Source organism: Talpa europaea (assembly GCF_964194135.1).
Source record: "Talpa europaea genome assembly, chromosome: 3".
In the NCBI taxonomy this organism is placed as follows: Eukaryota; Metazoa; Chordata; class Mammalia; order Eulipotyphla; family Talpidae; genus Talpa; species Talpa europaea.
The window spans coordinates 144,236,199-144,308,287 of NC_140069.1; the positions used below are offsets into that span (position 1 = coordinate 144,236,199).

A 72,089-nucleotide genomic window follows, 5' to 3' on the forward strand; every position below is an offset into this window, starting at 1 on the left:
TACCCACAGAAGCAAAGAAGTCCACAAAGGTTGGGATAAAAAGACTCAGGACTGAACCTGAAGAGGTTCCCAAGCATAAAAGGTGGGATGATTTTAGTGATAAAGAAAATAAATGAAACATATTTCCCACGTCAGTATGTCTCAGTCCATGAGTTTATTACAATACTCAGAAAAATTCCAGCATAATAGTGACCTTTGGAAGATGTTAGGGAACCAATTTACTATTTTGAAAACTAGTTAAAAAGGGGAGAAGCAAGCACTTCTCTTGGCTTCCTCATATAAGTTATACTGCAACAGGGTGGTCCCCAGGAAAGGGGGAGGTTCCCTGCCCCACCCAAGGAAGGGTGGAGCTGAGCAGGAAGAAGAGAAGCTGCAGAAGAGACTGAGGAAGGAAGAAGCAGGATGGAGCCAGGAGACCTGGAGGAGGCGCATGGAGCCTAGAGACACGTGAAGAAGCTGCGCTTGTCTTTTGGTCGTGGACTGGGTGACACAGATGTGGGTGAGACCCGTGGGGAGGTGACCATGGCAGCTTTTATCTTGATGTTGATTTTGCTCTTTTCCTTCCGGGCTTGTCTGGTTGTTTCTGACCCTTTTCTGTGGGTCCCCACTGGAAGATGCTTTAGACTTGTGGCAGGCATTGGGGCCTTGCTCTGGGCCGATCCCATTTGGATGGAGTTTTACCCACGAGGGGACGGGTCACTTTGGGTGCTTCATTTAGAAACTAGATTCTTTGCCCTACCTGTATTGTTTCCTAGTTTTATTAAAGTTCCTTCCCACTAAAGTCTCCTATGTTTTGTGTTGCTGCGGCGGATGGCAGAACCCATTTAGAATAGGCCGGTTTGCGGGGTTTGGGCTGCCCCTCTCCCTGCCCTATAACAATACCACAGTGTAGGCTAACAGTTGACGAAAGTAGAAGTAGCCCAAACACTAAATGAGAGAACTATCAGCAGTTTAAAGTCACTGTTTTATAACCAAAAGTGGCTCAGTGGATCTAGTTCTAGGCAATGGTGATGAACTTCAGATAAGAGAGAAAGACACTGTGGTCTACTCTGGGGCGGTAACACCTACTAAGGCGTCTGCTCGAAAATTCCAACTTGAATCTGATGGACCCCCTAGGTGGGGTGGGGAACTTTCTCTTAAAGGGCCAGATGATAACATTGCAGGCATGTGGGCCATGAGTTCTCTGCTGGATCTACTCAATTTTGCCACTGTAGCTCCCAAGCAGCCATTGACAAAATGTTCATTTTTGGGCACGGCTGTGTGCCAATAAAACTCTATTTACAAAAACGGGCTGGCCCTCAGGCCATTGTTTGCTGACATCTGCATAAGATCTAGCTCTAATTTCCAATTGTAAGTAGAGATTTTGAAATCTTGAAGTTTATATTTACAACAGGAAATACAGGGAAGAAATGGACATATTAAATGACACCATAGGGATGTAACCAGCAAAATTCAGACAAAAGGAACCCATTCAGGACAAAGTATCTAGTTTTCTCAACAACTGCTACAGAATAGCAAGAGATAATGAGTTAGAAAGGAAATTCACATATCAGATATAAAAGCCACATCAAGCAATCAAAATACCAACCCCAATAAACTTCAAGAAAAAAAAAATCATAGCAATGAATGATAACACTAAGCATGCACTAATTCTTTTAGTGTAATAAGGGGGTCTTCTGGTTATATTTTCACAGGAGTTCCTCTCTGTAGTGAAATGTACTGTAATACAGATGGGATTGTGCCAGTGTGGGGTGGGGTACAGGAAATAAGATCAATTAAGAGTTGGCCAGTTTGCAGGTTAGGTGATGCCTGCATGGGTGTCTCTGCGCTATTTTCTCTACTTCTGCTTTGAAGTGGAGAGTTTGAAGTTTAGAAGTTTGAAATTTTCCATAATTAAAAGTTAAAACAAACAAAATATACTTTTGATTCAGTGGCAAAGAAATGCAGGTGCAGATGAAGAAAAGCAGGTTTAGTTTGCTGGACAAGAGACTTAGGAACAAATAAGCGAATCAAGCTGATGAAATGTAACTTGTCACTTAGTATTAGAATCAGAGACAGGCTGGGATGACTCAGATCACTGACATTGCCAGTGACCTCTCCCCTGCCCGCCCCCCGGAAGGAAGTCCCAGAGCCCAGGCTGGCTGGGTATACACTGCCTCATGGCAGTGTCGATTTCGTCAGGGATTTCTGCAGGTGCTCACTGGCAATATTCAGCCCTTTCCTGGAAGCTCCAGTTGGCCCGGGGGCTAGTTTTGGCCACTGAAATGGAACTGGAAGTCTAGTGATGAGGGCTTCCAGAAATGACATGGTTTTCTAAATTAAAGGCGACATCGTCCCACAGGTGTATCCACTGGAGCTTAAAAGAGCTTATACAGGTAGGGGAGGGGTGGGAGAGGAAAGAGACTCCCTTGTCCGGGTTTTTAGCTCCTGCATCACCTGTCTAGTAGCTTCTCCATATTAAACCCATACTGACTCAGCCTGATTGCTCAGTTTCCCCTGCTGACCCTGAATACATCCTGCAATCCCCTCCCTTCACTCTACTAGCTTATCACACTTTTTTTTTTTTAAAGATTTATTTATTTATTTATACAAGCACTGGGTACAGTCAGAAGCGCAGGAGGGTGAGAGAATTCACCAGAGCCAGAGCGGGGAGCAGAGCAGGCAGAAGGACCGAAGTACACTGCTGAGGGGAGCAGCGGGCGGCAGGAGAGGTCTGCACGCCATGTGGGACCCTCCTCCGGTGGCCGGGGAGTAGCCGGGGATCGAACTGGTGCTGCAGAGGCTGCGGGCAGCTTTGCAACCCAGTGCTCAACCGCTGCGCCACTGGGGAGGCCCACTTATCACACTTTCTTTCCTGGAGGCTTTTATCAGTACCTGCTGGAGTCCCTGTTTGTTGCCTAATTTTCCACCATAATGCAAGCCACAAGATGGTGGGATTTTGCTGAACGGGGCCTGGCACAGGGTCTGAGCTCACACAATAAGCATCCTCTCTTTCATTTATTTGAGAGCTCTTGATAAGCTCTGCATGTCCCAGGCATTGTACTCGGGAGACAGGGTGGTGAGTGAGACCAGGTTGGCTACTGAGTCACTGTAGCTTGGGCCACAGCAGGGGGTGGCAGTGAAGACCCAACCCCTCTTGTGCCTCGGGGCACTTAGATCCTGTATTTGATTTGTGGTTTCCAATGGAAGATCATAGAAGAGGAATCAAATTTATTTTTTACCCATCAGGCACCATAACAGGCCAGATCACTTACCGGACATGGAGTGGGATTTTGGGCACCTTCTTAGAGACCTTGAGCCGGCCTGTGTCCCCATAGGTGTCGGTGAAGTACACTCCAGCCACACAGGTCACCTGGTTTCCAGGGAACCTGGACAGCACCTTGTTACCGCCATGATTACTGGCCCAATACCAGGCCTGACCCCCAATGAGCAAGCCCCCACCATCTTTCACAAACTGGATCAGCTTTGCTGTCATGGTGTCATTATAGGCGTTGATGCAGTAAACTCCCAGGGCCTCGCCTGGCTCCTCCTGAATCTGCGCCTCAACCCCAGAGTCCTGCAGGATGTCTACCAGTGATCCCAGGCATGGGTGCACCCAAACGGGAGCCCTGGGTACGGGGCAGAGCCAGCCCACTGCATTGAGTAGAAAGCGGGCCAGGCCAGCATCCAGCAGGTAGCCCTCGTGGCCCACCACCACCAGGTGGCCGCGGCCGTAGGAGGAGGCCGCAATGAGCACCTGGCCCTTGTCATTGACCATGACTGGGAAGGCGGCCTCTCCAGTGAGAAGCAGTTCACAGGGGACGGGGTCTTGAGGGACATCCCAGCTGGTCACTCCGTCCATAAGGGCCTGGAAGGCAGCAGCAGGAGTGGATTTCATGGTGCTTTCAGCGGCTGTGGAGGAAAGCAAGGACTCAGCTTGTGCAGAACAGAGCAGGGACCGAGTGGAAACACAAACAACTAAATGTGTTCCAAGGAAAACCACTTATCAAGCTCCCCAAGATGTACTGGGCATGGGAGGACAGCAAGGAACACCAGACACGGCCCCCATGTTCATGGATCTAATATTTTAGAAGGGGGGAGACAATAAATGGATAAGCTGATGAATAAAATGCAGCAACTGATAATTGCTGTGAGGAAGATAAACTGTGATGTGCATGGAGCAACTGGAAAGCTACCTGAGATCTGGTGACAGCAAAGGACTCTCTGAGAAAGTGACACTAACCTGAAACCTGACTTTGAAGCTGAGACAGGACCCAGGTGAGGGGTGGGGGACGGGGATAGTGAGTGCGGCCCGCAGGACCTGGGGATCAAGCAGGAGTTGGTGTCTAAGTTGCCTTAGGACTTGATGTCTTTAGACAAAATGGTCAGGGGACCTTCCAGAAACCGCCTCTACCTGAGCTAGTGTCCTGTGGTCCCCAGAGGTCTCTCAACATTGGGGGTACCTGAAACTGAGATCCCCACTCTCTTCAGAGCAGCTCCTCTTGGAAAAATGACCTAAGTCTCAGTTTCCCTTTTTGTAAAGGAAATAACACCTCCTCTGGGCATGTTGAACATTGAGAGAATGCCTGCAGAATGTCTTTCCTGGGTTGATGAGCACCGAGAAATGTCTATTTGTTGTCCTTTCTACTTCCCCTGAGCCACTCCCCTTGGTGCTACCTTGACCTCAGTGGCTGGCTGCCCTGGAGGACTTCCCTGGAATCCTGGGCACACCTTGCTCCACCAGTGCCACGGGGCAGCCCTGACGTGGCATGAGCTGCCACCCAGCGAAGGCGCCAGGGGTCCATGCCAAGGCCGCTATCCTGACCAGCATTCTAGATGCTTCTTAGAGGGTCTGGGAGGAGGTGAGCCCCAGTTGCCCACAAAGGCAAACAGCTCAGTGCACCACACCCTTCCCTCCCTGATGGTCTCATCCGCTGCTCACTGTTATTCTGGGCTCATTTCCCAAATAAATTACGGGCCCTCGAGCCCTCCTCCCAGGCTTCGCTTTGAAGAAGAATCGAAACCCAAAAGGTACCAACCCTCACGCGCACCTGCCTCCTCCTGTCCTCTCCCCTGCCCGCGCACACCGCAGCCACCTCGCGGTTCACCTTTCCGGCATCCGTCACGCATCAGCCCCGTCTAGACCCAGCCAACCTGGGGAGGACGTATCCTCACCTGCAGGCTTCCTGAAGGCACCCCACTTATGTCTCCCCCCCCACCCCCAGGATCCCTGCGACTTCACGGGGAACCCAGAGGTAAAAGCTGGGGCCTCCCTCGGGACTTAGGTCTCCTGGGTCTGGGCCTTTCACAGTTTTGCAGACTACCCTGTGCACCAAATCTCGTAGGCGCGCGCCAGAGCCCGCCCGGGGTTCCCCTAAAATCCCAGCTGCTCTCGTGGCACTGCCTGGGGCGGCGGGTTCGCGGGGGGAGCGGGGCGCGGGCCCCGGGCGGCCGGGCGCGGCGGGCGGCCACCTCCGAGCTGGCGGGCGCGCCGTGCCCGCCGGGTCTCCCGGGCTTTACGGGAAAGCACCCCGAGCCCGGAGGGGCGCAGTGCCTTCCCGGGGTCCCGACTCCGACTGCGCGCGCCGCGGACACGCGCTCTCGGCACACCCGAGCCCCCAGCTCCGGAGGCAGAGGAGGTGCCCGGGCCTCGGCGGACGCCCCCGGCGCGGCGGAACCGGAGACCAGAACTGCCGGAGCCAGAGCCCCGGGGCCGCAGCGCTCTCGGGTCCCGCAGCCCGGCGCACCTGCGAGCCAGGTGTGCGGCCACCGCCCACCCCGCGGACGCGCTCGGATGGGGAGACTCACGACGGGGTCCTCGGGGTCCGCGGGGCCGGCTCCGGGCGCTGGGGCGTCTGCGAGGCGCGGCGGGACCGTCCCGGCGGGCGGGGCCTCAGCAGAGTCGCGGCCCGGTCCGGCCAGGCGGTGGGCGGGGCGCGCGGGGCGGGGCGGGGCGCGCGGTGTGGTGGGCGGGGTTTCAGCAGAGGTGCCGCCGTGTCCTCCTAGGAGGTGGGCGGGGTGGTGGGCGGGGCATCAGCAGAGTTGCTCCGGAACAGACCCAGGCGGTGTGCGGGCGGGGCTGTGGGCGGGGCTTCAGCGGGAGGGGCGGGGATATGGGCGGGGCTTCAGAAGAGGCTCTGCCGGATCCTACCCGGCGGTGGGCGGGGCGGGCGGGGCGGGGGGCGGGGTTTCAGCAGAGGGGCCGCCGTGTCCTCTTAGGAGGTGGGCGGGGCTGTGGGCGGGGTTTCAGCTGAGCTTTTCCGGAACAGTCCCAGGCGGTGGGCGGGGCGGTGGGCGGGCATCAACAGAGCTGTTCCGGAACAGTCCCAGGCGGTGGGCGGGGATGTGGGCGGGGCTTAAGCAGAGGCGCTGCGGGTCCGTCGTGGGCGGGGCTACTCGGTGGGCGGGGCTAGTGGTCACGCCCCGAACAGCCGCCCTGGAGTTCTCCCGGGACCCACAGCTCAGGAGCTGGCACCCCGGGTTCGCTGGGCCCTGCGGGATGCGCGACCAGCCCTCCCGGAAGATGGGGCTCCTCAATCTATGTGGGTCGGAGCGGGACCCGGCCCCCCTAGACTCTCTGCAGAACCCCGAGTGCCACCGGCAGCTGTGCAAAGTTGCTGCACACTGGGTGAGAAAAGCAAAGGCTCACTCCCCGGTGAACAGTCCCCCAAAACACGCACCCCGCGGCCGAGGGTGTGCTTCGGTCCCCGGGAGCTCGGCTCCTTCCGCTTCGGGGTGCGGGCGCGTGAGCCCCGCGGCGGGTGCGTCCCTGCAGCGGCGCCCCCTGGTGGTCGTCGCTCGCCGAGCAGCCCAGGTTGGGGCTCCCAGGGCGCCCCAGAGAACTCAGCCCCGGGATGCGGATTTTTGGTCTGCCAGTGTATGTGCAAATACAAAGTATACGTAGAAATCCTGCCCAGTAATGTTCTTGCTGGGCCACACATGACTGCAGAAAATTCTTTTTCCTGGAAAATGACACTTTTTTGCTTAAATCAGATATCACATCATCCCTAGGAAAGATTTGCAAAACTTTGCCAAGTCCTGCCGCTGCCTGGGCGGTTGCCCCTGCCTTGTCCAGGTTGTAATACGGCATCTACTTGTATGATCATTTAACAGGGCTCTCCCAGGGGCTCTCCTGCTGTGTTCTGCCCACCACTGAGTCCTCATTGCCTGTTTCTCGTCTGACATCTTAGTAGGCTTCAGTTTCTTGACAAATGCAGAAATACATATGGTATAAATGAATAAACAAGTCAGAGTGTTCAAGAAATGTCCGTGGAGCTTGCAAATCAATAGCCCAGTCTTTGGAGGACTGGTGGAAACTTACTTGGCAGTGGACCGAGAGCAGTCTGGCTCCAGAAAGAGGGAGCTAAGAGAACCCACCAGCGAAGACAACTTGGAGAAGACCTCTTGGTATTTCAGATACTTCAGAATCAAAGGCCAGTGTGAAGTCAGGTGAGTTCTTCTGCCTTCTGGCAGGAGCTGTGGGGACACTGAGGGAGTAGGTGAGGGACTTCCAGAGCCAAATGCTAAGCTCAGGGCCTCTTGGGTGCGTTCACAGTCTCTACCCACATTAATCTCAGTCTTTATGGTAAAGAGCATTGACTCAAAAAGCCTCCTGAGGGTATTTTGGGTTTTTTTGTTAATTATATATTTTTATTTTATATATATTTTAAATCGTTCTTAATTTTTGTACAATGTGTGCTTTCTCATCCCGGTTATAGTCCCCATGAAATTCCCACCACCAGTTCACTGGTGCACCATCACCATGGTCCCTTGTGCTCTTCCCACCCCTGTTTTGATCCTACTCCCTTCTCCCCACCTGCAGAATGTCTCTGGTTTATGGTTGCCTGTTGATTGTGATTTTCACTTTATTATAATTACTTTTTTTTCCCCCTGGCCTCTTATTTGGATCCTCTACATTCCTCCTATAATTGAAACCATCTGGTGTTTTTCTTTTTCTTTCTGGTTTATTTCACTGAACATGATCCCTTCCAGCTCCATCCATATTGTTGCAAATGACATGAGTTTCTCTTTTTTGATTGCTGGGTAATATTCCATGGTGTATATGCACCACATCTCTTGATCCAGTCATCTATTTTTGGGCAATTGGTTTGTTTCCAAAGCTTAGCTATTGTAAACAGTGCTGCTATAAACATAGGGGTGAAGGTATCCTTTTGAATTATTGTTTTTGTGTCCTTTGGGCAGATATCTAGGAGAGGAATTGCTGGGTCATAGGGTAGCTACATTTTTAGCAGTTTGAGGAACCACCACACAGCTTCCCATAGTGGTTGGGCCGGTTTGTACTCCCACCAGCATATAAGAGGGTTCCTTTTTCTCCACATCCCCTGAGGGTATTTTGGTTTTGACTAAAGAAGGTGTAGGGTCAGGACTGGACACAGTGCAGGTTTTCTGATTCCATGCAGACCAGGTAAAGGAGGAGTCAGAGTCCTCAGTGGTTTTGCAGGTCTTTTATTGGGGTTCACCAGGCATATGGCAGACAGGGGTGCTGGGGGACGGGAGGCTGGCAGGCTTCCCAGCCCCCAACAGGTCTTCACTCTGGGCTCTCCGGCATTCTCTCGGCTCCTGTTCGATCTCGGCTTCTCTTTTAGCTTCTCCTGCTTCTCTCTCGGCTTCTTGGCTTCTGCTGGAGTCCCCGTGACGCCGCCCTTAAAAGCAGTCTCAGCCCAGGTGAATCCCATCTACCTATGCCCACACCCTATTCCAGGTGCGGCCATCAGGCATGCATTCAGGACCGCAAGGATCCATCATCTATCCTGATGGCGGGAGAGCAGAAAAGCCTGACATTTTCTTTACCCTACAGAAGGGCTTCAAACAAAGGGGCATTTTCCAGAGAGAGAGAGAGCAGAAGCAGGCCCATCCTCACCAAGGTACCTGCCATTTGGGAGCTGGAGGTGGCTGAAGAATGAAAACAGAACAACAGGGGCCACAGCAGAAAGCTTTACTTAAAAACTACCAAAGATGGTGGCATGGGTGTCGTGGCTTCTGACTGAAGCATCACTGCTCAGGGGACTATGCAGCCCTCCACCCCTTTCCTCCCACCTTGGAGAAAACAGAAACTAGTCCATGAAAGTCGGCCCTTCTCACTGCACATATTCTGTGAGGCACTTTGGGAGATAGAATTGATGCTGATCAGGGCATAAGGCTTAATGAGAAGGTGGCAGGGAAACGGACTTTGAAAAATTGTATATGATCAGTGTGGGCAGAGGAGGGTGGATGGTGCTACAATGTGAGGCTGAATCACAGTCCATGGCATGGAGGTGCAATGGGAAAAACTTGGACTTGAGGAAGACCAGTGTTCATTGTGCCTGTGGCTGGTCAACAGGGTTTACATAGTGCTAGCTGGCAAGAGACCTTGGACCTAGTTTTGAGGGACTTTGGCTGATGGACTAAGGAGTTTGGATTGTGACCTACCATAAGCAAGGCCTTAAGAAATGCCGCGTAGGAAACACTGAAGTAGCACCATCACAGCTGCTCCCCACCCCCACCGCCATTGTCTTTTCCTAACCAAATCCCAGTTTTGTTCTGATAAGATACTCCTTACCTGAATCAAGAAAATGAGGCCATTCCCCATCCCAAGGGTAGACGCATGTTAACTAAAGCCAAGTGTGCTAGTCCATACTTTTGCACTGCAGTGACTGACTCTGGGTTATACATATGGATAGTCACAAATGATAATGATAACTGATTGTCCGGCGTAGAGAGGCATACAAAAAAATCAGGATTGTTAATGTTACGAGTAGTACATCAGTCCATTTCGTTAACTAGAGGAAAATTCCTGCTGTAATTCTGGGTTCTCGCTAAGTCACATCCTGGGGTTACTTCACACACATGCTTTCCAGCGGTGGGTTGGGATGAATGTTCACTGGCCTCCTTCAATTATTTTTAGTTATGAGTTTAATTTTTTTTTAAGATTTATTTTATTTATTTTGTGCATACAAGGGCTGGGGTGCAGGCCAGAGGTGTGGGGGAGAGTGAGAGGATTCACCAGAATCAGAGAGGGAAGCAGAACAGGCAGATCCACTGAAATCCACTGCTGAGGGGAGCAGCAGGGAGACAGGAGAGGTCTGCTGCGCCATGTGGTTCAGCATCCTGGCCGGGGATCGAACTTGTGCTTCAGAGGCTGCGGATAGCTTCACAGTGCTGAGTCGTAACCCCTTGCGCCAACAGGGAGGCCCTAGTTATGAGTTAAATTTAAATTATTTTGATTTATTTTTAGTTATGAGCTGAACATAATGCAGTCCCATATATTCTTTCCCTGAAGGGCCTCAGGAATCTAGCAAGGATTAGCCACACTCTAATTTAGGAGTAGGAGGTGAATGCATCTCTGTGCATTCACTGGTGTGAGTCACTGGTGAGGTTTGCTAAGTTTCCATTTTGATGGTACCGAACAGGTGTCTACAGCTGTTTTAGGAACAAGGACTGGGGTGGCCCCTTTCAGATCTCGGATTGCAGGGAGCGGCCCAGTAATTGACAGACAGCCCAGCTGGTGTGCTTGGAGTGCTTGGTGCCCAAGCCTGGCTGCCCAGGGCCTTCTCCTGGCCAGTGATTATGTGTGAGGAGGGCCCAGGCCTGGGAGACTTAGGACTCCTCTGAGGGGTGATCTGGACCCAAGGAGTCCCCACTGGCCTGGACAAAGCTTCCTCAAGACCTGCATTGTAGTGTAAGCCTTTCTACTGTCACGATCATTAAACCATTGCCTCTGATGACTGGCCCTGTCCCCTTCAGATCTCTCATTTTCTCTCACGTGTGTTTCCCTTAATAAATCTCTTGCACATCTGAAATGATCTTGGCTTCTGCTTCTTTGGAGCATCCAGGCTAACACAAGTGCTGTTATATCCTCTAACATTACAACAGTTAAAGTGTATTTATTTATTTTTAAAAGATTTATTTATTTATACAAGAACCGGGGTACAGGTCAGATGTGTGGGGGGTGAGAGGATTCACCAAAGACAGAGCGGGGAACAGAACAGGCAGACTGAGGAAATGCACCATTGAGGAGAGCAGCGGGCGAGACAGGAGAGGTCTGCTCTGCTCTCTGCTGTGCTCTCTGCTGATCCCAGCCGGCTGGGATCAAACCCCCATGGCAGCGGCTGCAGACACCCTCTGCCTCAACCACCTGTGCCACCAGGGAGGGCCTCAAAGTGTATTTATTAAAATTGCATTGGAGAGGGAAGAAATAGCAAAGTCATTAACTTGAGAGTATTATGAAAGCCTCAGCCACTACATTTTTCATTCCTAAGTGCATTTATGGTAACCTTTGTTATGATAGCGTGGTCTATGTCAAGGACAAGTTCCTGCTTCCCTACTGTTTTCCACCACAAAGCTGGAGTTCATGGGTTCTCTTGATAAGTGAGGTATAAAAGCTGTCCTAGTCGCCTTTGGTGTGTTTGTGAAATGAATCCTGCAGGCCTGGGAATTTATACAATTAAATTTAAAATGTATACATTTATAAAATTAAAAAATAATAATTATTTTTTATTGGATCACAGGGGTATGGACATGTGGTAGGAGCTAGTAATATTCAATCATAGAGGATGTTTTGGAACATCTCACTGTCACTGCAGCCAGCCATCTGAAAGGCTCTTCCTCGATTAAGGAAGAAGAGTGTGGTCCATGTGCTTTTCTAAGCTCCTCCCATCTCTGGGTCAGACAGACTTTGGTTCGTACTGGAGACCTAGGCCTTCTGGGAGCTGCCTCAGCCTGAAGCTGAGCATGGATAGTTGTCCTCTGGTTCTGGAATATCAAACCCATGGGGTGAGCACACAGGAGATAGTGTTTCTGATAACTACACCTTCATTAATGTGCTTTATAGATCTTCAAGCACAATATCCCTTGTCCACTCCCTATCCCAGAATACTCTTTCCCTTCCTTAGCTTTATATTTTTTCATACTACTCATACTACTTGATATATGCTCCTTTGTTTGTTTTTATGGTCAAAAACTGAACCATAAACACAATGAGGGCAGGTGCATTATTATTTCATCTTGTATTTCCAGACCCTGTAACAGTAACTCACACTGTAGTTAATGAATTTCATTCAATAGACATTCAATAGTCACGAGGGTTTAAATTTCACTTGATAAGACATTCAAAAGTTCAATGACTAGACTGGAAGAGGATGATCAGCTGTGCTTACAGATGCAACAGTTTATAATGATTTTAAGAGTGTTTCTTAAAAGGGGCCTCCTGGTGGCACAGGGGTTAAAAAACAGCACTATTAAGCAATTGGCAGCCACTGCAGCATGAGTTTGATCCCTGGCCAGGGAGCTACCCACATGAAGCGGCAGACCTCTCCTGTCTCGCCTGCTGCTCCCCTCAGCCGTATATTTCAGTCAGTCTGCCTGTTCCCCACTCTGTCTCTGGTGAATCCTCTCACCCCTGCACCTCTGGCCTGTACCCCAGTTCTAATATGCATAAATAAATAAATCTTTTTTAGAAAAAGTTTCTTAAAAGAGGCAGGTAAGACCAAAAGGGTTTTCATTTAACTCCGGAAAGTATTTCTCCAATGTGGCATCTAGTTTTGTGCTAAAAAATAACATCTGAAATTTGGGTGAGACCACAGGCCTTTACTAGTTTACCTTTACATGTTGTACAGAGATCATAAATTCAAGAAAGGAAGTGTGAGCACTGGAAAACATGGTATCTGCTACCCTCTCATCACAATAATTTCTAGAGGAAATACATCCTTCAGTTTCATTTTAAATTTCAAATTTCTGTTTTAAATTTGCTTGTGGCCCAAGACAGCAGATAGCAAGTGAATTTACATGGACTGTCAAGGGATATTGTTCGCCAGCTACTGCCCTGGTGGCTACTGGCTACTTCCCATCCCTCCCAGGAGGGCTCAGGGACTCTACTTTGAGAAGGAATAGGGACATTTCAGATCATGGGTGACCATAAGTGTTAACTCCACCTTCATTTGGTTGATAATCCAGACATCCCCAAAATCTAGGGGAACCTCATCCTTCTTACCAGGTAGCTCTTATGTGCTTACAATATTCAATTTTCCCCCCAATTTGTTCCTTATGCTCACTTTAGAAAAGCACAGATTTGAATCTTCTGTAAGAGGAACAGAGTGTCTTCTTGGATTCTTTTGAGCTGAGAAAGAAAAAAAATAACAGACCCCCCCCCCCAACTCCACTCTCCCTCCCCGCAAGTTACATCAAAATATCAAGCATCCCTCTTGTCTAAAATGAGTAACTGCTATTTTTTGAGAGCAGTCAGGGCATTCTGCTTAGTCAGCACTCCTCGCTGATGACATTTACTGAGCTACTCTGTCATGCAGTCGCCCCTGCTTCTTAGCAGCGTCTAATCCAGAATGAAGCCTTGCTTCCTCAGACCCTTCCCCAAATTATCACCCAAAGCCCAGATCCTATAATGGCTCTCAGAGGTGTGCACTGCCCCCCTCTCCACCTGCCCTTCCCCCTGCAATCAGTACAAATCTCTCTGGTTCAACTATAGGTGTGTTCCCCATGGTGGGTGGCCGGAGAGCACTGAACCATCATCTGTCATATTCTCTCCTTCCCACCCTATTGCCAGGCCTCCCTTTGCTAGTACCAGGGAGCCACTAGGCTTCATGCAAAGTCACTGGAGCGCAACTGACAGGGGCCAGCTGTTTGCCGTTTTATTTCAGGTGGGCCAATCAGGACCTGGGGTTTAAGTCTGCCCTGGGCTTAGATTGTTGGCTACCAAGAAACAAGTCCACAGCACCCACTTTCTTCTGGGTAAATGTCAAAAGCCTTAATTACGGTTTATGATGGTTTCCTTTGTAAGAGCTTGGCTCTGAGGCCACACAGACAGCAACAACAAAAGGGAGAAACTATGTCAAAAAAATAAAAAGCTGGAGTTGCAGCTCTCAGCCCTATTTACCTTGATGGGGGGTGAGAGGAGTTTATAACCTTTCAGGTCTAGCTCCTGTTTAAAGCAGACACTTCACAGATAACAGGGCAAAGTGCAGGACTCCGCTACCCCTCTGGGCCCTGGAGCACAGGTTGTGTTGAGGAAGGGGGAGGGGTTCTCTGCTGACTTCTAGACCTCTTGATTTGATTGTTTTTATATTGTGCATCTGATATCACATTGTACTTCTTGCTCTGCACCCCCTCCAGCCCACCCCTCCTTTTGGCACTATCTTAGATCTCAAATTATACTGAAGAATTTTGACAATCTGTGAGCTTTACATGAAAATTTTGGGAGTTTATGCAAAGAACTGTTCAGTTCCTATACGTACCTATTTCTTAAATAATGTGTATGAGGGCCCGCCCAGCAGTAACTTAATGGGCCTCAGGTGCACATAATTACCTTAACATAACCCTTCACTCCTGAAACCCTCATCTCTGGTCAATGCCTGGCTTGTTTTTAATTTATTCATTTATTCTCCCTATTTCTAATATAACAAACACCTATGAAAGCACCCCCCCAACATGAGGATAGAACATTGACTTAACTTAAACTTCCCCAGATTTCCTATCAAAGCAATACTTCTTCCTTACAGCATTTAATTGCAGAAGATTCCAAAGGCACCAGTAACATCTCCACAGCTCTTTTGACTTAGATGTGGAATCACTGCAGTGTTGGTTTAGGGACTAAGGATCGCAGAGATTCTAAGAAGAGATAGGAACGATTTGTAATAAATACCGCTGGGGAAGGTTGCTGTAAAGTCAGAACTCCATAGGGCGCTCCCGTGGTCTTGGGAGTTACACAATGATGATGTTTCTCAGCTCCCTCTCCAGGAATGCAGCTGAGGGGGTGTGTGTGGTGGAGGTGAAAGAAACTGGGTGATTTCTGAGATAATGCAAACAATCTCGGAAGCATTCTCATTCATGAGGGTAAATCTCCATTCCTGCACCTAAGGACACCAGGACTTAGGGAAGATGCTAGTTCAGGTCAGAAAAGGCGAATCTTCAGTTAGGAATGTTCATGGAGAAGGAGACAGTGGGGATAGCAGCACCCAAGAAATTGGAAACTTGAAGATTTCCACTAGATGGTTGATGGCTTCTCCCAAACCACGGGGTGAATAAATAGCTGCAAACATTATGATGCTCAGGGAAAAGGGTGAGGAATGTATTGAGGAGATGGACTGATAGCTAGAAATTCTCAGACACTACCTGGTCTCACAGAAGACTAAAGCTTACTAAAGTGGTCAAATGAATAGACAGGAAGGAAAGTGTTGCTCCAGGATGGTCTTGAAATGCTTCTTGGAAGAGAAGCAAGTATCACGTGCCTCTTGGGAAGGAAACTAGTTGGTCCCTGCTGGACATTCATTCACTCAATGAACATATGGAGAACCTGCAGTCAGCTGGATCACCAGACACATGGGCGATCAAAGGCAGGTTTTGCTTTTTTGGGGAACACCTTTAGAAATAAGAGAGGTGCAGTGTGCTTTGTTGGAAGATGTTTGAGTAGCTAAAAGAACTCAAGTGTGATGGGGAAGATCTGATGGACTTGGACACATCAGGTGGATGCAAATGCTGTGGGTCTCTTACACCATTCCAAGGGCTTTGGCTGGGCAGACTCTTGGTCAATATGAAGCCACTAAAGGATTTTTATTTGCATTTATTAAAAATTTTCCAAAGTAATACATGCACAAGGTAAAAAAAATTAAATAATACAGGACTTAAAATGAAAAACAGAGTTTCCTATCCCACCCTTTTCAACCCTAGACTGATCCCTAAGGCAAGGCTTTTAACAATTTCTCCTTTAGCCCTTCTGGTAACTAATTTCTTATCATTAAATAATGTTTGAACAATAATTTCTTGATTTATTAACTTTAGGCAATCTTTAATAATTTTTTTATAAAAGATAAGGATTTAACTTACACTATCCCCACCTTTCCTTTCTCAAATTATTGATAGATAGGACATTTTAAATACTTTCATTGGTTTAATTTATAGTTTTGAACAGTAAACCAATTTGGGGGCTCTTGTTCCATCAGCTGTAGATTTTATCTTTCATTCCCACTTGAATATATAAGCCCTAGTCTTCCTTTCACTGCTCTTCCCCCAACTAATGCTCAATCTCTTCTGTTTCTGCTTTTCCTTAGTGTGTCAGGATCAATTACTTTCAGTGTCAGTTCTGAATAAGTAAGGAAGCCTTTCATAGAGAGTCATAGGCTGATCAGAGTACCAATAAATAGCATCTACATTATTTTGGCTGTTTAATAAAAACTGTTTACTGAGAGCCGAGTAAACCAGGGCATTTTCTTCCACACACATCCAAAGCCAGGGGGTCTGTGCTAGTTGAAAGGGAAAATACCTACCGCCAATGCCAAATCCAGTCTCCACTTAGGCTCCATGAAAACTTTTGCTGTTATTTCATAATCAGACCTGAATTTCTTGATATCTTTTTGGGTTATCTTCTGGTGACTAAAGAGAACTGGTCCTTCATATTCTCAAACATTCCAGCTGCCCAATGAGTCTGCCTTAGGACAGAGTGCAGATTCTTCCCCAGGAGGCTGTGACTGGGCGCGCCCACCTGGGAAGGGTCTACGTGGGCACACCTGAGTGAGGCTGCCTGTTTTCTGGATTCTGTTTCTTCCTCTTTTCTGGCTTCTCTCCTCATTTTGCTGAAGAACCACCTCATGGTGATTTCTCTGTAAGGGTGCAAAGGACTTTCTGAAAACTTACATGTCAGAAAATGTCTTTGTTTTGACTTGACTCTTGACAATTTGGCCTGCTAGGAATTCTAGATACAAAAATCTTCCATTTGTGATGACATCACTCCATTGGCTTCTAGCATTCATGATGATAAAATTTGCAGCCAGTCTGCTTCTCATCCTTTTCAGTTGAGCTAATTGATGACCTATTTTTATTTTCTCTTTGGGCACTTGTAATAGCTTCTCTCTCCTTAATAAATTCAAAATTTCGCAAGCTTGTGTCTAGATGGAGGTTGCATGGGGGTTCCCCTTCTATCTGAAATCTAAGTCCTTCAATCCTTTCTCTTTTTCTTTCTTTACCTATTTTGATAGATATGACATTTTTAAGACTTTTATTGGCTTAATCGATAGTCTCCCTTCCAGAAACTTCTCACAGTTAGATACTATCTATGTCTCTTTTCTTGTTCATATTTTCTGCTATTTCTTTTTGCACTCTATCTTAGGGATAGTCCCTCAACTGTTGTCTCCAGTCTGCCCACTGGATGTTTCTGGAGGCCTTATTTAATTTCCAAAGACTTCTTCCCATTCAGTTTTCCTTTTCATTGCAGCATCTTACAAACATACCTCAGATCTTTTTTGAAGGTACAGATGTTTAAGTTATGGTTTCTCTGTTTCTTCCAGAGTTGGTTGTACTTTTTCAAATCCAATTTTAATTGATGATTTCCCTTACATGCTTCTCCCCTGCTCATTCTCTCCTCCCCACCCCCATGTCTAATGCTTGGGAATTGCTGGTTGGCCATTGGCACTTAAGAATCAAAGTAACTGTTGACTTTCATAGCAGTTGGTGTGGGTTTCTGCTGCTTCTGTATGGTTGGGTCTGCTTCTCCAGTAAACCCTTTTGATGCTGGAAACCCTACTTGGGTAGGGCTCTCACTTGTTAGAATTCGACTTTGCTAACAGGCTAGGGGGTTACTCATTTCCACAAAAAGAGAGATTTTTTTTTTTTTCCTGGAGCACCAACTCCTACCTCTCCTCAGGCGGTTTATTGAATTATTTTATATAGACAACAACAGCAACAATAGCAAAAACAACAACAGATTTGTAACTGGCACCAACAGGACATCGCCTGTATTCTGTGCACAGGGTTGGGGTAGAACAGGATGGGAGTCGATTTTACAACTGGGCAGGTCTCTTTGGGGTTACATTGTTCAGATCAGCTTAAATTCTCTCTGAAAGGTACCTTCACTCTTTTCATCATTTTCAAGCTTCATCCATTCATTCTCTTCCAGAAAGGTGTTGAGATCTTCTTCACTGATAACCAAATTCCTTCCATTTTCTTTGCTGAGATGTGTCAATTCTCTTTCGGGTTTCTTGACTTCGATTTCAGTGGGGCCTGGAGAGGGAGGGGAGGTAAACTTATACGTTCAGGTCATCATCTTAAATGCAAAGTCCTACTGGAAGCATCTAGACAGGGGGTGATATGGATTACTTTACATTTTTAAAGGGTCCCCAGGGCTCTGCTGCTGAAAAAACAGTGATGAGGGCAAGAGTGGATATAAATATTCTTCTAAATGACTAAGGATCTAATATCTTTTCTGAAAACATACAATGTCTGGGGCTTTTGGGAGCCAGGTACTTTACCAAAATAACCCATTATTTTAATCCGATAAGCTAGTTGAGGGACCCACCTCACATTCTTCCTTTGAACTGACATTCGGGAAAACCAAAGGGGCTTTTTGTGCTGACAAAATTGGACGAGGGGTAAATAGCAACCCAAGCGCTGGCAAGTAAGGACATCAAGGTCCTTCTAATTGCTGGTTGGTTTCTTCATTTACTCATTTATTTGGTTATTCAAAGCACTGCAGTTACTAAAACCTTTTCTGTAAGCAGAATGCTTGGATTCAAATCCCAGATCTACCACCTATTAGCAATTGGCAATCAGACTTTAGGCAATTACTTGATCTCTATAAAATTCAGTTTGCTCACTCCTAAAGTGGGAGCAATAAATTTCCATCTCATAAGTGTCTCGTGAACATTAAATGAAACAACCTACATAAAAGCGCCAGTACAATATGGGGCACATACCCAGTCACCCGCTAACTGACAGCAACTATTTCCAGTGATGAATGAGTAGTTCGCATCTGTGATAGGTATTCACAGTGCCATGATGAAGAAATGATATGATAAAGGAATTGAAAGAAAAATGTCATCTAGGTCAACTGTCATAGTCTCTGCACCCCAATAAAGCAAATAAAAGGGTGTGCTAAAATAACGAAATAAAAAAGATATGAGTTAAAGGAAAACTGGCTAAGTCTAGACATTAGTACACCAACTCAAGTCAAAAATACAAAGAAACAGGAGATTCTGAATTAGATCAGAACATTTGCGAAAATCTGTCAATATGTTATAATTCAATAAAATGTGGATCCACTGTCTCCAGTTATCTTGTTCCGGAGTAAAGGTTTCTCTGTGTGTGTGGTGACTCGTGGCAGGGATAGGCCCTGCCTACTGTGTGCTAAACACAAACACCCGCACAGAATTGCTCTGGTTTTCCAAGTGAGTTTCCCTCTTGATCTGATCAAAGGAGGGATTTTCACCTGCAAGATGGAACTGAAGAAAGAGACGAAACCCCAAGTAGCTATTAAAACCCACTATGAATTTAGAGCCTTTCCTTTAGCTTCTTAAAGCAAGAGAACCAGAAGCTGCTCAGGGGCTGCGTGCGTAGAGTAGGGTGGACAGAAGCCATCCCGCTGCATCCGAAATGCCACTTATGGTGGAGTCCAGCATTGGCTAGATGATGATAATACTGGTAGCTGATATATTCTCATGCCTGCTAATAGCCAGCTGCTTTTAAAATCAGTTTGGCCATATTACAATTTAATCCTCACAGTCATCCTACAAGATATATTGTCCCATTTTATAAATGAGGAAACTGAGTCACAAAAGAGTTAAGCTTGCCCAGAGTCGTACAACCAAGAGGTGACAGACCAGGATTTGCACTCAGGGAGTCTGTGTGAGAGCTGATGGTCTCAAGCTCCAGACAAGGGGAGAGAGGAGGGAGTGGGGAGCTCTCTACTCTGCAGACTGGCATGAAACAAAGCAGTGCCTCCAATGTGCAGTCCTCATCAGGACGAGCTTCACAGCCACCCGTGAGGCGGGAATTGTATGCCCATTCCACACAGAAAATGGGAGCACAGAGGTTAAAGGTCATCCCAAGAGCTAACCCTAGGTGTGGGGTTCCTTCCACTTCACTGACTTGTTTTTGAAAACCACCCAGGACTCAAAATATGAGTCACGAGGGAGCTACCTGGTTATGCAGGCAAAGTCATGTTTCCAGTGGATTCTGTGGGGAAGTTGTGGGAAAAACTGATCAAAAATCAAGTCCCAGAGAGACCTTGGGGTGTCAGGGAGAGAACGGCCCTCTGTGGGTCATGGCTCGTGGTGGCGCCCCAAGGGCCAGCACGGGCAGGTGCCGGCACCCTCGGGTCTGGGCTGGCCCGAGTTCCAGAGGGAATCTGAGAGTCCCCAGGAGGGGATCAGCCCCCCACTAAGGGCCCTGCTCCTAAGAAATCCTGCTTCTACTTCCTGCTGTGTCCTTCACCCACTGCCTGGAGACACTGGGAACTAGGATATGGGAACACGAGCTGGGAGGACAAGGCTGGACGCCTGTGACACAGAGGTCGAGGCGTGACCCCCTAGCTCTGCCTACCTCCCCAAACCTCTCTACCTGCCACCTCGCTGGGCACTCCTTACATCTGTGTGAGGAGGTACAATTTCATAATATTTTCCTTCCATTCAGGCAGATAGGCCAGGCTGGTAGCCACTTCCTTCTGGATCGGCCAGGCCCAGGCCTCAAAGAACGGAGCCAGATTCTTCTGCACTTGGTGGGAGAACATCTTCACCCACAGATTCATTTTGTCGACGTTGTCTGTGGGCAAGTTGGTCTGGTTTCTATACTCAGTGAAGAGACGGATGAATGGCTCCCAGCCAAAGGCCTCCTGGAGCTAGAAAGAGAGAGGGAAGCAGGATGAGACATCTCATCAACCAGCATGGCAAACATGGCGGCAAAGGCATTAACTGTACAACGGACCACCACAGGCATCCTGCCGCTGGCCTTCTCCCCGAGTTTCCTGCAGCCTCGTGTCCTGCCTCTCATGTCTGATGTTAATTAGGACCCTTGGCGACACAGAGCTCCTCAGAAAGTAGACACTCAAAAATAAGGGCTGGGGTCATAGCAGCCATTATCAATATTTACTACCAATATAATTATTCATATATCTCACCGGCTCACGATAGTAGTGCTAGAATATTACACAGGATTTAAAATGGGCTGAAGTGAGAAAATTCTATCTTCCAGAGTTGCAAGATTAAACGCAAACACCTGGAAGCTCCTACCCCCTACCCTGGTGTAAGGGAATCCTCACTAATCACAGGTCTGTGTCAATTTTCAAGGTCTTTGAGGAGGAAGTGAGGTTGGTAGAAGCAGAAGGCTGTACTCGAGTGGAGAGTCAGGCGTACATTTGGAAAAAGGCAGCCCTCCCCAGGCTTTGGAAACAGTGGCCAGGCTGCACGGTGGATTTTAACACTGAGCAGTTCCCTAGACCAACCTCAACTTCATGTCACAGACGAGGAACTTTGTCTCTGGGGTGAAAGGCCCCTAAGACCAGGCCCGGCCTCTCTGGCACAGTCACCGTTGTTCTCAGAGCCGTGGGGAATGAATAGAGAAACTGGAACAGGTGGAAGAACCAGAATAGCGTGCTCCTGGCCCAAGACGGAGTCCCGGAATCCAAGGTAATGACACTCCACAGTGAGCTGGGAGCCATCCAGGGAAGGGACAAGGGATGGGGCATTGAATGACAATTTAAAGGCAAAGCGGGGCAGCCTGGATGGACTGAGGAGGAACGTGAGACGCAGAGATGTTCTGCATTCACGGATAAAAATTGTTCACATTCCACTCATTGTGTGGGGGGAGGGTTGTTTGGTTTCAGATAGTGTTACATAGCAGAGTTCGGCTTTGCTGTCAGGTGTGTCTGGTTTAAAGCCAGTGGTGGTATATTTCCAGTGCTATAATTGCTGCTGCCATTTTGTTTTTTTTTAAAGGTTTATCTATGCATACAAGAACTGGGGTGCAGGCCAGAGGTGTGGGGGTGAGGGGATTCACCAGAGACAGAGCGGGGAACAGAGCAGGTGGATCAACTGAAATCCACTGCTGAGGGGAGCAGCAGGGAGGCAGAAGAGGTCTGCTGTGCCATGTGGGTCAGGTCCCTGGTTGGGGATCAAGCTCATGCTGCAGTGGCTGTGGATAGCTTCATAGGCTGCGTCTTAACTCCTTGCACCTCCAGGGAGGCCCCGCCTCTACCATTTGGAACCTTTCTCGCTGCTTTCTATCTACTCTCATAGTGTCCAGATTGTGGGGTGGGGGCAGGGAGGTGGGGTGGGGACTCATTTAAGGCGAGTAAATTCACTGCAGGGTCATGTAGAGGCTTCTTCAAATGGAACCGTCACACCTGGGCTTTGCCTGGCTTGGGGACATGAAGCAGGGGTCTCCTGGGTCACCAGAACATCACCTAGTAATGCTGCCACCATGGTCCCCTCCGTGCCAGGCATTTACCTGTAGGTACGTCTCCAGCGCCGTCCATGCATTCCAGTTTTTCACGTTGGGACCCTTGCCCAGGTAGATTCTCACTCTCTTCTCCCGAACTGGGGGCCACAGAGCAATATTGGCCCGGCCCCGGGGGATGCCCAGCACCGTCTCGTGCACATACACACACCACAGGTTGCAGGTGGCCTCAGTGGTGTGCGGCGGGAACTCCCACTCCTGCCGCTGCTGGTTGCGGCCCAGCTCGTGGACGGGCCCCCACAGGCCCTTGGTTCTGATGAGCTTCTCGTTGATGAGCTCCTGCACGGATTCCAGGTGGCACATGATGGGGTACCCGGCGTGCATCCAGCCTGGGAAACAGAAGGAGAGGCTCAGTGTGCTCCCCGCCACGCAGTTCTCGGTCTCGTCACTCCCCAAGGCCCCAGGTGACTTCTGGGGCCCCTCTAATGCTCCAGACCTACACCCTCCAGGGCCTGCCTCTCTCCTCCGCGCGTTCTGCGAGGACGCCCTCTGCTCTCTGATCTGAGCGGGCTCGGCCGCGGGAGGGCCGGGGAGCAGGGCAGATGGCGGGTCATGTTTCCCTGCTTGTCTAAGCACGCTTGCCCATGTGGGCCTGTCTCCTTACAGTGTCCTCATAGCGGAGGCCTCTGAGGATGGGCTGCCCTCTCTGTATGTAGGCACGGAGTCGCCCGAAATCAGTGACTTCACAATGGCCACTTATGTCAGCCAAGAGAGCCAGGGTGGAAATTTTCAGGGTCCTGTAATTTCTACACGCGCGCCCCCCCCCCCCACTTATTTGCAAAAATCTCTTTTCTCAGTGTCTTCGCTAAGCTTGTTGGGTTTCTTTTGTTTTAATTTTAAAAGGACAGGTTTATATCATCACAGTTGGCAGGGCGGAGAGCTGCCTCTTCTCTAGTTGCTCAATTCCTTCTCCCAACACCTGGAGCCTCGGTCAAGGCCTTGGACGTCTCACCCACTCTGCAGAGACCCATGTTGGACAATGGGGAGACCATGGACCTTCTGCATCCCCCCACCCCGCCACTGTGTGGTGCCCGGTGACTGGGTGCTTAGACCACCGTGTATTTTACTACACTGGCGACATGCGGCTGGACAGCCCGCTTTCTCCATGTCTCGGGTCTCACCATATTCCTTATGCCATCAACGGGTTACCTTAAATGGCCTCCTCAACCTCGGTTGAAGGGACATTGTTACCGAATCATTCCATACTCTGGACATTTAGGCGGTCGGCAATTTTTGTAGACGGAGGCTGCTGAGTCTGTATTTTTAAAATACACTCTTTCCAGTTATATGGCAAGGATGACACCTTCCATGTCTTGCTAGGAAAACCCTCTGACCCCACTGGCTGCCCTGGCATGGCTGTTGGAAGGAAGCCCGGGGTCATGCGGGGAGCACCCACCGACTGAGATCTGCACGTCGGCCACGATCCTCTGAGGCAAGCGCAGAGGGAAGGGCTCGGCGCCCAGCCTGGCCACCGCCTGCATCACCTCATCCCAGAGGCGGAGCAGCGGCTCGGGGTTCTCCAGCGTGCGGAGGTTGGCGGTCGGCACCGTCAGGATGATGTTGTCCGTGGCCAGCTCTCCCCAGGGCCCCGGATGCTCCTGGATCCGCCTCTTCCACTCCTCCTGGGACGTCTCCCCTGGGAAGACAGGCCAGAGGCTTGGCTCTCACTTTTCCACACCCCTGCTGCTGCAGCACCCAACTAGAACCCCAGGAGGATGCCAAGGACATGGCCACCGTACCCTCCCTCCTCACCCTTCTGTGAATTCCCCGGGATGTGCTTTGGTCTTTCATCTCTGTGGCTGCTAAGTCGAGAAGCTCGCCTCCCGTCCCTGAGCGGATCTGAAGCTGTCTTCCTACACTAAAGAGCAAGTGGCCTCCTCTCCCTGGCCTTGGGGTGCTCCCCAGGACCCCCACTCACCCAGCTTGTAGTAGGGGGCATGCACGGCACCCTTGACGGTGATGGGCACGGTGCCCAGCTTGCTGCTCTGTGGCACGATGATGTAGAGCAGCCCCCCCCAAAGGCAGGTGATGGACTTGCTGGGCTTGTCCAGGCAGCACCGGTTGATCACCAGGGGCCCTCGGAACAGCTTGCTGGCCCTGGTCAGGTCATCCGTGTGGCAGCCTATCTGTATCTGGGGAAGACAGACCCCCAGAGTCACCTTGGGCACAAGGAGGGTGAGCAGGAGGTGGAGGCAGGAAGGTTCACTGGGCCCCGTGCACCCCAGCCTGCCCACCACGCGTGTCGTGAGCACGAAACCCATGAAACCATCCGTCCTCCAGGTCATGCGGACCGAACTATGTGTAGAATCCTCCCGAGGAGGCAAACAGTCCCACAAAGAGTCATGTTGAGTTGCTGATGTGGGAGCACCAGCTGTGACCCCCAGGCTGAGCCTGAGAGGGCAGCCCCTCCAGGGGTCTCGGGTTCTACAATACAGAACCCCAGGTTGCCTCCTGCAGTGGTGATTCTGCACTAGGAATGGGCAGAAGGAATCGTGTCTCTTGTGGATGGGGGTGGGGCCGTGGGGCGGCTGATGGAGTGTGGCGTTGGACTCTCCCCAGACTCCAGCCTCCCTCCTGGGCCAATAAAGTGAGCCCCGTAGTTGATGGAGTCCTGGGTTGTTCTCCCGGATCGATGCTAAACAGGCCACAGGTGGGTCACAGTGACCCTCAGGGGGACAGAGCAGGGGAGCAACTTATTTTCGGAAGAGGGTGTGTGTATGTGAAAGTGAGAAAACAGAGGCGGGCTGGGCTGCCAGGGAGGTGCTGGAGTCAGAGACCTGGTGTGCACGGGAGACAGATGCACGCGGCAGAGAACGGCAACAAAAACTGATGAGATACACCACGTGCCAGAGCGCTGCCGTGGGGTCCCTTTCTTATTCCCCAGGTGATGGCGTAAGTGAAATGCACAAGGCAGAAGCTGGCCAGGTCTGAGCCGCAGCCTCTGGGGCAATTAGCTATTCCATACCTAGTTTCCTCACCCTTAAAACGCAGGAGGAGGTACGTGCCCTGTATTGCCAGTAGGGTTTTTTTTTGGCAGACCGAAAACCATGGATAAATATGATGTCCACTGGCCCCACATTTCCAGGTGGGCTGGGCGGGGACTTACCTTCAGGTCAGCAGAGGCCGCAGCTTCAGGCAGCGAGACCTCTAGAATCTGCCTCCCTGGGATATAGAGCCCGGTGCTCATCCAGCAGTACCTGGTGCCTGCAGGAAAGAGAGAGGGCTGCTCGATCCCTCCTCCCCCAGCCCCTCATGAGTGTCGCACCTCCCCCCTGCAGCCCTCCCTGACTCATTTCTTACAAATATTACCACCCCAGCCCATCTACCGTGCACAGCAACAGGTGGCGATGCCCTGGTGGAGACCAGACCCTGACATGAGCTGCTGGCATCACCACACCCACCCCAGGTGCCCACCTCCTTCCTTACCTGGGTTGTTGCAGTTGACCTCCACAGTGATGGGGGACTCCGAGGGGCGCAGGTAGGGGCTGCTGTACACATCGTCAATTTCCGGCACTAACAGAGACAGGTCACTTCCGGAGTGGGCCAGACCAGTGGCCAGGGAGAGCATGGCACCCCGGCAGCAGTCATTGATAACCGGGTTCTCGCGGGTGGCCACGGGGAGCCGGTAGCGACTCAGCAGCTTCCTCAGGAGCCGGTGCACCGACATATAGGCGGGGATCTCCTCAGCCGGGATCTGGAGGAAGGCCGCGCCGTCGGGCCCCAGCTTGGCCAGCCAGCCCTTCTCCACGTTCCCGCGCTTCCTGCCCATGATGACCTCGAACTCGGCCAGGGTGGAACGGAAGTGATAGGTCCTGATCCCTGCCTTCGGGGTGCGAAAGGGCCCTGGGTTCAGGCTTTGGCTTGTGATGCTGATGCCGAAGGGGTTGAGGAGGAGGTTCCCTGGGAACCGGGCCAGAGGGGACACTCCGGGGTTCTTGAAGGCCCACCACCAGGCCTGGGCGCCCACAAACAGCCCCCCGCCCTCCGCCACAAACTCCTGCAGCTCCTTGACCCCCACGTCACTCATGGGCTCGAAGCAGTAGACGCTGGCATCACTGGTCAGGTGGGGCTCCACGCTGGCGTCGATGCCCCCCACTGCCAGCAGGCCGCTCAGCGCTCTCAGCTCTGTCTGCACCACGATCTTGCCCCGGCGGCCCGCGTCCAGCCAGCGGACGGCATTGAGCAAGAAGGGACCCAGCTTCCCCACGGAGAACAAGACCTTGTGGCCAGTCACCACCACCCGGCCGCGCCCGTAGCGGGCGGCCGCAATCACACAGCCGTGGTAGGAGTCCAGGCCCAGGGGGAAGGCCAGGGCCCCGTGCACCAGCAGCTGGGACGGGAAGCAATCCGAGTTGGTGATGTCCAGCTCCGAGATGCCGTGCAGGAGCTCCTCTCTGTCCTCTGAGAGGTCGTCCTCGCAGCTGCAAGACACGCATGTTCTGTTACGGAGCAGCTTAGATGACAGGGTGCCAATTTCACTAACACAGGGCGCCCTGGAGCATCACGGTTTGAGCTCCGTGGGCCCCTCCTGGGTGGATTTTCTAGTAAGCAGATGCCATAAACTCAGTGTTGATATATACAGCTCAATGCTGTAAATGTACTTTCTGGTCCTTATAATTTTCTTAATACTCTTTCTTTTCTCTAGCTTACCTGACTGTAATACAGTATAATATGCATATAACATCCAAAATACGTGCTAATCCATTGCTTATGTTATTAGTAAGGATTCCAGCCAACAGCAGGCTATTAGTGAAGTTCTGGGTGGTCAAATGTTTTGTACAGACTTTCGACTGAGCAAAGGTGGGTGATCTAGCCCCTGTTCCCTGTTGTATAAGTGCCCACTGTATTATTGTGTTGAACACTTACAGGTGCACATCTGTAAGTGGGCAGATCTGACTTCACTGGGTATGGAGGTTTGTTTGAGGGAAAAGAGAATGTTAATTCTACTCTGCTCATTCTTGGCAATCAAGTCCTCCAAAGGCAATCTCAGTTGCTGAGTATTCACGATTTAAGACTTATTTCAGCCTTTGAAGCATTATATAAAGAACTGAATGGGAAATGCTCATTTCGTTCTCATAAAGAATCTTATTTAGACCTTTCTTGTTTATAATCTCCTGCAAATAAAGTGGACGGAGAGCTTAGTTACTGGGCTGGTGAAGAATCACTCTATTTCAAAAGGCAAGGCAGGGATGGTAGTGGGACCTGCTAGTCATCTGAGCCCAAGAGGACTCATCTGTCCACACCTGCAGTCCACCTATTCATGGTTGGCTCATGGGATGAGGATATCCAAGCTATCCATCTGGTCCTATCTGTGGGTAACAACCCATTCCATCCCCCAAAAAAAGATCTCAGGAATTCCATAATCCTCAAATGGTAAATGGAGGTCAGACACCTTTGTGGCATGACTGATGGACGAGGCAGAGTGACCCCTGTAAGCTTGAGCACTGGCTTTGTGGTTGTAAGAAAGCACTGGAATGGGGGTCCGTTAGACGTGTGTAGTGTTGCTGTTCTCTCATCAACTGGTAGGAAAACTGTAGTCCCCATAGCAGGCACAACCTCTTCCTAAAGAGGAAGGCATCACCCTCCTAGATGAGCCATCAGCTCTTAGAATCACTAACATTTCAAGCCATTCAGTTAGTTCTGCTTGTTCTGATTCCAGATTCACACAACAACCTGGTGATGATAATCTGGCTTCTCATGATCATCTGTCCAGAGCACGTAGTCACTAGCCAGGCCAACCAGAATGTTCTAGCTTTGTGACATTTCTATTTCTCAAGCAACATCTTACTCTATCATTATGTTGGTGATACTAAAATAAAAAACTAGTTTTCTATTTCAGCACTTTGTAAGTTCAAGGTCACAATTCACCGTTTTTTCCATAAGAGTGGTCAGCTGCTCCAGAACCATAGGTTGAAAAGATTGTCCTTTCCTAATTGAATTACCTTTGTCAAAAATTACTGACCATGAATCAGTCAGTTTCTGCACTACATAGCCCATTCCATTAATCTGTGTGTCTATCCTTATGCCAATCCCAGTGTTTTGATTATTAGCTTCCTAATATGTTTTGAAATTAGATTATATTTGTTACTTTCATGTGCACATTCATTCTAGAATCATTGCATTGGATTGGATTGAGTCTGTAGGTCACCTGGGGAAAGCTGACATGTTAAAATCTTTCTAGAAGGAAACTGCCAAGTACTTACAGCTAATATGTTTACATATTAATAAGATATACTCACTGCATTCCCAACAAGTGAATCCAGTGGATTTTGGTGAATGTAGTGGAAGCAAAGTACAAGTTGGATAAGTATATTCACTCTTGCCACGCCTGGTTAAGATCCTGACATAGGATCTAGAATTAGCATTCCACATACTGCTAATGACATCCAAGGGATTTGTGGATCCTTGTTATAAATAAGCTTATTAATATCTGCTCAGATATTTTTATTTTCCAAACTACTTGGGGAGAGATATTCATGTTTACCTTCAGAAATTTGGCAGTTTTCTTGTTCATGTGAACTAAATTCAAGTAGACATTCAATTTTCAAAATTCTGAAATCTCTTTATAATCTGGAGTTCCCAGGCGGGAAATGAGGGTAGAGACTATGAGCCTCCTGACATCTGTGGGTGTTCTTGTTACATCAGCTGGTTTTATTACTTGGGGCTTTATTTTTTGATCCAAAAAGTAGTGACTCTTTCTTTTTTTTTTTTATAGAGGCATGTTTATTTATTTATTTGTTTGTTTGTTTTTTGTTTATACATGCACTGGGTACAGTCAGAAGCGCGGGAGGGTGAGAGAATTCACCAGAGCCAGAGCGGGGAGCAGAGCAGGCAGAAGGACCGAAGGACACTGCTGAGGGGAGCAGCGGGCGGCAGGAGAGGTCTGCGCGCCATGTGGGACCCTCCTCCGGTGGCCGGGGAGCAGCCGGGGATCGAACCGGCACCGCAGAGGCCGCGGGCAGCTTCGCAACCCGGCGCTCAACCACTGCGCCACCGGGGAGGCCCAAAGTAGTGACTCTTTCTGATAAAAAATTTGATTCATTATGATAAGAAGTGCAGACAATTTACTCACTGAGAAGACTGAAAGGTTCCCAAGATCTTGTTTAGATTTTATTTTGAATAGAAGTGGGCAATCATTCGAGTTAAAACTATCTTAATTCACACTCATATAGTCATATGGGGGTTTAAAAATTAAGAAGACACTTTAGTAGAGTGACAAGATCCACTGAGATTTTCACGTTGACCTCACTCACTTAGCCTGTGATGGAAATAATCTTTCTTTTTGAGTTATCACAGGAGCAGCTCTGTGTCTTGTATTGCCCAGTATTTCTAAGAGGCTTTGAGGGTATTTCATACAGTATTACCTATTACAACAAGAGTGGAGACACATTCAAAGGCTCAATAGCAAGGAAATGATTCAGTAAGATATACTCACTGCATTTCCAAAAAGTGAATCCAATGTAATTTTAAAGATTATGCAGAATGAAAATTTTATGAACAGAATTTGAAATAACACATAGGCTAAGATAAATATATTATAAACTGTAAATAAAAGAAGGAATAATATACAAAGATAAAAAAAGCTATATTGTAGGTTTATACTATAATGTTTTATAAAATGAAAAAATTTTAAACAAGACACCCAGTTATTCACCAGATCAACAAAATGGGAGGTAAAAAAATCACATGACTATTTCAACTGACACAAAAAAAGTATTCAATAAGATTCAACACCCGTTTATGATAAAGTTCTCAATAAAGTGGGAATAAACAAAACTTATCTGAACATAATAAAGTCTTTATACAACAAGCCCACAGCCAATATTATACTCAAAGGCAAAAAGCAACAACAAAATTGAAAACTAAAAGCATTTGTACTAAGATCTGGTACAAGACAAGGATGTCCACTCTCACCATTGCTATTCACCATAGCACTGGAAGTCCTAGCTAGGGCAATTAGACAAGAGGGCATAAAATGAATCCAAACTGGAAAAGAGAAGTGAAACTATCACTATTTGCAGAGAACTGGATAATATACAAAGAAAAATCCAAAAGACTATGAAAAAACTACTAGAAATAATAAATGACTACAGTAAAATACAGCAGGGTACAAAATGAATACACAAAAATCTGTTGCATTCGATATATACAATGACTTAGAAGAAAGAGACACTTAAAACAAATCTCATTGACAACTGCACCAAAAAGAATGAAATATCTGGGAATAAATGTAAGGAGGAGGGAAAGGAACTATACACTGAAAACCATTAAGACTCTTAAATAAAATAAAAAAGACACAAAGAAATGGAAAGCTATCCCAGGCTCATGGGAAGAATAAACAACCTTAAAATGGCATGTTACCTAAAGCAATGGACAGGTTCAACACAATTCTTATTGAAATGCCAATGACTTTTTCAAAGAAATAGAGCAAACAATCATAAAATTTGCATGGAACCATAAGAAGCCTTGAATAGCCAAACAATCTTGAGAGAAAAGGAGAAAAGCTGGAAGATCATGCTCCCTGACTTCAAAATCTACTAGACAGCAGCTGGACACAAAAGAATATGGTTCTGGAACAAGACCAGAAACACAGACCAGCGAAGAAAGCTCCTATATAAACCCACACAAATATGTAACCACCACATTGGGTGGGAGAAAGGCAGCCAATGTGACCCTTGCAGTACTGGGTACTGGGTACTGGAGAGCTAGTATTAAAATTGTCAGTGAAAAGAAGAGGTGTTTTGTTTTCTTTTTTCCCCTACTAATCTCAACCTAAGCATTGACAAGTATTTCTTTACATATATATATATAAATATAAATATATATAAAAATATATAAATTTATATATATATATACACACACATAGATATATCCTCATACCTTTTACTTTTTTCTCCTTACTTCATCTTAGCCAAGTAGCTCAGGAAAATCACTAATGCCATCTTCCATCGGTCAAAAAATGACCCATCAGATGTATGAGTCGTGCCATGAAATACCTACCTGAATAAGCAGAATCAAGAGCTGCAAGGCAATTATTCCTAGTAAGTAACTAACAGCAGCATCATCCATTGTCTCCATGGTGGAAATATTAGCCTTCAGTTGACTTCATGCATGTGTGAGCCCACAGATACCCTAACCCTTCCCAAATCAGATTCTATGATGGTGAGAGATCATTTAGGCATAGACAAAGAATCAAAGACATATAATTTTAGGAGAGAAATATCCTTTCAGACAACAAAGGGGGACCGGGTTGTTAAACAGGATTATGACCAAGTCTTACCTTCCCGTTCCTTAGGATGAAGAGCTGAAGTCTGATCAGTCTGATCAATCACTATGCTTCCTCCCTCACTGCCCATGAGAGAATGGAGCTGTGGGGTGCTGAGGAGCTCCAAGCCAAGGAGAGGCCATAATTCTTTCCCTAAAACCCCATACTCACCCTGGTGTCCTTCTGTACCCAACCCTACTGGTCCCAAATACCAGTGCTCTGGGCTCCAAGGATGCTGACGGTTTTAATGATAACACAGGACATGACCTGGGCCTGTCTTCTACTCCTGGGACCGCTCTGTCTTCTATTTCCCTCTTTCTCCACCCAAAGATTGTTTCCTAAGTCCCCTGCTAAGCTGCTCTGTGTCCAGCTCTGCAGGAGATGCTCGCTGGAGCACGAGGGGCACAGATCATAGTGGTCTCAGAGAACTTCCAGTGCAGCCTCCTCTGCCTCCTGCATTCTCCATCTTCAGGTCTTTTGCCCCAGAGGTAAAATCCTTTCCTGACTCCTACATGTAACACAGAACTTGGCCCTCCTTTCCACTCTCCCAACTTCTGAATCCTTGAGTTCTTACTTCCATGCTGACCCCATCTGGCTTGACATTCCAGATCTTTTTCCACAGCTCTCCAGACTTTGTCTTATGGGGTCTGTTTCCCTCTTCCTCACATTTCAGTCAAAAACCACCTTCTTCTATGAACCTTCCTGGATTAGCAATGCCAACTCTTGGGGCCAGCAATATATTTTATTAAGTTAGATCCTTGGGGGGAATGGAATGGGCTGGGACAGAGATCCCTAAGAAGCGATCACTAAGCTAGGTGGTCTGCTCTGAGGAGGCGGCAGCAATCGGGCCCTGGCACCTTCTGTGTCTCGGGGTATTTTTAAAATTTGGTGGATTTATGGTGAATCTACAACTGAGTGGCAAGTTATTTTCTTTAGCCTGAGAACAATGTGAAGATAAGAACCACGTCTGCCTTTTAACCTGAGATCAGTTCCTCACTGGGTTACGCACTCACCTAACTAAGACTGGGATCTTGGGCATCTTCTTGGAGACTTTAAAGAAACTCGTGTCCCCTTTGTTCTCGGTGAAGTATATGCCGGCCACGCTGGTCACGAGGTTGCCGGGGAACGTGAACAGGACCCTTTCATCATCGCCCTGGTTGGCCCAATCCCAGGCTTGGCCTCCAATGAGCAAGCCCCCGCCGCGTTTCATAAACTGGACCAACTTCTCAGTCATGGTTTCATTGTAGGCATCGATACAGTAAACCCCCAGGGAGTCTTTCACTTCCGACTCGATCTTTGCCTCCAAACCAGTGCCCTCGAGGATTTTGGCCAAGGGTGCCAGGGATGGGTGCACTCCGATGGGGGCCCCAGGGGAAGAACAAAGCCAGCCCACTGCATTGAGCAGAAAGGGAGTGAGCTGGGCCTCCACCAGGTAGTCCTCGTGGGCCACTACTACCAGGCGGCCGCGGCCATAGGAGGAGGCAGCGATGAGGACCTGGCCCACGTCATTCACCATCACCGGGAAGGAGGCCTCTCCAATGAGCAGCAGTTCACTTGGGGTGGCATCCTCGGGGACATCCCAGCTGGTCACTCCATTCATAAGGGCCTCAAAGGCAGCAGAGGGAGTCGCCATGGCTGGATCGGTGTCTGCAGAGAGGAAAGCAAAGACTCAGCCTGGTGTAGAAGAGATGCACAAGTAGACAGTCAAGCAAAGAGCTCACTCCTCCCAGGATGGGGCAGTTGTTCCTACTATGCAGATGAGGCGCCATTGGGATGGCTCCAGCACGCGCCAGGCTGTCCATGTCTCCAACCCAAGAGACCACATCATGTCCTCTCCTCCTAAACCCATACGGTCAAACTAAAAGGGTCAGACAATTCTCTGTCACAGAAGGAAACTACAGGAGTGAAGAATGAGAGTGAAATTGTGTCCCCAAAGAAAGATGTGTAAGATGTAATCCTTGGCACTTGTGGCTGTGACCGTATTTGGAAATGGGGGTCTTGAGGATATAGTCAAGTTAAGGTGAGGTCACGCTGGACTTGAGACGGTCCTACTCTAACAGCTGGTGGCCTTCTAAAAAGAGGGAATTTGGACACAGAGAGCTACAGATACACAGGAGAGAATGTTCTGAGGAGATGGAGGCAGAGATTGGAGAGATGCTTTTATGCACCAAGAAGGCCCAAAACTGCTGGCAACCACCAGGTGCTAAGAGAGAGGCAAGGGACACAGTCAGCTTCAGAACTTCCAGAAAGAACGAAACTTCAAGTACCTAGATTTCACAATTCTAAGTGTTCAGAACTGTGAAAGAATAAATTTCTGGGGCCTCCCCGGTGACGCAGCAGGTTGAGCGCAGCACTGTGAAGCTGTCTGCAGTGCGGGTTCTGTGAAGCTGTCTGCAGCCTCTGCAGTGCGGGTTCGATTCCCGGCCGGCCAGGGAGAGACCCACATGGCGCGGCAGACCTCTCCTGGGAGAAGAAACATCTATGGAGAAGTGACAAAGGTATGGGCAGGCGGTTGGGAGATTTGAAAGGCAAAGAATTGGAGGCTTTTCCTCCACTTCTCCTGCTACTGACCTCCGGGGCTGGCCCAGGGGAGTGGGGGGAAGGCCAAAATCACCTGAGGTCCCTTCTCTGTGCCAGTGTCCCCTTCCCTGCACCCTGAGAGCAACCAGTGTCATCTTAGCCAGCCATCGCACAAGTGGAGAGCCAGGATATTGGAATCATGTGACATCCTGCATGATGGACAATCGCAGAGCTGTTATAAAGGATAAGCTAAATCTATTTTGCATCTACCTCAAAGAGTGTCCTAGATATCTTTTAAGTGAAAATTTCAAGTCACCATAATATGTGGGACACAAACCCATTTTCATATGAAAGAAGATAATAATAGTAGTACTAGTAATTTTAGTAGCAGTAATGACATAGACAGTGCTTTGCACGTTCCAGGCATTACTGAAAAAGCTTTTCAAAAGTGATTTAATCCTGACAATAAAGCCAGGAGGTGTGTACTATCACTACAGATGGGCAAACAAACAAAACAAAAAAAACAATGACGGGAAATGTGTTCCTGGTTCAAATCTCCTAGACGATCGACGGTATATGGCAAGCTGACCTTCTCAATCAAGTTCCAGAGACTTAACAGTCACCTGCTAAGTACCAGCATTGTGTATGCATTTTGTTCATGAAAGCCCCATAAGAACATGCTAACATGCTAACACTGATTGCATTAGGCTGGGGAGAGATTTCGGTATACTTCCTCTTTATACACATCTCCAGCCTCTCATGCCGAATGCATTACCATTACCATTAGAAATTACACATTTCTAGCTAATATAAAGTCCATCAAGCAAGTAAAACACACAGTAAATGGCTGAGTATATAAACATTTAGGTTCATCAACTGATCCCATCTCACTGGCCCTAAAGCATCTTCCTTCCTCTCCCCCCCAGGCTGTACAATTGCCCACCAATACATCTGATTTCCACCCCTGTGGGGTTCCCTGCAGTGCTGTGGGGTTCCCTGCACTTTCCCATTCTTGCCAGCTCTCTGACTCTCTGGTTCTCCCAGTTCCATGGGGAGTCCCTGCTTCTCTCCTGGCAAGGTTCCTCCCCTGGTCCTCCTGGCCCACTCTGGACCCCTCTAGCTTACTGGAACCCAAGGCACCTCAAAAGCAGAGGGTACCCCAGGCACAATCTGTAACCCAGAGAGAGATCTTTACACAACTCCCATTCCTACTACTAGGCAGATCCATGGGGCCTAAACTGCTTCCCTTTGAGAGATGTACCCAGAAGGGAAGGTGGGTAGCAGGCCCCCCTGGGCTATTGCACCACAACTTGCATTAGAGCTTGTTTTCAAATCCCCAAAGTGGGGACGTGCTGGTCAGGGGGTAGGTTCTGTTCTTTAGCGTCTCTGGGTACTCCTGGATGGAGGACTGAGTGGAGGGTGTGGCTGTAAGTGCTAATATAAGGTCACCTTCTCAGCAAAGAGCTACCCTGGGCTTGAAAAACGGAGTATCAGACATCCCGTTCTATCAGTCCTCGTGAACCAAAGTGCATGCTGCTTTCTTCCACAGACCCTTTGTCCTTATTTCTATATTCGTCCAATATCTTTCCCAACATCCATCAACTTTGACAAAGCTGGAAGTGGGTTGTCTCCAGCCTTCCTCCCCACTCTGTCCTACACAGGCCCAGCTCAATCTTACTTGATTTCCACTTTAAAATGATTTAGTTCCTCTAGTTAAAGAATAGGTAATACACGTGCAAGGATAGATGGCAAAAAAGAAGTTCCCATCTGTACACCCGCTGCCACCCAGCTTAAAAGACAGACCATCACCTCCCCAACCCTCCCTTCCCCATCCCCAGGAAAGCAAGCTGGATCCCTGACTTTGCCTCTTCCAATCCCTTATTTCCACCTTCCCCATCCTCATATTCCCTGGTTCCCATGGGGGCTCTCTGTCCTCTCTGGATCAGCTCACTTCTCTCCCTAGATAACTCCCCGCAAGATGCAGGAGCCCTAACCCAGGAGTGAGGTGACCCTGGTTACTAAAAAAATAATAATAAAATAAAGCCCAGGCGCTGCTGCTGATCCGCCTGCCTGGGAGGGTGCTCTGTGCAGTGGACAGTGCGCGAGCCAGAGACAGGACATTCTTAACACGGAGGGGCTGTCAGCACTAACTTCTCCCTCCTCCTGTCCGCCCCAGGCCCGGAGCCAGCGCGCAAAGAGCATGTCCAGGACGTCAGAGGAGCGAGGAGGGGCTGGGGGGTGGGTGGGCACAGAGGAGGGGGGAGGTACAGGGGGGAGGCGGGGAGCCAAGTGGAAAAGCTCAGCTTGGCAGCTAATTCTGCAGTCCGGCTGGCACCGGGTCTGGGTGGGTGGGAGCACACTCACTCGTGCGCGCGCGCGCACACACACACACACACACACACACACGTCCCAATCCGGGGGAGAGGTGAGGCTCAGTCCCGGGGACGGTATTTGCAAAGGCCAAAGGGCAGTAGGCCAGAAGTGATGCTCTGTCACCAGCTCCCCGGGTGACCCTGCGCGCGCCTCGCCTCCTCCCGGGGCTAAGTCTTTCTCATCCGATAAAGTTGCAGATTAGACGGTGTTTCTCTGGCCAGGCCTGTGCGCAGCTCGACCACACAAAGCCAGCAAAGCCACATCAGATGTCAGAGCCCCGGGGGGAGGAGCAGCAGCGCGGCGGGCGGGGCCCCCCCGCGGGCGGGAGCGCGGGCGCTGACAGCCAGGGTGCCAGCCCCGATCTGGGCACCCAGCCCCTCGCCTCCCCTCTCCCCCAGTCCCCTCTGCCTCCCGCCCGCCCTCGCCCAGGCCCAGGCCCAGTCCATCCAGCCCGCGGGCTCCGGGGGCCACTCACCAGGCCGCCCCGCAACTTCCCGGGGGGCGCCGGGCGGGGCAGGGCTTGGGCGCGCAGCGGGGCGCACGGTCCCGGGCCGGCGCGGAGGGGGCGACCGAGCCGGGAGCCGGAGCTGGAGCTGGAGGAGCCGGAGGAGCCGGGCGGGAGCAGAGGAGGGGTTTCCTGAGGAGTCTCCACCCCACTTCCTCCGGGCCGGCGGGCGCCCGAGGGGCGGCGCCTGGCGGGGACAGCGCTCCTTTGTGTGGCGGCCCGTGGGCCCAGCGCGCCGGCCCGGTCCTGCAGGCGTGGACCGCGGTTCCATCCAGCCCTGGCACTTCGCCGGCTCCTCATTAGTGAGGAAAAGAGCGAACAAAAAGATGGGGCAGTCTGTGGAACATTATCCAACAGTCAACTAAACGGGTCTCCATTTACTTGGGGGGGGGGCGGCGATATATTTATTGGCGAGGGACAGACAAGTTGGAGACATTACTGGCCATGCTGTCATTTTTATAGAAAGCAGCCTGTGTGTGTGTGGTGGCAGAATGGAAGGCTACACCTCTTGAGCTAATATTGTTGAAGTGCAGGACGAGCTGAGCGCAACCTCCCTAGCCTGGCATCCTTTGTGTTGTTTGATGTGTTACTTTTGTAAATCAAAAAGTAAGAGTGTATTTCAAACAATGGACAGCTAAAATTTATTCTCTGTACATTCCAAATCCTCTTTCTCAAGGCCTTTCTGACAGCAAGCTGACAGCTGCTCCTCCCCTGCCCCCAACCCCAGGCCCCATGAATTTCGGCCCTACTCTGTGCTGTGATTTTGGTCTTACTCTGTGTTGTGATTTTGGTCCTACTCTGTGCTGTGACTTCAGCTCCCTCAGGCAGTTTAGCATGGAAAACACAGGCCAGCGTAGTGGTTAGGAACCCAGAATGTTACCAGATGGCCCCGATTCAGATCTCAGGCCGCACTTACAATACTGAGCGATCTGGGGCACATTATTATTCCTCTGTGCCTTCGTTTTATTACCTGTACAATGGGGAAGATAAAATTAGTACCTCCATTAGAGATTCATGGTAAGACGTAAATTAGGAAAGCGGCTTAAATTAGGCGAGTGAATACTTGTAAAGTTCTTTGCTCAGTCTCTGGAAGACAGTCACATGGTGGGAGCGCTAGTTAAACAAAATAGATGTTCAGGTCGTTGCTCTAGGGGTCAATATTTCACATCTCAGGAAAAGGCATACCTTTTAGTCCTGACTATAGTTTTGGCCCAAATCCAAGCCAGATGTCCTTTCTCCACCCCTCCTCCACCCCTGCCCCCAAATGGAATCATGTGCACAATAATCAATAGGGGCATTTGGACAGGCAGGCTCGGCAGGAGGGTTTATGCAGAGGAAAAGGCAGGAGCAGAAATCAAGAGAAACTGGATTCAAGCCTGGCACGCAGGGACTGCCGAGGCTGCCAGGCCTGGTGGTAGCTTCTCCAGGCTCAGGGGTCCCCGCTAAAGGAGGAGGCTGGTGACTTGCTTCAGGGGTCCGTTTCCAAGGATCTGAAATGGCAGGACTAATCCCAGCTTAAAATTTGGCAATTTTGTTTCATAAAACAATTTAAAATTCAAAATAGGTATTTGCTAATAGACACATAATTAAGAAAAGGACAAACTGTGTATCTCTCTATCAACCCACCTCCAATCTAGCCTGTCTCTGGGCATGGGGGGCGCATGAGATTTGGGGGAGGGGGTTCTGTCTGGTTTTGTTTTCCAGAAAAGGAGGGGTAAGCGAGTGAGAGGGAGAGCAGAGCGCAGAAGCAAAGGTGACAAAATGTCAGCTTCTGATAAATCTGATTATATCATATTCTGCACGCATCTGCACCCTTGAAACACTCCCCTCGGACGAGAAGAAACGCAGCACTACGTTAATCACCTAGCGTGGCAGAAAAAAGCAAAATCAGAACCAGACTCGGAGAAACCGCAGGGAATCCTGGAGAGCCCCCGGCTCGCCCAGGCCCCAGGCCCCAGGGCCCAAGCCCGGCGCCTCCCCAGCCCCGCGGCGCCGCCTCCCGCGGGACCCGAGCCCCCCCCCCCCCCCCCCCCCCGGCACCCCTGAGCCCCCCGGGGCCCCCCGCCGCTGCGCACCCGGCCGCCGGGCCCGGCCTGCGCGCGTTCCAGAAACCATCTCCGGACAAGACTCACCCGCGGTCCAGCAATTCCCAGCGCCGGCTGTCGCGGGGGGGCTCCTCTGCAGAGGGGCGACGCGGAGACCGGCCCGACCGCCCGGGACCGGAGAACCGTGGCGCAGGCGGAGGGCGGCGCGCGGCGCAGGAGGGATGCGGGGCAGAAGCGGGGCGCGGGGGGCCGTCCTGGGAGCTGATTGGCAGCCGCCGCGGCGGGGGCGGGGCCTGACGCCGCCCCCAGGACCGCAGAGGCCCCGCTTTGTGTCAGTTTCTGCGGGAAGGTGAGGCCAGAATCCGGGTGGAGACCCAGACCCGCCCTTGGAGTGCGGCAGGGTGACTCCTTAAAGGAGAAATCAGGGAGACTATTTACGAGAGAGGGGTTGACCAGTAGTGATACATTTGCAGGATCTAATACACAACGATTTCTAAGGATAAGCTACCCCCTCACCATCTATACATCTATCCATCCATCCATCCATCCATCCATCCATCCATCCATCCATCCATCCACCTATCCATGTATCCATCCATCTATCCATCTATCCATCCATCCATTTATCCATCCACCCATCCATCCATCCATCCATCCATCCATCCATCCATCCATCCATCCATCCATCCATCTATCCATCCATCCATCTATCCATCCATCCATCCACCCATCCACCCATCCACCTATCCATCCATCCATCCATCCATCCATCCAGCTATCTATCTATCGATCGATCGATGGATGGATGGATGGATGGATGGATGGATGGACAGATGTAGATATCTATATCTATATATACCAGGAGTTAGGCTATATATTTATTTACACTTTTAACAGACACTTAACGTGGTAGTAAAATGGAGCGTTAGACTTCAATTTGTACAAGAAACTTAAAATATGTTTATGATTTACAGAGAAATTAGAATGGATGATAGAGAACAGAGAAATTGTAATGGATGATATACATCCAATTTAGAATTAGTTATCCTGGGTGGGTAGATTACTTATATTTTTATTTCATTCAGTTCATTAACATTTTAATAGTAATCTGCACTATTTTGTGATAAAATAAGATATAATCCACTAAAAATAGATGATATGTCCTGCTCAAACAGCTGGCAGTGACATTGCTATAATTGGTTGCCTTTTGGGGGGGGGGGTTGGGTATTGGAGGTTTCTTGAACTTTGTTCCTAGTCCTGATTCATTTTAATCAAGTAAGAGCTGGATCCAGTGCTTGACTTTTGAGCCAGGTCCCCTGTGAATCTGTCTGCTCATCTAGCTTGATGAGCTCAACATTCAACCCTGGGCCAGAAAGCATTTGTCACTTTTTTATGACTGGCCCAAAGGCCTAAGGGGTTTTTGTGGCCTCTGCATTCTCCAGTTTCCTCACCTCTCACTGCTCCTGACCCTAATTTTCCAGATTCTTGAGACCCTGTCCCCAGACTGAACTGACCTCAAGAAAAGACCATGTAAAACACCTTCTTTATCACAAAACTATGTCTTGCCTGAAACTTCCAAACTTCCAAACTTCCAAAGTGGAACTTGTATTATTTCAGATTTCATTATAAATCCCCAAACTACAATAAGCATAAGTGAAATTCTGTGTTTTATTTGTCTTTAAATTTGCCACTTTTTCTGGCCATAAACAGGTGCTCCTTGACGGATGGATGGACAAGACAGATGTACTGGGGTAAGGAAGGTAATCCCAGGTCACTCGAAAAAAGAGAGGAACAGCTTGATGTAGAAAACCGATCAAATCACACACTGCCTGTATTGTAAGTTTTCTCCTCTTTTACTTTAATTTTCTCCCTTAAACCTTTTTGTTTTCTTTCTATAGCTCTCCAAATTTCAGCTGACACTATCCTCTTTTTCTGTTTCAGATTTCATGTTATTAGTTCAGTTTTATTTTAAGTTCTATATCCTTTCTACTTCTCCTAGAATTTTGGCTTTTCTTTCCAGTTTCTATGATGACTTATAGAGTCTTTCATGAAACCTGGAAAGCACTGAAATAATTATTGAAATAGTGAGTTCTGTCACATAGGAATGAATGGACAATTTATTAGAAAACTATGCTATAAAATAGTATATGGCATTCTTAAAAAGGATGAGCTCAAGTCATACCTTGAGGAATGTTCTCCATATCTATTTTCAATGAAAAAGTATGACCCTATATTTGTATGTTTATGTTTATTTGACAGGAAAATGAGGATAGGTTTGACCACTTCAGCAAGTGGGGAGGGTTGACCAATAATTTTTTTCTTTAGACATTCCATATTTTTTAAATGTTATCAAAACCATTCAAAATTTTAAAAAAATGGGACAATTCAGTAACACTTCTTCTAGTAGAAATACATATACCTGTTGCCAAAAGACATGTACTAGAATGCTCAACGTGGTACGATCCATAATAGCATAAAACTGGTGCTACCCAAATGTACCCTCCCTGCTTTCCTACACTTTCCTACTCTTACAAGAGCCTTAAAAATGTTATTTTCAGACCAACATATATAAATACAGAGCATTTATTATCACATGATCTGCTTTTAAGGACATTTTAAAGAATGTCATTCAAGAATGAATAAAACAACCTTAGATAAATAATAGATTTAAGACAAAATAGTGAGAGACATCTAATTCTGGCATTGAGAGACTACCTTGCTTGGAAGAATCCATCTACCTACGTAAGATTGCAACAAAGTTGGGTGAACTATAGGAAATAGAAGACTCTGAAGGGGAAGCAGCATAGGACATGAGGAGTTACATCCCTGAGGAAAGGAAAACAGCACACAAGCTCCACATTCTCTAGCTCTTCTCCCTTTAAAGACTATCCCAGTTCACAATGTGGACCAAGGCCAAGAAGAGAATGCAGACTCACTGGTTCAAGATGATCAATTGAACTGGAATCCAAGGGCACAATTTTAAAGAGCAAATTTGAGTGAAGTGAATTTAAAAATCTAAGTACAAATTCCCCTTAAGTCATTGGTTGACTCCTAAGCTGTGCATGCAGACAAAAAATCTTGCAGAAAATAATGGCTAAAACAATAAGCAATTGAACAGATATCTCAGTATGTTCTTTGAATAAAGCAAAGTTTCATCAAAGTAGATGATTCTTATGAACCTATTTTGCGTTCAGTTGAGACCTGAGAAAATCCATGGCTATAAACAAGAATAACAAAGGAGTAAGCATTAGCCTCTTGGTTAAAGGGAAATTTTGAAATGGACCAGTTCTCAGAAAATTAAAAACGTATTGACAGTGTAAAGGTAATATGTTGGCACTTTATCTGTCCCCCTACCCCATCAAAAATTCTCTTTGAGAAAAAGTAACATCACCAGAACCTTTAAATTTTTTTCATTCATGATGTCCTGAAACCAACCAAGTATTTAGAGAAAGGCCAAAACTCAGATAAATTGCCAAGAACTCAGGAGACAGGAGAAACAACAAATAACAGAAATAGGCTTATAGATATTTCAGACATTTGGGTTCTTAGACAGGGACTGACTTTAAAATAACTGATGAATATGTTCAACATCCATCCGCCCCCAACAGGTTTGGAGAAGTTCAGTAGAATTAAAACTCATAAAGAGTAAAGTAAAAATTACAGGGATAAAAAGAATAATTAAAATCAGGAATTCAGTAGTTGGCTTTAATAGCCTATTGTATGAAAATTATCAGAGATTTAATGAACTGTAACCAAGGTCAATAGAAAGTATCCAAAAATAAGAGGCAGAAATGATGTTGCACAAAAAGATGAGAAGCTATACAAAGAGCATAATAGAATTATGAGATGTGGTCAAAATTATGCTTTATGTGTATTCAAAGTCATAGAAGAAGAGAGAAAATGAAACAGAAGCAACATGTTAATAATTAATGACTGAAATTCCATTAAAGAGATAAAAAAAAATCAAAACTCAGACTGAAAGAAAGTTACATTCCCCAAGCAGAATAAAAACAAAGAAAATTATATTCAAACATATCATAGTAAAACTGCTAAAAAACAAATTCAGAAAGGAAATCTGAAATCAGCCACAGATAAAGGATACTTTCCATTAAAAGGAACAATAATACAGATGGCTTTTCTAAAAGAAATGATGAAAACCAGAACACAATGGAATTGCTTTTCTAAAAAGAAAAGAAAAATCTGCCAAGCTAAAACTCTATGCACAGCAAAAATATCCCTTAAAAGTGAAGGCAAATTAAAGATAGTTTTAGAAAAACAAAAGCTGGCAGAATTCGTTTCCAACACAGTATAAGGATTATAAAAAAGAATTCTTCAGGATTAAGGAAAATTATCCAAGCTAGCAACACAGAGCTGTGGGAAGGAATATAGATACTGGAAGAGAAATACACTGGAGCTATAAGGTAATACTGACTATTTTTTAAAATTTTTTTTAAAGATTTATTTATTTATTTATACAAGCACTGGGTACAGTCAGAAGGAGGGTGAGAGAATTCACCAGAACCAGAGGGGAGAGCAGAGCAGGCAGACTGACGAAGTAAACTGCTGAGGGGAGCAGCGGGCGGCAGGAGAGGTCTGCGAGCCATGTGGGACACTTGCTGGGTGGCCGGGGATCGAACCGGCGCTGCAGAGGCTGTAGGCAGCTTTGCAACCCAGCGCTCAACCCCTGCACAACCGGGGAGGCCCAATACTGACTGTTTAAATGCAAATATATCTTGTGGGGTATAAAAGCAAATAAAAATAAAATATGCATTATTTTAAGCACCACTGTAAGTTGGACATTCATAAAGATAAATTGCTTTAAAGTGATTGCATTGTTTGAGACTTATCCTTATTCTGATACCAAAGCCAGATAAGAACACTAACGAAAAGAAAAGAAAATTACAGACCAAAATCCCTTATGAAAATCAATGCAAAAATCAGGCCTTCCTGGTGGCACAAGGCGCTAAGTCTCAGCACTATGACGCTACCTACACAAGTTTGATCCCTGGCCAGGAAGCTGCCCCACATGGCCCAACAGACCTCTCTTGTCTTGCCTGCTGCTCCCCTCAGCAGTGTATCTCAGTAGATAGGCCTGTTCTGCTCCCCACTCTGTCTCTGATGAATCCTCTCACCCCTCTGAAGCTCAGGCCTACACCCCAGTTCTTGTATGCATAAGTAAAAATAAATCTTAAAAAAAAGAAAATCAATGCAAAAATCAAATCCTCAGCAAAATTTTACAACAGTACATTCAACAATACATTAGAAGGCTCTTATACCATGATCAAATGAGACTGAATAATTAATATGCTTGTTCTAAAAATATGTTGGAATTATATAATTATAGATTAGACATTATGTTTAAGTATACAAATAAAACAATGTGCTAGATTATCAGGAGAAATTAAAAAACCCAAAGGAATTAATATCATATATTCTCTAACTACATTATAAATAAGGCAACATTGACAATCTTCATATATGTGATTGGATATAAAAGACAGACTTCTAAGAAATTCATGGCTCAAACAAAAACCCATAAATTATAAATATTAAAGCAACATAACTAAATATTCATATCAAACTTGGGAGATATAGATAAAAAGCAGTGATGCAAAGTTTTAGACACAAGAGCTTATGTAAGAAGAAAAGCTCAAAAATTAATGTACTAAGCATAATGTAACTTAGGGGCTTAGGAAAAAAATTACAGAAAAATTCGTGAAACCAGGAAGAACTGGAAAATAAGTAACATAGTAAAATAAACAATTTTGTGTGTATGGGGAAGAGCTAATAAAGTAGTTCAAATTTTGGCAAAATTAATGCAAACAAAAATAATTTATATATAAAATTTACACATAAATAATGGATGATGGAAATATCTAAACAGATAACAAAATGTTAGGAACAATTTTATTCTATCCATTGAAATGGTTAAATATCTTGGACAATACCATCTGCCAAAACTTACCCCATACAAAAATAGTCCTATAAACCTTAAAGTGATTGAACCAAAGTTTTATATCCCTTGGCAAAGTAAACTACAATACAGGATTTTGCTGGTGATGTGAGGGAACAGTTAAGGATCAGATAAGTCTATTTTGCATAAATTCTTCCAGAGAACAGCAGTAGTGAGAATGCTACCCATCATTTTTAATGATATGATATCAGCAACAGATAGGGTTCCTACCAAAAAGGATAATTACATCTCAGCCTACATTCACATATATAGATATAACTATCTAATGCTTCTCTTTGTATCTACATTTATGTATAAAAGTTATTGCATATTTACCATGGAGTATTTATTCCAGGAATGTAAAATTATCTAACATTAAAAATTGAATACTTAACCATGTTAACATATTTAAAGAAAAAACTATATGAGAAAATGAATAGCTACGGAAGATACATTCAATAAAACATCTACCCATCATACAAGTGTTTACCAAAGGAAGAATTGAAACATTCTTATCATGGAACCAGGCATTAAAAGATAATTGCGGCAAATGCCATATTTAAAAGTGATATAATGAAATCTTTCTCCTTATTATCTGAAGGATAAAACAAGAAAACCTTCTTTACATTTTCAATATTATATTGGAGATCCTAGTCAATGCAGTAAGACAGGAAAAAGAAATTACAGGTAGAAAGATTGGAAAGCAGAACATAAAATTGTCATTTTCAGATACTATGACATAAAATTGTCATTTTCAGATACATTTTCAGATACTTGCATAGCAAATCTGAAAGAATCTATAGGTAAATTTAGAATGATGATGAGTTTAAGTCTGATTGAAATGTAATCATACATATGGCATATGAAAGGAATTGAATTTCTACATGCCAGCGACAATAAGCTACAAAATATAATTTTTATAACAGAAAAATTTATAATAGTAGTAAATATATATATACTTATATCTATTTAACACAAATGAGCAAAATGAAAACAATGAAAATATTATGAAACGTTAAAAACATAAAGGAAGCCTAAATAAATAGCAGTATATACCAAGTTCATAAAAAGAAAGCTTCATCTTAAAGAGGTTATTTTCTCTAAGTGGATACAAAGAATAAAAGCAAAACCAAGCACAACTCCAGAAGGTTTGTTTTCTTGTTTTGTTTTAAAGAACTTGACAAGTTTAAGTATTTATATGGACGGTCAAATGTTCAAATGTCCTATCAGGTTCCAAGTTTTAGTGTAAAACTATAACAGTTAAAAATTAGTATTGATGCAGAGTTAGACAAATAGATAAGGAAAGAGAGTAAGGAGCTTAAAACAAAAATCATTCATATATGGAAAATTTAATTCATGCTGATCACTGGTGTTAGGACAATTGATTATACATAGGGAATAAACAACATTAAATTCATTTTCCAGGTGATTAAGGCTAATTGCAAAGGCAAAACTGTAAAAAACTTTTAGAGGAAAGTAGTAAATAGTAGATATATAAAGTATACATATTTGGAACATATACTTATAATTATGGTATAAAGTATTAACAAATAGAATAAAATTAATTTATTCTCTTTAGTAAACAGTTTATCAAAATTGACAAACTTTGAAAAGACAGACTATGAAAAAAAATACTGGTATCTTGAAATTTAAATTCAAAACTTTGTCTATCAAAAGAGTCAGACAAGGTGATGCAGAGGAAGAAATGAGAAACATCAATTGAAAGCAGATGTCTCCAGCATCCATCGCTAACAAGGATTTATTAGCATAGATTATATAAGGAAAGTATTTCAATAAATCAACAAGGAAAAAGACAACCCAATATGAAGATCAGTCAAGACAAGAACCAGCATTTCATAGAGAAAAAGCATGATGATCTACTAATACATGAAAAAAAAACAGCCAACTTCATTAGTTACCAGACAAAAACTAATTAAAATCACAATGGAATGTTATTCCAAGCCCAACAGATTGGCTGAAATGAAAATTGATTAAACCAAGTTATGACAAGTGTGTAGAACAACAGGGGACCTCATTTGCTGCTGGAGGGAGCGCAAACTGCCAGGACACATTGGAAACCGCTTGGAAATAGTCTAGTAGAATTGACTATACACCCAGGACTTCTACACCTGGGGAATGGTCTGTGGTTGTACACCAGAGAGAGTCATCTAGAGGACAAGAATGCTAGAGAACATCATTATTTGTTCATAACCCCTGTAGCAGGCAGCCTTTAAAATAACCCCATAATCCCTACCTCCGGATATTCAAGCTTTCCTGTAACTACCTCTCCTTGAGTGTGGCCTGGCATTGGTGACTCATTTGTAACTAATAGAAAATAGCAAAAGTGATGGGAATGTCGCTTGGAGATCAGGTTACAAAGAGAATCTGGCTTTAGGCTTTCTCTCTGGGAGCCTTCACTCTGCCATGCCGAGACTTGCATGAACTATGTGGCAAAGAATTGATGTGTCCTACCAAAGCCAGGGAGTCCGAGAGCTGCCAGCTGTTCTGCGAGTGAGCACTGAAGGGTCCTTCCAGCCCCAGGCTTGGGATGACCATAACCCTGGCCAATACCTTGCTTATAGCTTGAATCAGAGACACTCTCCGAAGCAACTCCTGGGGGGTACCCACAGAATCTGTGAGATAACAGGGGCTGTTGGGTATTGTTTCAAGCTGCTAAGTGTTGGCATAATCTTTTACAGCAGTAGATAACTAATACATCTCCCATCAAATGTCCATCATTAGTAAGATGGATAAATGATAGCATATTCATACCATAAGCAATGAAAATGAAGGAATCATCAAGGGTGAATCTCAAAAACTTAATAGGTACAGTATGGTGCCACTAACACAGAAGTAAAAAGCAGGGAAAGTCAATGAATACATGCTTTTGGAATACACATAGTATATAGTAAAACTTTATAGTAAAACTATAAAGAAAACAAGGAAATGATTAATAGAAAGATTGGGATAGCTGTCTCCTCCTAGGAAGGGAGAAGAATGAATGTAAGATGGGACAAACTAGTCTTTAAAGCCTTATTTTTTGACCTAGGAGATGGTCAGGCATTTAATTCATTATTTTGGGGCCCTTCTTACATACATTACATATACTTTATTAATAAATTAAAAAACCTAACCATAGCAAGAAAGAAAATATTGAAGTCAATGACAAATAGTTTGAAGTATGAAAGGGTGGATGGATGGATGGATGGATGGATGGATGGATGGATGGATGGATGATGGAGGATGGATGGATGGATGGATGGATGGATGGGGATGGAGGATAGAAGGATGGATGGCAGATGGATGGATGGATGGAGGATGGATGGATGGATGGATGGATGGAGGATGGATGGATGGATGGATGGAAGGATGGAGGATGGATGGATGGATGGATGGATGGATGGAGGATGGATGGATGATGGATGGATGGATGGATGGGTGTGCGGATGGATGCTCGTCTAGACAGATACATTGTGTCTTTCATGTCCTGTTAGACCTGTGCTTCTTCCAAGAAGTTGCCATGATTATCAGATTGGTACCTCTTTTCCTCCTGTATTTAAGGCTTTCTCCCTCTATTGTAGGTGGAGCCAACAGGGTGGCCAGCTGGTGATATTGACTGGAAACTATATAATCCAGCACTTATTGCATCAGGACAAATACACTCCAGATAAATGCTCAGACTAATCCCCGCACCCCCAACCTCTCCACACCTCTCCTCACCATTACCCTGCCTGCACCTCAGACACACCCAGAATCCGAGAATGCCTAGGGCATTTGGGGAGGTGACGACCTTCACTTACCTCTGGGCTCAGGCAGAGGCAAGACACCCCCAGAGAATTCAAGCGAGTCCCAGGAGGTGAGATGACATCACCTCCAGGGTCCCTTTAGCTCAAATCTTAAAGGCTCTCTGGGGAGCAAGAAAAGAAATCAGGAGAAAATAGGGGGTCGCCTGCCTACTGGCAGGCCATGGCGTCCTGCAACACTGCAAGGACACAGCCCGAGCTGCGGGGAGGCAGCAAAGGGACCGAGAGGCCAAGAGTCAGGACAGCTGTGGAGCACCTCTGCCACTCCCAACCCCCCTCGGGGACCCCAAGCCAGCCCCGGCCAGCCGCCCCACACCCCGCGCAGACTCCCTCCCTCTCCGGCATCTGCTGTGCTGTCCCCTCTCGCGGCCCGGCCCGGACACCCCTTGGGGCCTGGGGCCTGTGTCCCCGCCAGGCCTGAGCGGGTCCAGAGTCCATCGCTGACCCTACTCACCGATTGCCCCGCTACTCCCTGCAGCGCGGATTGGGGGCAGGGGGACGGCTAGGAGGGGGCAGCAGCTGTTCCCGGGGCAGGCGACGCAGCCCAGAAGGGACCCTGCGCGCAGGCTGGGGACGTGGAAGGTGGACGGGCTCGGGGAGGGCCTGGCAGGGAGAGCCGGGCAGGGAGGGGGCGTCCCGGGAGCTGATTGGCGGGCGCAGCCGTGGGGTGGAGCCTCCCCACAGCCGGGTTGGGGGGGCGCATCCCCTCTGCGAGGCCTGGCTTTGTGTCAGTTTCTGTCCTGGCCGAGGTGGAGATCCAGGGGTCCTCCCGGGAGTGCAGCAGGTTGTTGAGAACGACCAGAGGTTAATAAATAATAACACACTGTTAGAGAAGATGATGCAGAGTGATTTCCAAGGACGAGTTAGTGATGGTCCTACATACATTTTTAAAGACTTGGGTTGTATTAAAATGGAGAGCATGATGGCATTCTTTTTTTAAAAAGATTTATTTATTTATGCATACAAGAACTGGGGTACAAGCCAGAGGTGTGGAGGGTGAGAGGATTCACCAGAGACAGAGTGGGGAACAGAACAGGCAGATCTACTGAAATACACTGCTGAGGGGAGCAGCGGGTGAGTCAGGAGAGGTCTGCTATGCCATGTGGGTATCTCCCTGGCCGGGGATCGAACTCGTGCCGCAGTGGCTGCTGATAGCTTCATCCGTTGTGTCTTGACTCCATGCGCCACCAGGGAGGCCCCAATGATGTCATTCTTTTAAGAAGGAAAACGGTCTTGTAGTTGCTTATTTAGGGGGTGCAGAGAAGGATGAAGAAGCTGGCAATGGGTACTTATTTTTATGTCTTTGAATGATTTTCAAATATCACAGATCTTGTCGATTAAATGAAATATCAAGATATTAAAATTTTTATTAACCAGTAAATGGGCGCCGGGTATTGGACATGAAGGAGAGTGAGGAAAAGTGTGACTCTTGGGAGCCTGGCGAGCGAGACCCCCAGCACATCCTCTGCGCACCCGCGGGGCGGCCAGCGCGCCCTCCTCGTAACCGCTGGCGCAAATTACCCCGAACTCACTGGCTTGGAGCAACACCGTTTTATTATCTTACAGTTCTGTGCGGGTGTCGACGGGAACTTGCTCCTTCTGGAGGCTTGGGGGACAGTCCATATCCTGGCTTTTCCACCTCCTAGGGGTTGGGGTCCCTACCTCCATCTTCACAGCTGTCTTACCTGGGGGTGTCTGCTTCTGTCCGCACCTCTCTTCTGCCTCTCCTGTCTGGCTGGCTTGGGGGACAGTCCATATCCTGGCTTTTCTACCTCCTAGGGGTTGGGGTCCCTACCTCCATCTTCACAGCTGTCTTACCTGGGGGTGTCTGCTTCTGTCCGCACCTCTCTTCTGCCTCTCCTGTCTGGCTGCCACTTCTTTCTTTCTTTCTTTCTTTCTTTCTTTCTTTCTTTCTTTCTTTCTTTCTTTCTTTCTTTCTTTCTTTCTTTCTTTCTTTCCTTCTTTCCTTCTTTCTTTCCTTCCTTCCTTCCTTCCTTCCTTCCTTCCTTCCTTCCTTCCTTCCTTCCTTCCTTCCTTCCTTCCTTCCTTCCTTCCTTCCTTCCTTCCTTCCTTCCTTCCTTCCTTCCTTCCTTCCTTCCTTCCTTCCTTCCTTCCTTCCTTCCTTCCTTCCTTCCTTCCTTCCTTCCTTTCTTTCTTTCTTTCATTTATATCAAGCACTGGGTACAGTCAGAAGCGCGGGAGGGTGAGAGAATCCACCAGAGCCAGAGCGGGGAGCAGAGCAGGCAGAAGGACCGAAGGACACTGCTGAGGGGAGCAGCGGGCGGCAGGAGAGGTCTGTGCGCCATGTGGAACCCTCGCCCTGCGGCCAGGGATTGAACCCGCGCTGCAGAGGCTGCGGGCAGCTTCCCAGCCCAGCGCGCAACCGCTGCGTCACCGGGGAGGCCCTGGCTGCCACTTATTTCTGACCACGCTTGACCTGTTTCTCCTTCTCTCCTGCTTCCCTTTGTGCACACACTTTGGATTTTCTGTTCATGTCTCCTCTGCAGTGTCCGTCTTTGTCTTTGTCCCCAGAGAGCTCAGCTCCTCCGCGGGAGAAGCGAGGCGGGCACACCCCCCTGAGGACACTTGCTTCCCCCTCACTGCCTTGCAAGCTGCTCTGCAGCGCCGAGGAAACTCCTGGTAATGTGTGCGTCAGGCGCTAGACTCCTAGCCTGTGGGGGGACCCCTCTCTCCTGCTCCTTCCCCCAAGGCCAGGCTTTCCTCCGAGGCCCAGAACTAGGCCAAGGAGCCTGTCCCAGACGTCAGAGCAGGAGGGACGGGCTTGGGGGAGGGACCAGGAGGGTGGAGCAGAGAGCCCAAGGCCTGGCCCCCTGACCGGGAATGTGCTGGCACAGCCCCCTGGGGAGCTGCAGGGCTGGCACAGCCCCCTGGGGAGCTGCAGGGCGGAGGCTTGCCCAGGCTGCAGGGGCTGTCTCCTCCCAGCAGCACACACACACACACACACACCCCTCCCACCACAAACACATACACACACAAACACACACATCCCAAAGCCTAGTCTCCTCCCAGCTCCCCACAGCTACACACACACACACACACACACACACACACACACACACACAAGCACACACACACCAAAGACTAGGGGAACGTGCCAGCGATTCAGCCTCAGGAATTTTCCTGCTGGAAACACTGAAGTCCAAGCGGACATCTGCATGTGAAGGTCACATCCTCCCCACCCCCCGCCGGGCGGCCTCCCTCCCTCCTGCATTCCTGCGCTCCGCTCCCTCTTCTGATAGAAGATTGGAGACCATGCTTTAGCTCTGCAGCTTGAGCAATGGCTCAGAAACGCAACACTAAGGGCAAAAGGACGGCTTTGCAGGGAGGGGGCTGTCTGGGGAGAGGGGGGGGCGCAGGCAAGGGCCTGGTTGACCTCAGTCTCAGAGAGCGGAGCAGGGATGAGGCCGGAGCTGCAGCTGTCCTGGCAGAGAGCTGAGAATGAGACCCATAGCTGCATGCCGAGCCCTGGGTGTTTAGGCACCCGCTACAATCCCTAAACCCCTCTGCATCCAGGTCCCCCCAGCCCTGCTCTCAGCTGTGTAAACAAATCTTTGGCTTTCTTTCACCCTCAGAGGACTTCATGCGAGAGCACACTCCGTGGCGGGTGACCATGTAAGCCATTTCTGGACACCTCTGGGAAGTAGGCCTGGCCCGGATGGAGGTTCCCGGGCAGGGTCCTCCTGAGGGAACACAACACAACACAACACAACAGTAGACTTTGTCAGGGACCAGGGACTTCGGGAGAGGACGCCCAGCTGGTTGCAGACTTTTTAAAAAGGATTCTCAGCCCAATTATTATTTTTACTTAAATTTTTCTCAATGAAGTAACGCTGGTTTACAGCACTGTGTGTGCTGAGGGCCACAGCGTCACACTTCAAATGTCTGTGATCACACCGTCTTGCCCCCCCACCCAAGTCCATGGGCCCCTCCTTGGTAGAGGGCATCATGAGGCCTAGTCTCCAAAGACACCTGTCACAAGCTCATAGGTTGAAGGAAGGGCATGAGCCCCACCTTGGTCAGGGGAGGCTGGTATGTCTTAGGTGTGAGGGAGGATGGACATGAGCTCACAAACTTTCCTAGGGGCATTTCAGGGTAGTGTCCCAGGTCAACAAAACATGCCAGTAGTCGCTGTGATGATTTTGATAGCTGGATATTGGACATTTGAATCAGACGCCCACCCAGCTCCTTATTGCTCACATATTCTCACTGTGCATTGGAGATTCCATCAACTCCTCTGAATGATTTAGCAGCATCTACTTTATTTTTTTTAATTTTTAATTTTTTAAAATATTTGCTTCCCTCCACCCCCTCGGGTGTTGTCCCCATAGAATTTCCATCCCCAAGGCACCCGTGCACCATCACCACAGTCTCCTGTGCTCCTCCTTCCCTCCCTCTGATCGCTTTCCCTCCTGCTCCCCTGCAGGATGTCTCTGGTTTGTAATTGTCTGTTTTTGCTTTGTTGTGTTTTGTACTGTTATTGTTTTTTTTTTTTTTTACACTGATGTCTTATTTGGTTCCCCTATATTCCTGCTGTAAGTGAAACCATCTGATATTTTTCTTTTTCCTTCTGGCTTATTTCACTGAGCGTAATTCCTTCTAGCTCCATCCACATTGCTGTGAATGGCATGAGTTTATTTTTTTTTGATTGCTGAATAATATTCCATTGTGTACATATACCACATCTTCTTGACCTAGGCATCTATTTTGGGGCATTTGGGTTGTTTCCAGGTTTTACCTATTGTAAATAGTGCTGCAATAAACATAGGTGTACAGGTGCTCTTTTGAATCAATGTTTTTGTGTCCTTTGAGTAGATTCCTAGGAGTGGAATTGCCGGGTTGTATGGTAGCTGCGTTTTTAGTAGACTGAGGAACCTCCAGACAGCTTTCCACAGTGGTTGGACCAGTTTGCACTCCCACCAGCAGTACAGGAGAGTTCCTTTTTCACCACATCCTCGCCAACATTTGTTGTTACTTGTTTTTTTGATATGTGCCATTCTTACTGGTATAAGGTGGTATCTCAGTGTGGTTTTGATTTGCATTTCCCTGATTATAAGGGATGTTGAACATTTTTTCATATGCCTTTTGCATATCCTCTTTGGAGAAATGTCTTTTAAGTTCTTCTGCCCATTTCTTGACTGGGTTGTTTATTTTGTTTTTGTTGAGCCGTGTGAGTTCTTTGTATATCTTTGTGATCAGTCCCTTATCAGTTGAATGGAATAAAAAGACTTTTTCCCCATCAGTGGGGTGTCTCTCTGTGGTGGTTAATGTCTCTTTTGCTGTGCAGAAGCTTTTCAGTTTGATGTAATCCCAGGTGTTTATCTTTGCCTTCACTATCACTGCTTTGGGTGATGTCTTTAAAGATGTTTCTGAAATGTACGTCTTGTAGTGTTTTACCTATATTTTCTTCTATATATTTTATGGTTTCAGGTCTTATGTCCAGTTCTTTTATCCATTTTGAGTTGATTTTTGTGCACGGTGAAAGGGAGTGGTCTAGTTTCATTTTCTTGCATGTGGAGGGCCAGATTTCCCAGCACCATTTATTGAACAAACTGTCTGTGTTCCATTGCATATTCTTTGCTCCTTTGTCAAAAATGAGTTGTTCGTATAAGTGTGGCTTTATTTCTGGGCTCTCTATTCAGTCCCATTGGTCTGTGTGTCTGTTTTTGTTCCAATACCAAACTGTTTTAATTATTATGGCTTTGTAGTGTAGCAGCATCTACTTTAAATGGAATCACCTGGAGTGTGTTTCTGGCAAAGACTTTGCATGCACCTTGTTGACAAAGTGAATTTCCCTGTGCAAGAAATCTACCTTGATTAGGTTCTCTGAAGCACTTGCTGTTGCTTTACAAGAAAATATAAAAGTGTGTGAATTTTTCTTGTAATGACACTGAGCTTCATATTAGATGCATACTCCACACCTCTACTTAAATGCTATTCTAGACACATAAAACTTTCATTAATAACAATTTCTATTGAAAATTGAATTTTAGAGAAAATCTCTAAAGACTTTTGACTTCTAAAATTTAATTTAAAATTTAACTGCCTATATTACTATGTGAAAAACTCCACTGAGATGACAAGATGATTAAGACTCACCTTTCTGCATGTTTCAATTTACACATGCCCAGACAAGAATGATATGACAGTTTGCACCAGCAGCTTCTTTTTATGTTGGATACTTTAAAATATGGAGAAAGCCAACTATCCTTTATATATAGATTGTTCATTTTTAACAATGTTTGTGTCCCCCCCTGTATAGTCCCCATAGAATTTCCTTCACCAGTGCACCCGTGCACCATCACCACAGTCCCCTGTGCTCCTCTCTCCTTCTGACCCCTCTCCCACCTCCTGCCCTGCAGGATGTCTTCTGATTTATAATTGTCTGTTTGTTTTTGTTGTGTTTTGTACTGTTATTATTTTTTCCCCCTGATGTCTTACTGGGTTCCCCTATATTCCTGCTATAAGTGAAACCACCCGATATTTTTCTTTTTTCTTCTGGCTTATTTCACTGAGCATAATTCCTTCCAGCTCCATCCACATTGCTGCAAATGACATTAGTTTATCTTTTTTGATTGCTGAGTAATATTTCATTCTGTGTATATACCACAACTTCTTGATCCAGTCATTTTTTTAGGCATTTGTGTTGTTTCCAGGTTTTGCGTATTATAAATAGTGCTGCAATAAACATAGGGGTACAGGTGCTCTTTTGAATCAATATTTTTGTGTCTTAGAAAACCAACTACTATCTTGTAAGTGATAGAGAGATGAAGGAATATGTAAAATGGCACCATAAAGATGCAATCAAAAGATTCATATTGTAGGAAACTCTACAAGAGCACAGAAAATTATTCCCCCTGAACCATTTGAGAGAAAATTGCTAATATAATACCCCAACCATCCCGGACTATTAAGAATATTCTCCTATAAAAGCATCATATGTCCATCACAATCAGAAAAATTAACAGTGATACATCACTACTATTTGCTCTTTGGATCTCATTTAAATTTTGCTAATTATCCCAATAATGGCATTTATAGCAATAAGCTCTAGCCTCAACTCATATGTATTGCATCTAATTTTCATGTCTTTTCTTTTTAGTTTTCTTCAGTCTCCCACAGTTCTTCACAGTATGACCTTGACCCCTTTGAAGACAGCAGCTGGTTTTTTAATATATCTTCTTCACTTTGAATTTCTCTCCTTCCTTGTGATTAGTTTCAGGTTACACATTTTGGCAAGAGAATCACAGGAGTGATGCTGAGTCCTTCATTCTCTCAGGTAGCACATCTGGGTGATGAGGGTAAGCACTGGGTGGTGGTTACCTCCTACTGCCCTGTCAGCACTTGTAACCTGTGGGTGCCGTTCACCTCCGGGGTTGTGTAGCAAAAATAACAGACCAAGGTAGAGAATTTGGAGAGTTCAGCCTGCGCTCCATCCTTAGCTCCCTGTGTGATACTGAACAATTCTTTTTCTTCTCTGGACCAACCACACTCACCCTTCATGCCTGCTTCCTCTTCAGGCCCAGCCAAGGCACTGTCTGTCTCCTCCTCCTCCTCCATGTCCATTAAGCTAACTGCCATATTCTGAAAACTCTTAGAGGAAAAACTCTCCTCTTTGTGCTACTATTTCAGCTCAGAACATGTTTAGGAGGGGATTCATCTTCAGAGGTGAGATAAGAAGAGAGATAACAGCCTGGAGGTATGAAGCTATAGGGAGAGAGTGGAAAGGAGAATTATTGTCCCTAAGGAGCTACTCCTTGCTTCTGGGCTTTGCCGGAGGCGGAGGGCTGGAGATTGGCTGAGGAGGTGCTTCTGATCCAGTAAGACTTTCAGACACAGCTTGCGGGCTCCTATGCTTGGGGAAAAGAATTTACAAAAGCATTTGAAACTCCTCTAGTCTTATTAGACTGGGCTTCCTTTTTTAAAATAAAGATCAAGAGTGGTCTGCTGCAGTGTATTTCAGTCAGTCCATCTGTTCTACTCCCCACTCTGTCACTGGTGAATCCTCTCACCCCCTACACCTCTGGTCTATACCCCAGTTCTTGTATGCATAAATAAATAAATCTTTAAAAAAATAAAAATAAAATAAAATAAAGATCAAATTCCTTTCTAGGCATTCTTTCCGACGTGGCTTCCTCTCTGACGCACCACCAGAGGCCTTCTGCACAGTGAGAGGAGCCCTGGTTCCAACAGGCTCTTGAAAAATTATCAGCACAGGGCCATTGGGTAAAGAAGAAAAAGAGGGAAAGAGGTAATTCTGCATTAAAGTAAACGCAATTACATATGCATGCATGTACACACATATACCATTTAAAAACCTGGCTGCCTTCTAGGAATGGAGGAAATTAGTCATAGGCATGGACTCTCGGTGACATCAGGGGCGCCATGCTGACGCATGACCACATTGCTGCTCTTTCTGGGTTGATGGGTAGGGCAATGGAAAAATACCTCTTTTAGGCAAATGAGCTAAGAAATACAAACCCAATCTGTTCTTTCTATGGGCCTCAGATGGCAAGGCACCAGCCATCTAGAAAAACTCTACTCATTGTCCTTAGTGTGGTTTGGGTTGGGTCAGCCATGGATGGCATCTGTGGCCCCAACACAGACGTGTGGCTGGGTGGGTAGAAGATATTTCCATGTCTCTTGGGGCAGTGAGCTCTGCCACCTCTAGGTTTGTGTAATTACCCTCTGTGACGTCTGCACGAGGACAACAGAGTTGCCTAATGTTGCGTTACTCGGGATGCATCCCCTTGGTAAAGACACAAGCCCATATTGGAACCGGAACCTCTAAAGCAGCTGTGCTAATTACTTGTGTTCACAGTGTGACATGGCCATATTCTCGTCTCACTGCAAATTGGGGGCTCAGCTTAGGAGGTGGGGGTTGAGGAAGGGTTGATAGCTTTAAATTTCAAGGTTTATTTGAAAACTTCCTTCCAGGGCAGGAAACTCAAAGACGATCTAAAGGAAAAAAAATAAAGTGACAAACCAAGAATTAAAGACAAATATTTAAATATACAGGTAGAAAGACCAAGTAAATCTCTCATAATTATGAGAGTCAAAGAAAGCTATGCTGAATATTATTAAATATTGACTTTGAACTAGTTAAATATCTTTAAAAGAAACATAGCTGCAAATTGTGCTTCATTAAAACACTCAGCACTTTAAGAAACTTTCTATTTTGAAATGATTCTAGAGATACAGGAAGCTGCCAAAAAAATGTTCAGGGAATAATTCCTAAGTGCCTTTCACCTAGTTTTCCCCTCATGCTAACATCTTGCATAATGACACAGTATAATATCACAGCCAGGAAATAGACCTTTGCACAATGCATGGAGCTTGTTCCAATTTTACCACTTGTGTCCCCACCATCAAGATACACAACTGCTGCGTCACCACCAGGCTCCCCGCTGCTGTCCCTTTATTGCCTCGTGCTCCCTAATAGCACACAGTAATAATGTGTGCACATTTTGTATGTGCCAGGCACTCTCTGGGCACTAGAAATACATCACCAAAGAAGCAAAAGTCCCTGTTCTAGTCAGAAGAGACAGAAAATAAAAATTTCTAAAAATCCCAAGGTCTTTAGGACTGGAAAGAACCAGTTGGAGTTTTTATGATCTGGGGAATGATACACATTTACAGATCTGGAGTTTTCCTCTTGGCTTTGGGTGGGTGGGATGAAAAGGTGAAAGGGGTTATGAGAGGAGGAACTAGTGAGAATTTCCCCAGAGAGTAAAGGTAGCTAGAGCAGCAAACCAAACACATCTTTTCAATTAGCTCTAAATGCTTAAGCTAGGAAAATGGACTCTTATAGGACCTGGGGCTGGCTTTGAAAGCAGTCCAGAGAGGGAATTGCTGAGGGCCTTGGAGGACTCTTCCTGCTTCTCTGTGGTGAGTCATCCTTTAGAGGGCAAAGCTGCCATCTGGGTTCAGATCAGGTCACCACCGAGCTGAGATGGTGCCTGGATGGCTCGAGGCTGGTCTTAGCTTTGAGGTCTCCTCCCTGTCGTTATAGCTCAGCCAAGCTTTTTAAAGAAAATCAGATGGGCCAACAAAAAGGGAAACCTGTTTTGTCTTCTTTCTACTGACAGCTACACAGAAACGTGGAGAGAAGAATAAAAAGTCCACTTCTCGTAGTATCCTGCTACTTACCGAGCTCCATATGCCACAGGGCAGTGGCCGTAGTCCCGAGCAAAGTGTGCAAACTGGCTAATTGAGGCAGAAAAGACAGTCATTAAGGGGCACTGAGTACAGACTCCCCAGTGTGCCGATATCGCTACCATTCTGGAAACTGGACTGCCCACTGAAGCCGTTTTGGGAGTTGTTGGGTTCAGAGAGCCGATCCTTGGGTTCACTCAGGGGAAGGTTTCACCAGAGCTCCCCTTTCAGGGGCATGTGGCGAGTTCTCTAGGCGAGCTTATCCATGACACAGCGAGGTTAGTTATATCCCAAAGGCAGGTTTATTATAACAGGGAGAGAAGAATAAAGGACACTTGCACAGACACCAGCAGGCAGAAGGGGTTGCCCCGAAAGGGATAGGTTGGCTGAGAAAGGCCTGCGTGGTCACAGGCAGGCGGCCTTGAGGAGAGCTGCCTCTGCCTCTGGTCAGTGAGGAGAAGCCCCAGCAGGTAGAGGTCAGGGGCAGGCAGGAGGCTGCTGCCCTGCAGAGGGACAGAGTTGCTGAAAAGAAGCACTTGCACAGTCGCGGGTGGGCAGAAGGCCTACTGCTCCGTGCCAGGGCAGAGACTGCACTGAGACAGTCTTCTCTTTGGGAGAGGCTCACTCCTTTGTGGAGTGGCCTTTTCCCGTTGATTTTGGGTAATTAAGTAGAATTTGAAAGGGAGGGAGATTCTACAAAGACTCTCAATGTCTGTGTCTTTACCTCTGGTCTAGGCCCTAAGACACCAACAGCATCTGACTCTTTGCTTGGGTCTGTGTCTTGGCTTCTAAGGATTTTTAGTTCCTATAGCTGATCTAACAACCACGTTAATCCTTTCTACCCCCACCTCCAGCTCCTGGCAGTGTGTGAGCCAGGTTTCTGGTCTGGTGGCGCCTGTTTCCAGACTTTTCTATCCGTATCCTCCATCATTAGTGTACTAGCAGTATAAATGGAGATGAAGGAAGAGGTGGAAGACATGTAATAAAACAATAAAGGAAGATGATTTATTCTGTGGAGTGTGGAAGCGGGAACAATTAGACATGGTGCCTTGGGAGAGTGGGAGGATTTAATCTATTGATAGAAATAAAGGAGACAGAGAATACGAGTTTGTGGAGAGAACTGAGTCAATTGTGAGATATTTAGGAAATGTTCTTTAAACTTCTAGAGAAACCATCTGGACTTTTGGAGAGAAGTGTAGGAAATCAATGCAGAGTTGAGAGTGAACCATAGAGTGTTAATGAAAATTCTTACAGTTAGAGCTAATCCCCCAAGGGAGAAACTATAGAAAGCAGAGCACAGACCTCACCAAAACTACCAATTCTACTCTGAAAAAGACCATTAAGAAGAAAAGTTAAGGTATAGGATATAGAAAACATTTAAAAGCACATTTCCAACTAAAATGTAGCACCTACAACACACAAGGAACTTTGACAGCAGAATAGCACAGAGCATAATAGAACATAGTCAGAGGCTTGGAGAGCTTTTCACTGGAGAATGTAGATCTTTGGCATTAAATAAGCACAGGAAGGGGGGCCTCCCTGGTGGCCTAGGGGTTAAGTCTCAGCTGTGATACTGAATTTGATCATCACTGTGGCCTGAATTTGGTCCCCGGCCAGGGAGCCACCCACATGGTGCAGCAGACATCTCCTGTCTCCCCGCTGCTCCCCTCAGCAGTGGATTTCAGTAGATCTCCCATTCTCCCCACCCTGTCACTGGTGAATCCTCTCCCCCTCCACCTCTGGCCTACACCCCAGTTCTTCTATGCATAAGTAAATAAGCACAGGGAGGATTGCCCTCATTAGCCATACTGATTATGCAAATAAAAACAATTAGAATGGCTAATGACCGTGACAATATCAATTTCTGGTGAGACTTGTGTTACTTGATGCAACCACTTTGGAAAATGCCTGGATAATTTCTTAAAAAGCAAAAACCAAACCAAACGAAACCAAACCACCAAAAAACTTAATCATGCAACCATCATCCCACACAACCATTGTGCTCCTGGGCTCACAGAAAACCTGGATCTGAATGGCTGGGCCTGGGGGGTCAGGATGCTCACCCGCCCTCCCCCATTCCTTCCACCTGCAGGAAATGAAGTCTGAGGGTCCTTTTCCCTTGGGGTTGGAATTGACTAACAAAAGCACTGATGGATTTAATAGAAGAAGCAATCGGGACTGTTCTCAGCCCATGGTTTTCACAATTCTGTTCAGAAAATCTTTGAAAAAGAAGTAAAAAGACAAATACGTGATTTGCCTGATCTGTTGGAGGAGGGTTAGTTTGGGAGCTCAGCCAGAGTGCCTTTCTCTGGGGTGGAAGGGGCTCTCTGGGGTGGAAGGGGCCTCTCTACAGCAGATGCTCCATCTTGCATGATATTTCGAGCACCTGAGGAGGCTGAAGGACCATTTGTTGCCATTCCCTCAGCCCCAGAGACTCTGATTTAATTGGTCTGGGGCTTTGCCTGGGCGCTGGTAGTTCAGGAAGCTCCCAGAAGTCACCAATATGGTTCTCCGCCTTCAGGGCGCTTGGGAGACACCTGTAGGGCAGGCTGGGCCCTGAAGGCAGGGTCCTGCCCCAGGGTTTCTAGTTTAGAAATCTGGGGCTCTTGCCTGTCTAGCAGGGACCCTGGGGAAGCAGCGGCAGAGGCCGGGGGACGCACCTGGAGGGAGAAACAGCCTCAGGTGAGTGTTCTGTCTGGGAATCCAGCCACCCTCCCTTTTAAAAATGCTTTTTAAAGATTCGAATGATTAAGAATATTATCCCCACATCAATTGTTACCACCACCAATCTGTGAAAACTCCTCTTATTTTAGCTTTTTTTAAAAAATTTACCTTACGTAGGGTAAGGAAAAAGTGTCCGGCCTTTCTGCCCTCCCGCCATCAGGATGGATGAGGGAACCCTGTGGTCCCAAATGCATGCCTGATGGCGGGCCCCTGGAGTAGGGTGTAGGCCTAGGTAGATGGGATTCACCTGGGCTGAGACAGGGCTTTTAAGGTCGGCGTCTTCGGGACGCCAGCAGAAGCTGAGAGGAAGCAGAGAAGGCCGGAGAGCCCAGATAGAATGAAGACTTGCTGGGGGCTGGGAGGCCTGCCAGCCTCCCGGCCCTCCAGCACCCCTGCCTGCTCTGTACCTGGTAAATACCAATAAAAAAGCCTGCAAAAGCCACTGAGGGCTCCAGGACTCTGATTCCTCCTTTACCCGGTCTGCTGGATCATAGAAAACCTGCCCTGTGTCCATTCCTGCCCACTACACCTTAATTCCAAGTCACTACTCTCACCTCCTCCTCCTCCACCAAAGGCACTGGTGTGTGACTTTTATAATTATGTGGACATACAAGTCACTTGAAGCAGTAATGCGTTTTCTGAGACTTACAGTCACAGTTGGCTCTGAGGAATGTGCTTTGGGGGAAATTTCCAGTTACTAAGACCCCACATTCTGTGACTCTTAACTTTACACCCCAACACCTGAAAGTATTTTTTTAATGAATAAACATTTTTATTATATTGTCATTTTAGTTTTTAAAACATTTATAATCGTGTTTTAATTCTGTTGCATTTTGTATATAGATGATTAAACTATTTCCAAATATTTTGGCACCTAACTTACAATATTGAACTTATTTTGTTGCCTATCTTGATTTCTTAGTTTAAAATTACCAATATATTTATCGCACAATAAAGAGAGAATATTTCAAAGGGTACAATTTTATTATGTAATTGATTGGATTTAGCAGAATGCTAATAAACCTCTATTTCTCGGCTTCAGTGATAACTCCTTAGTTATTTGATAATAAGAATAATGATGGGAATGTGTTTTTTTAAAATAAATTTTATTTTTATATTCCCCATACAATTGCAACCCCATTATTTTGACCCCAATCCCTCCCCTCCCCACCCCCCACCCCCCATAGAGTGTCTCTGTTTCATAGTTTTTTGTTGATTTTGATTTTCACTTTCTTATAGTTATTCATTTTCCTGGTCCCTTATTTAAGTTTTCTAGATTCCTGCTATGAGTGAGACCATCCGGTATTTTTCTTTTTCTTTCTGGCTTATTTCGCTGAGTATGATCCCTTCCAGCTCCATCCGTGTTGCTGCAAATTGCATGTGTTTATCTTTTTTGAATGCTGAGTAATATTCCATGGTGTATATGTACCTGAAAGTATTTTTAAAGAAATGATGTGTCGAAGCCTTCCCTGATAAATAATATTAGGGTTTCCTTTTCTTGCAGTGACACTTTCTGTAGAGTAGGCAGTTTCTTCAGGGCATCTATTCTTCTTGAGGATAAAACAGAGCTAACAGATGAGAGTAGGGAGAAGTGACCCACCTTTCACAGAAAATCTTTAAAACTGCGTAAAATCAGGCGGTTAAAATATGAAAGGTATTTGTTTCCCAAGAGCTTCCTGGGTGGAGATATTTTCCGATTTAATTCTTTCAGTTTAGTTTTTTTTATTTATTTCACTCTCTCAGCAAAGTTCATGAGATGCCTGTAAGTCTTTGCGACCAGCTTTCAACCACCTGCACAGCAGAGTAATAAAAGGACCTGTGCCCCAGATACACATCTGTCTTGACTTTTAAGTAGCTCCATGTTCTGGAAGTTGTTCAGCAAAGTTGTGATCCTTTGCTCCTTGTATCTGGTTCCCTGAAGCTACTGCCCATGTGTTTGTGATGCCGCTCTGGGATCACAATTATTTTATAAAGAGACACACTTTATAGATATGTATGTATGTGCGTTAACATTCAATTTATCTCCTAATGATACCCTTGGAGAAATCGTACTGACATACATATATGATAGACAAATCGACTGATTTTAGTTAAAGAAAACCTGAAATTTATTTACTATTTAATTCAGGATGAGAATGTCTAATACCATTGTGTTTTGAGTCCATCCAAATCTTCCTTCACCCACAGACACAAAAGGGTTTATTGACTATAGCACTTTATGCAATGCTGTGCTTAAATGTTTAATAAGTACGGGGTGAACTAACTGAAACACCCCCATTTTAAGCCCCCTTGAGTCACAGCTCTGACAACCCCTCCCCTTGGTAGAGATGTCTCTAAGATGCTGAAGTTCTGTAGTCAAACACTCTCAGAAAACCATTTTTTCCCAAATTAGAGTAAACCCTGATCCAGGAGTGGTTGCCCCAGCAGGGGGAAAATATATTATTTTTTGTTTCCTTCCAATGAAACTGCTTTTTGTTTTTTAGTCAAAGTAAAAATATGTAAAACATGTAAAGGTTTCAGGTGCACAGCATAACTCAACACCTGCGTCACTCCATCATGACCCCCAGCGAACACCTAGTCTCCACCCACCACCCTGGTGCTAATCACCTTTAACCAACGACCTGCCCTTGGCCTTTTCCCTCTGGTAGACACCATTTTGTTTCGTACTCTAAGGGTTGTTTTGTTTGCTTCATTGTTTTGTTTCTTTATCTCACACACATGTGAAAGCATATGGCTTTTCCCTTTTCCTGACTTATTTCACTTAGTTTCCTGCCTGCTAGTTGTGTCAATCCTGTTTTTAAACCTTCAAAATGAATCTGCTTTAAATTAACATTATTGCTATACTTTCTGGTGTGTATTTGGTTTGTTTTAAATGATTTCAACTTGTGATTTGTACATTAAAAATGTTCTAGAACCTGCTATATTTTGTTTCTGTAGTTAAAAAAAAATCCTATTTCCCTCCACATTTCTCAATACTGCTGTCCGCCCTAAAGGACACCTTTTCCGGTTTGTGAGAGGTCATCTGGAATTCTAATCCTAGCTTCCAAATCAATAACCATTTACTCTAATTTGCTGTTATCTGTAAATTTAATCATCATGCGCTTTCATCCATCCACCACAAAACTGGTGAGAATGTTAAACAGTCTGGTATCCAAGATAAAACAATGCACGTTTGCCAGACATTGTTCCTTCCACATCAGTGGAAATTGGAGAATGAATCTACAACGAAGCTATTTTTTCAAATGACTGTATGTTAGCTTGTCATATAATTAATGTGCGTGTAATTAAGATGTTATTAATGCTAAGATATTGTATTGTTTTCACTTACCAAGTCTTTTAAAGCAGAAAATGAATGCCTGTAGATTTTGATGTTCCTATCTGGCCAGTGATTCTTCAAAGTCAGGATCAGGTGATAGTTCTGTGCCTACCCCTTCCTCCCTCATCCCACTAGACACAGGCTCACACAGGAATGCAATTCAATAACCAATTTACTAATAAGCAAATATAGTTTGATGACTATAATAAAAAATCAATTATGCACTGGTTTATTCCTGACAATTTTTGAAAACTTATTTTCAGGAAAATCCAATTTTATGGGAGCTGGACACTGATTTCACATGGTCTTATGGCTTTGTAAAATTTCTAACAATGGTATAAACTCTCATCAATTAGGAGTGATTTTTTTAAAGATTTATTTATGCATACAAGAGCTGGGGTGCAGGCCAGAGGTGCTGGGGTTGGTGAGAGGATTCAGCAGAGACAGAGTGGGGTAAAGGGCTTGCAGATCAACTCAAATACACTGCTGAGGGGAGCAGTGGGACAGGAGAGTTCTGCTGGGCCATGTGGGTTAGCTCCCTGACCGGGGATCGAACTCTTGCTGCAGTGGCTGCTGATATCTTCAAGTGCTGAGACTTAACCCCTTGTCCCACCGGGGAGGCCCAGGACTGATTTTTGTTTCACTAACTTCTCCTGTACCCCACTTGTCCCCCATTTGGATGATAATGCAGTGGTCTCAGGCATTCTTGAGATCCAGTTAAGGGGATGGTTAGAATAGGGAATCATTTTGTTTGGGTTTCATGGCATATCTGAATCTGGTTCCTAATTCTCCATGTATAGTTAGCTGCCTTGGTGTAGAAATGGCTCCCAGAGTAGTGCTATCATTCATTGTGTCCTGCTGACTCATAGAGGATGTATTGATCCCCAAGAAGTTCCTCTAGTGCCTGGAGTGGGTAGTGTGTATGGAGTGAGGAGGTAGTGTGGAGTGGAGATCTCAGCATTCAAGAGGTATAGATCCAGAAGCTAAAATATGGAAAATTCCAAATCTTCTAGTCATATGTGAACAAAAGATAACATTCCTGAAAATCCATGTGCCATGACTGATAACAAATTGTGATGCATGAGGAAATCCTTCCTTGCAGAACTGAGGGCTGTGCTGCTCTTCACTCTGTGCTCTGCCAAGGAGGGAAAGATGACCTAAAGCTAAACAAGGGTCTTATTACGTTTTATTTATTTATTTTTTAAAAATATTTATTTATTTATACAAGCACTGGGGTATAAGCCACAGGCGTGGGAGGATGAGAGAATTCACCAGAGAATTCCCTACTCTGTAGGGAACAGAACAGGCAGACTGACTGAAATACACTGCTGAGGGGAGCAGCGGGAGAGACAGAAGAAGTCTGCCACCCCATGTGGGTATTCCCCTGGCCAGCCGGGAATTGAACCGGCACAGCAGAGGCTGCAGACAGCCTCACAGTGCTGCGCTTAACCCACTGTGCCACCGGGGAGGCCGAGGCCCCTTACTACGTTTTAGAGGAACATTTGGTACCTGCAGAAAAACAGATCTGCTAGAGTTGGAGGTGAATGCTGACACAAGGAAAGAACTGAAAGCAAAATAGGCTTGGGATAGGAGAAAGAGTTAACAGGATGCCGCTCTGTATTCATTGTTCACGCCTGGTTTTTGGCCAAAACTGTCTCCATAGTCTGGAGGAGGGAGCTGACATCTCATTACTAGTGAGGAAATGCAGCAGACATGTGCAAAGTCAGTCTTTTCAGTTGATTCAGTGAGTAGCACAAATGTGGGGTTAGCTTATGATGCCCCAAGTCCAGTAGCCATGAGAAGACCCAGTCTCAGATTTCTGACACCAAGTCCTTACCCACCACAGGTAAGGTCCTTCTGCATTCCTGAGGACAGACCAGGAATCAAGCCCAGTTTTGCTGAAAGTTGATCCAAAGTAAAGTGTAGACAGTGTTTATGCAGGTGTGTTGAAACCATTCCACCAACTGGATTTCTTCCTTCATAACGTCACAACTTTAATACAGCTGCTACTTCTATTTTTGTAACCTACCAGGCATTTAAGAAGAGATTTTGTGACTGTAGAAAACAGAAATAGTGGACTATCCATTATGTCGAATTTAAAATATTAAAAATGAAGACAGCTGCTATCAGAAATTAATATATTCAATGAAGGGTTAAAAGTAATGAGCTGAAATATGCATGCAAGATATTGAATATTAGCAGGATATTTTAGTAAAATATCCTTTGCTCTAAAACACAGACATGATAAGTACTAAAATTAATAAAATTAAAGATAGAGCAGATTCTAATTAGTATTAGTACACTTGCCTGTCCATGATGTTCTGAATGTTGTAAGTAATCAGATGTCACAAGATTTGCTTCTGCATGAAGCAGTTTGATTAAATTTGTATTGTTTATAACAGACTTTTCCCATAAGTTGTCTACAGAGAGTAGAGGCTGTATTGTCATATTTTGTATATAAAAGTTTAAGTCGCTAACCCAAATCACACATCTGCAAAGTCATAAAAAGAGGATTCCTATTCAGTTGTACCCATGAGGCATCAGCTTTCCTTGTACTATGTACACCTGCCGATTCCATGTCTGAATCTCTCTCAAGTTGTTTCACATCTACTGTTTGGTGCCACCATATGCAGCATTGTTCCCAAACTTTGTGTTTATTTTCATTATATTTTATTTCCCATTGTCACCTACCATCTTCTTTTGCGGCAGAAAGATCAAGAGCTCCTAAAATCCCACTGCATTATTTCCAGACTTTAAGATTCCATCATGTTCTTTGGAAGATGATGGCTTGTTACTCTTATGTGGAATAGATATAACGCACATCAAGATCAGACCTATTTCTTGCCCATAGTGAACTGAAACATCTGACTAAGACTGGCATGTCTACGCATGTGTTTTTTGATGAAGTTATCCTTAGGGTTCTTTAAATGATGAGATTTTTACGACTTTGGACTCTGCAGATACTGTTTTTCTGTGGGAACAGGCAACCAGACTGGGTGAGAGAGTTTATTCTCTTTGGCCTCTCCAGTGACCGGGACACTCAGGTCTCCCTCTCTGTCCTGTTCTTGATCACATACTTGGTGACAGTGCTGGGCATCTTCCTCTATGTTCTTCTGATTGGACTGGACATTCACCTCCACACCCCCATGTATTTCTTTCTCACCAACTTGTCCCTCGTTGATGTTTCTTATGTCACATGCCTCGTTCCTCAGATGTTGGTGCATTTCCTTGCAGAACATAAAGTCATCCCACACGTGAGCTGTGCAGCCCAGCTGTTTTTTTTTTCCCCCCGGGCTTGGGTGGGATTGAGTTTGTCCTATTGACAGTGATAGCCTATGACCTCTATGTGGCCATGTGCGACCCCCTATGGTACTCGGTCATCATGCATGGAGGGCTGTGTAAGAGGCTGGCCGCCATATCCTGGGTCAGTGGCTAGGTCAACTCTCTCATGCAGACTGCCCATGTGCACAAACAGGTTTGTTGATCACATATTCTGTGAGCTCCTCGCTGTGGTCAGCCTGGCTTGTGTAGACATCTCCTCCAATGAGGTTGCAATCATGGTGGCCAGCATTGTCCTGCTGATGACACCGTTCTGCCTAGTTTTCTTGTTCTACATCAAGATCATCTCCGCCATCCTAAAGATCTGGTCCACAGAGGGGAGGAAGAAGGCCTTCCACACCTGCACCTCGCACCTGACTATGGTCGCCCTGTGCTATGGGATGGCCATCTGTACTTACATCCAGCCCAGGTCCAGCCCTTCTGTCCTTCAGGAGAAGTTGATCTCTCTCTTTTATGCCATTTTGATGCCCATGCTGAACCCCCTGATTTACAGTCTAAGGAATAAGGAGGTGAAGGGGGCCTGGCAGAAACTCTTAGTCCAGTTATCTGGATTAAGGTCTAAGCTGGCAGGTTGATGAATTCTGAGCTTCACTCAGAGAACAGAGCTTTGCTTGTGTGTTCTCCCACCTGCTCAGAGGTGACAGACATCAAGTGCGTTGCCCTGACAACCAGGAAGGAGATGAGGAGCCATGTCCTGGTGATGCTGGGGTGGAGGCTGAGTGGTTGGGTCTCAGTGTGGGATGTGGGATTTTATGTGATGGCAGCATGTTCAGTGGAGTTAGTGCTGCTGGAACAGCATCCCTGGCCCTTCCTCAGTCTCCATCCCATTCCTGAGTGATGAAAATAATGCCATTGATTGTCTTTGATTTGTCACATTGTTTGTAATCATGGACCTATTCATGGGTCTTACCGTGCACCACTGGTTCTTATTCATCCACATTTTGTACAGAGTTACTGTGTTTCCATGGGAGACAAAAGCATTTTCACATGTTAGTCCCCCTTAAAATGAAGGGAGGTGTATGCACCACTGTGGTCACTGTGTGAGTCACTCTGCTGGGGAGAGTGTTGCTATGGAGGCTGATTAAAATGTTTTTTGAGCTGAGCAGGTGGACACAGTGTCTTCAAGTGCTGGAGGGAACTCAGGGAACTCAAGCATTAACTAAATGTGTTGTTTTCCACAGATAGGAATAAAACTCCATGTTGCTTGTCACTAGACTATTACTGGCCAAGGAAAAGCAATGTTTCAAACATGACTTGCTGTATGCAAACGCTTGAGAGGAATTTTACTGTGTATTGAAAGGGGTGCTATTTAAATGTTAAAACTGTCCAAATCCATGAAAAACCTGTAAATTCTTTTTCTGAGTTTTCAGAAACATAAATATGAACATAATATATGAGATCATGATAAGATAGTGTAAGTAGCATATTATTCTCACTCCCAAGAAGGCTCAAAATCTATTTTTCCCCATCAAGTCTCCTTAGTCTTGCATTTGTGAACATATAATCACATAATCTCAATATACAAATAGTGTTGAGGGTTTAATCCAATCCTTTTGATGTGTTAGATTTGCCTTAGTAAATTCAATCTTAAATTCTTGATATCAGCAGTCAAAACTTTTCCTTTTGTTGATATGATGATCAATTTTTGTATAGTGAACCAATCACACATTCCTATAATAAATCTCACTTTGTCTTGGCATATGATCCTTTTATTCATTTGTGAATTTGGTTTGGTAATTTTTTTGAGAATTTTTGCATCTATGTTTGTCTTGGACATTTGATTTGTGATTTTCTTTTTTTGTGATGTCCTTATCTACATTGGGTATCAGAGTAATGTTGTTCTCATAAAATGTGTTAGGAAAAAATTCCCTCTTAATGTTTTGGAAGAGTTGAATTCAAAGGTTTGGTAAAACTCACTTATAAAACTATCTGATTCTCGGCTTTTGATTTTTGGGAGACTTTAATGATTGTTTTAATTTCCTTTATTTATGTTTCTGTTTCTTCATGATTCGGTTTCAGAAGTTTGTATTCCTCTAGGGATTTGTTCATTTCTTCCAGGTCATTCAGTTTATCAGCTTTAGATGTTTGTAGATGTTTATAGATGTTTGTTTCTTATGTTCCTCTGTATTTATGAGATATTTGTTGTTACTTTTCTTCTTCTTTTTTTAAGATTTATTTATTAATTTATCTATCTATCTATCTATCTATCTATCTATCTATCTATTTATTTATTTATTTATTTATTTATTTATTTATACAAGTACTGGGTACAGTGAGAAGCGCGGGAGGGTGAGAGAATTCACCAGAGCCAGAGGGGAGAGCAGAGCAGGCAGAAGTACACTGCTGAGGGGAGCAGCGGGCGGCAGGAGAGGTCTGCGCGCCATGTGGGACCCTCCTCTGGTGGCTGGGGAGCAGCCAGGAATCGAACCAGTGTTACAGAGGCTGCGGGCAGCTTCACAACCCAGCGCTCAACCGCTGTACCAACAGGGAGGTCCTACTTTTCTTCTTTTTTTCTGACTCTGTTTAATTAGAGTTCTCCCTCTTTTCCTGTGAGTCTAGCTAGAGACTATTTTGTTTATTCTTCCCAAAGAAGCAGTTTTTGGTTTTGTTGCTCTCTTGGATTGTTGTTTTGATATCTGTTTTATTTATTTCTCCTCTAATTTTTACTATTTTCTTCCTCTTACTAGCTTTTGGGTTGGTTCATCCTTCTTTTTCTAGTTACTTAAGTTGTAAGATTTTATTATTTTGTGAGCTCTTTCTTGTTTTTGTATTGTCCGTAGCGTTGTCTTGATTCTGCTTTTGCTGCATTTCATAAGTTATGGTAGTTTGTGTCTTCATTTTCATTTGTCTTCAGATTTGTCTTTTTGATTTCCTTATTGATCCAATAGTCACTCAGCATTAAGTTGTTGAGTCTCCACATTACAAATTTTTCTTGCTTTCTTTTGTGAATAATTTCTAGTTTCATAGTGTTGTGATTTGATAATTGATATGATTTCAATATTTATGAATTTATTAACACTTGTTTTGTGACCCAACATGTGGTCTATCCTGGGGAATATTACATATGTACTTGAGAAGAATGTGCACTCAGCTTTTCTGGATGCAGTTTAAGTGCTATGGTCTAATTTGTCAATTATGGCTATTGCTTCCTTCTTGATTTTCTGCCTGGCTGATCTATCCATTGATAAATGTGGTGTGTTGCAGTCCCCACAATATTTATTTTCAAATAAAATAATCATTTATGATATTAAAATAATAATAATATAAAGACATAAATATGGTATAGTGTAATATGAATTTAATATAGCATAATATATTAAATAACATAAATATATGTATTACAAATGTAAAACTACAAATATAAAAATCATAATTATTGGGAAGTCTGTCTTAAGTGCTAGAATATCTCTTTATGAACATCATAGAAATTTTTGAGCAGCATACTGTCGCTTAGTCCTGCCATGTTTTTTGTTCTGGTAACCTGGTGTTGTGGAGGGAGAATGTGGGAATCTGTATAGCCATGGGTTGACTGGGCTTGAGTTTTGTTGTTGCTTTGTTTATCCTCAGTACACAACAAATTCCATTTCCTCTGGCATTATCTGCTTTTACATTGGATGTTCAGAGTCTGATAGATTTTTCGCAGCCCTGCTCTTCTTCCCTAGCGTGAAGCTCTCCCCGTGAGGATGACTGTCAAGGTACATCTCCCACACGCTCCGCTCCCCCGGGTAAGTGGCTGTCATTTCTTCCTCAGGTCTTGCTCACCTGGTGATGGGGGTGAGTGATTGATTCTCCATTTTCTTGGTTCTAGCTCAGGCTCAGGCACATCCTGTCTCCCTGTGGCTCAGGCTTGGGGCTTTCTTAGTGGGC

General features: G+C 46.1%; 2 protein-coding genes and 1 pseudogene across 3 annotated transcripts in view; 1 reads left to right on the forward strand and 2 right to left on the reverse strand.

The window, feature by feature from the left end:
- The window catches only part of LOC311168976 (TRPM8 channel-associated factor 2-like), a gene marked incomplete at both ends in the record, with an annotated part of 12,426 nt that extends 8,549 nt beyond the window's left edge, over positions 1-3,877 (reverse strand). The window contains one exon of the mRNA XM_084230680.1: positions 3,255-3,877. Within this exon, the coding sequence (XP_084086806.1) occupies positions 3,255-3,877 (623 nt within the window). The remainder of the gene's footprint in view (positions 1-3,254) is intronic.
- Positions 3,878-20,335: 16,458 nt separating this feature from the next.
- LOC311168224 (TRPM8 channel-associated factor 1) lies at positions 20,336-33,110 on the reverse strand (the record flags this gene model as incomplete). Its single annotated transcript, XM_084229606.1, has 7 exons — positions 32,485-33,110; positions 25,633-26,627; positions 25,313-25,410; positions 24,125-24,338; positions 23,603-23,842; positions 22,198-22,535; positions 20,336-20,590 (listed from the first exon to the last, which is right to left on the reverse strand). Exons 1-7 carry the CDS (start codon positions 33,102-33,104, stop codon positions 20,336-20,338), a joined length of 2,760 nt encoding a protein of 919 aa, XP_084085732.1. The 5' UTR covers positions 33,105-33,110.
- A 33,380-nt stretch (positions 33,111-66,490) lies between these two features.
- LOC311168977 (olfactory receptor-like protein OLF3) lies at positions 66,491-68,856 on the forward strand (annotated as a pseudogene). Its single transcript has 2 exons — positions 66,491-66,627; positions 67,844-68,856. The product of its transcript is annotated as an olfactory receptor-like protein OLF3 (transcript).
- The last annotated feature ends 3,233 nt before the right edge of the window (positions 68,857-72,089 follow it).